This window comes from Pelophylax lessonae, assembly GCF_965119305.1.
Source record: "Pelophylax lessonae genome assembly, chromosome: 11".
Lineage (NCBI taxonomy): Eukaryota > Metazoa > Chordata > Amphibia > Anura > Ranidae > Pelophylax > Pelophylax lessonae.
Window position 1 is genome coordinate 406,762 of NC_138778.1, and position 72,089 is coordinate 478,850.

The 72,089-nt window shown below is 48.1% G+C and overlaps 1 protein-coding gene across 1 annotated transcript; it reads right to left on the bottom strand.

The window, feature by feature from the left end:
- Window positions 1–28,297: 28,297 nt before the first annotated feature.
- On the bottom strand, window positions 28,298–57,931 carry NPTX1 (neuronal pentraxin 1). Its single transcript, XM_082272910.1, has 5 exons — window positions 57,379–57,931; window positions 53,357–53,564; window positions 46,644–46,888; window positions 39,721–39,900; window positions 28,298–28,679 (listed from the first exon to the last, which is right to left on the bottom strand). The coding sequence occupies exons 1-5, from the start codon at window positions 57,832–57,834 to the stop codon at window positions 28,458–28,460; spliced, it is 1,311 nt and encodes a 436-aa protein (XP_082129036.1). The 5' UTR covers window positions 57,835–57,931; the 3' UTR covers window positions 28,298–28,457.
- Window positions 57,932–72,089: the final 14,158 nt, after the last annotated feature.

Below are 72,089 nucleotides of genomic sequence, written 5' to 3' on the forward strand. Positions count from 1 at the left end.
CTGCTTGTCTCGGTGCATTGTGGGGTGTAGTATAAAAGCCAGGAGCACATATGCTGCGGGGTCTTTGGCTGGCGAGGAGAGTCCTGGAGGGACGGTGGCAGCTGCCTCCTCCTCTGTAGCAGTGGCACAAGGTCACAGGCAGTCGGCCTGGGAACGAGGAAGGAAGAAGCTGAACCCAGAGGTCCATGAGAGCTGACTGGAGGGGTAGAGACACTTGAAACCCTTGAAAAACAGTATTGTGAGTACAGGGGATCGTGTCTAGGGGCCTGACCTGAGGGGGGCCACCCCAGTGTAGGATAGTCAATGGACGAGTGTCAGCAGGTGGAGTGAAAGGGGGTACCAGGTGTGTATCCCGAAGATAATTCATCCTAACAAGTCATCTACACACTGCTGTATTTTGGCCTAGGCCGACAAGGCCTAGGCCTAGGGCGGCACTTTGCGGGGGGTGGCAAAAAAGCCGCCCCCCGCATAAAAAAACCCGATCTGAGACATGTCTGCAGTGCTCCGGGAGTCCGGTCATCTTATGTGCGAGTCGCGCCTCCTTGTCAGCTCCTGTCACTCACCTGGTCCTTGCCTGCCTCCCGCCGCCTCCCACACACACAGTCCGGCTTTCAGTAGGGGCGTACTTGCAAGGGAGGGAGGAACTCGCGCCCCCATAGAGCCGCAGTGAGTGGCCAAACCTGCTGCACTTCAATCAGTGGGTGGGGGCGGAGCCTAATGCTCCGCCTACCCTCCTCCGTGCGGCCTGTGGGATACTAGCTTCCCCCTGCCGCGGGGCGTGGTCTATGTCGAGGACGAGGAGGAGAGCGAGGAGGACAAGGGAACCCCCGGCCAGTCCAGGATGATCCTACAGCACAGCAGGTAGGAACGATTTTAGGTTACCCCCACCACTGCTATATTGGCAATTGCAATAAATAATAACATTTAAGTTTTGCAGCAAATATATGTTCAAAAAAAAATATGGAGCAGTTAGCAGTACAATACATGAACTTTCACTCCATGAGAGCTGTTAAATGAGTTTGCATTGGTTTCAGCATGTGCAAAGTACTCCATGCATGCTGAAATCAATGCAAACTCATTTAACAGCTCTCATGGAGTGAAAGTTCATGCACTGTACTGCAAAGTGCAGTGCTCCAAGCTTTAACCACTTCTTGACTGGAAGATTTTCCCCCTTAATGACCAGGCCATTTTTTGCAATTCAGGACTGCATTACTTTAACGGACAATTGCGCGGTCATGCGACACTGTACCCTAAAAAAATGTATGTCCTTTTTTTTCCCACAAATAGCTTTTTCTGGTGGTATTTGATAACCTGTGTGATTTTTATTTATTGCGCTATAAACAAAAAAAAGTGCAACAATTTTTTCTTCACATTCTGCTATATAACATTCCCAAAAAAATTTAAAAAATCTAAATCTTTCATCCTTTTAGACCAATTTCTTTTCTGCTACATATTTTTGGTAAAAGCATACTCTGATTGGTTTGTGCAAAAGTTATCGCATCTATAAACTAGGACAAAGATTTATGTCATTTTTATTTATTAATTTTTTTTTACTAGTAATGGCGGCGATTTGCGATTTTTTTGCGGGAACATTGCGGCAGGCAGATGGGACCCCTAACTGACGTTTTTGACACTTTTGGGGGGACCAGTGACATTACTACAGTAATCAGTGCTATAAATATGCACTGTTACTGTAATAATGACACTGGCAGGGAAGGGGTTAACACCAGGGGCGATAAAAGGGTTAAGTGTTAAGAGCCTAGTGGGTGTTTTCTAACTGTATCGGGGAGGGACTTGTGAAATTACCATAGAGACCTGTGATCCTATATAGAAGGATCACAGGCGCTCTATGATAATTTCAGAGAGAAGAACGGTTGGCGATGTTTACAACATCTGACCGTTCTCTCTCAGCAGGGAGCAATTGCGGCCACCGGCCCTATGGATTGGTATCCCCGCTGCCTAGTGAGGGCCCCAGGAGCGCTCCCGCGAACCGATGTACCCATACATCGGTTCGCACAGCTGAGCCAGCTTGCCGCAGTAAATCTGCGGTAGGCGGTCAGCAAGTGGTTAACCACTTGCCGACCGCCCGATGCAGTTTTACTGAGGCAAGCTGGCTCAGCTGTGCGAACCGATGTAGTACTACATCGGTCGCGCACGTGGTTCTAGGGGGCCGCCCCCACTAGGCAGCGGGACTCCGATGCACAGGGCCGGTGGCCACAATCGCTCCCCGCTGAGAGAGGCCGGTCAGATGTTGTAAACATAGCCGACCGTTCTTCTTTCTGAAATTATCATAGAGCGCATGTGATCCTTCTATATATATATATAATGGTAATTTCAAATTCCCCCCACAGTTAATAAACACTCCCCTAGGCTTACATTTAACCCCTTGATCACCCACTAAGTTAACCCCTTCCCTGGCAGTGTCATTAGTACAGTGACAGTGCATATTTTTATAACTGATTACTGTAGTAATGTCACTGGTCCCCCCAATGTCAAAAATGTCAAGTTAGGGGTCCGATCTGTCCGCCGCAATGTACAATGTAATATAATACAATACAATGTACAAATATACAAGTGGGCACTTTGTACCCACCTTTAATGTACAGAGAGGAGGAGGTGGAGATCTAAGAGGAAAAGGTGAAGCCTAAAGAGGAAGGAGAGTGGTTTACTTTTGACAGGGCGGGACTGAAACAGGTCGGGGAGTGGCCTTGAAAGGAAAGGGTGGGTCGCAGTTAAATTAGGGGGTGCACAAAGGTAGTCTGGCCTAGGGCAGCACAAAACCTAAATACACCACTGCATCTACATAGAGGCTTTATCCTAAATTCATCTAAGTGGCAAGGTGAATCAGCAGCCTGGCTGCATCTTCAGACAGGAGTCCTCATCTAATGTGAATAGTATCCCACTCTTCCCTTCCCCCATCCCTAATTTAAAAAAAAAACACAAAAACAACTACATCCCCTAGACTGTTCATTGACTGAGCCAGAGAGTAAAGAGTTAAATTGGGCATGCTGCAGTTGCTATCGGTAACCCAGGGGGATCCTAGGGTGAACAATCCAGCAGTCCTCTAGGGGGCAGTGCTACATATAAATAAACTGAGGACTATATAAAGATGCTGGTTGGTGGAGGTGGATAACAGAGAATCTCCGGGGTCAAGGCTAGGAGTTCTGATACTTAGGAGAGAAGGAGTTTGGTGGAGTATGTGGGCAGTAGAAACATAACAGGAGGGGACTTGGATATATATAAATATATATATATTTTTTTGGGTGGGGGGAGGGGAGGGCTTGCAATAATAGGAAGTTATTTGTTACAGTTCCATATGCTAGTTGCTGATGTAATGACTTGATTTATGTTTTTTATATGCTGATGAAAAATTGAGAGTAAGACCTTTGTTTAGACTTGTGATTTGTGGGTTGGTAAAACCCCGCAGGTAAGCTGCATTTTTAACGCCCCTAAAACCTTCCCCCTGTTGCTGCTGAGACAGTGGCCGGGGTATACGCATGCTGCAGCGAATGCGGCCGTTCTGCCGCCACCCCCCAGCCGCGCACAAAGTCGCAGCTCGGTTGTCCGGTAATTATGGGGTCTAAACCAAAATTGGTGTTTGAAGAGCGATCTGATGGAAGTTTAATCGAGGTTCTGAGTATTCGGGGGACTCCGGCCAGGAATTCTCTCTCTGCACCAGAAACCCCCAACGCCGACCCCCCGAAATCCAACGCAGAAACTGCTGATAGGGAACCGCACTGCATGAACAACGAGATCGGCATCACCTGATTGTGAGAAAGAAATATTCCCTGCCAGCCTCTGACCCACTTTCATTACATAGAGGGGCGATGCGGGTCCTGTGCAGATGGTCAGAAGACTGGGGGGAGGGGGAGGGGACCTATCTCAGGGGCGATGAGCTCATTGATGGATGGAAGCCATGGAAGTCATGAGAAGGGATTTTTCCTCCAATGATGGAGCTGAGAATTGGATGTGAGCTCCTGCAGGCAACACTTAAAGGGGCGCTACCCTCTATTCTCACATTGCTGACCGGAGAAGAATGTTCCATCGTGTCCATGTCATACTTTGATGGCCTTATTTTAGGATGGGCAATCGATGAGCTACAACTAGGCAGGTAGCAGATCTTCATGCAATGTGCAAATATGGCCGATAAGAGACATGAAATATAAAAATCACATAGCGCTCAGTGAAGGCGCATCTACATTCAGTCTGTGCAAATATGAGCAAAAACAAATATTATTAGGCTATTTTCTGTGCTGGTCGAATGTTTTGCATTGGTTTCAAATAGAAAATACTGCATTTGGCTACTAGATGGTGGCAAATATCTGCCTTCCCTGTGCACCTCTGATGACTTCCAACCTTTCTATACCTCCATGATTCCCGCTGTGGTCAAGCCGTTTGTTATCAGCACCTGTGAAGCCTACAGCAGTCTGCAGCCTGCGTCAGTGTTTCTATGTGCACTCCTGGTCTGCTCCCGGCTCAATGTCCCTGTGCACTCCAGCCTTCTTCTCGTGATCTCATGGGACTCTGTGCATTCCTATCGCTCCTGGAGCCTCTGTGGGACTCTATGGGACTCTGTGCACTCTAACCGCTCCTGGAGCCTCTGTGGGACTCTGTGTACTCCTATCACTCCTGGAGCCACTGTGGGACTCTGTGCACTCCTATCACTCCTGAGGCCACTGTGGGACTCTGTGCACTCCTACCGCTCATGGAGCTTCTGTGGGACTCTGTGCCCTCCTTCTGCTCCTAAAGCCTCTGTGGGACTCTGTGCACTCTCACAACTCCTGGAGCCTCTGTGGGACTCTGTGCACTCCTATCACTCCTGGAGCCACTGTGGGACTCTGTGCACTCCTATCGCTCCTGGAGCCTCTGTGGGACTCTGTGCACTCCTATCGCTCCTGGAGCCACTGTGGGACTCTGTGCACTCCTATCGCTCCTGGAGCCTCTGTGGGACTCTGTGTACTCCTATCGCTCCTAAAGCCACTGTGGGACTCTGTGCACTCCTATCGCTCCTGGAGCCTCTGTGCACTCCTATCGCTCCTGGAGCCTCTGTGGGACTCTGTGCACTTCTATCGCTCCTGGAGCCTCTGTGGGACTCTGTGCACTCCTATCGCTCCTGGAGCCTCTGTGGGACTCTGTGCACTCCTATAACTCCTGGAGCCACTGTGGGACTCTGTGCACTCCTATCACTCCTGGAGCCTCTGTGGGACTCTGTGCACTCCTACTGCTCCTGAAGCCTCTGTGGGACTCTGTGCACTCCTATCACTTCTGGAGCCTCTGTGGGACTCTGTGCACTCCTGCCAGATGAGGCTGTACCACCTACTGACCTGAGATCCCAACATTCCAGTGCTGCAAGGGACTTTTACTTGCCTATCAGCACTCAGTTCCCAATAGTTGCCTGCTCTGTTGAGGGTTGCAACCTGAGAGTCTTCTGCAGCAAAACCCATCCTCTCCTTCAGGAGCTCTAGACAGGTTGGAATCTTCCACTTTGTGCATTGCCTTTCTATGGGCTCTCACCATAGATGTAGATGCTGGTGAGCCGGGCTTTCCCAGTGGTGCCAGTGAGAATCTCGCCTATCCAAGACTCCTCAGCCTGGACCCAACTGCTTCAACTAACTTCTGGAAAGATGGGAAATATTCCAGTAATAATAGAAAATACAGCGGAGTGTCCCTTTAATAGAAGACAATGAGCAGTGCTCTATGGAGCCCCCCCCCCTCACCAACATTTAAAGCGGCTCCATCTCCAATTATCTGCAGCCTGGAGAGGTGTCAGCGCGGGAACAGAAGACGTGTCACACATTCTACCTTCCAGCCATGACATCCCTGCGCAGTCTTGTCACATTCGCAGCCGCTCATTAGTGTGCTGCCAGAAAAGGAGAGATCCAGGTAGAGTGCGGGAAACTGCCAAGAGTCCTCTTCGCTTCGCCGGCTTCTTCCTCTAAATTAAAGTCAGCTTTGTCACCAGGAAAGTCCCAATCATTTGGTCATTCAGGTCTGTTAATTGATTAGCCGCGGGCCAAGCGAGACGTTAATGAAACAAGACGTTCTCAATTGGCGATCACGGCAGAACGAAAGCTGCTTAAAGAAGTTGCAGAACCTTCAGCACTCACAGCACAAAGTCAGCCAAAAATAGCAGGGAAATTACAAAACCAGCTTTTGCTGCAGTATTCACCTTCAATCCAGAGACTTCCCCCCGCTGTCCTTTGTTTTTGCTGCTAGATGTCCTCAGTCTGATGGCCAGCTTCATTCAGTACACTTCCTCTGAGCCCAGGTTAAACTGTGTTCCCCAGCCTGTGACTCTGCTCTCTCCTCCTATCAGCATGCTTCGTGTCAGCTTGGGCTCTAGTTCAGGGAGATACAGAATAAATCCCGCGCCTGAACCTCAAGCTGTTTGCACTCTGGCTGCGCAGGAAGTCATACATTATTATTACTTTCTGACCCACGTTTACTACCATGCATCCCTGGACCCATCAGTTGGAGAGGATCGGCAGGGAAGGATCAGTGGGAGAGGATCGGTGGGAGAGGATTGGTAGCAGAGGATCAGTAGAAGAGGTTCGACGGGGGAGGATCAGTAGGAGAGGATCAGTGGGAGAGGATCAGTAGAAGAGGTTCGGTGGGGGAGGATCATTCGGAGAGGATCAGTAGAAAAGGTTCGGCGGGGGAGGATCATTCGGAGAGGATCAGTAGAAGAGGTTTGGCGGGGGAGGACTGGCAGGAGAGGATTGGCGAAAGAGGATTGGCGAGAGAGGATTGGCGAGAGAGGATTGGTGGAGGAGGATTGGCAGAGAAGAACTGGTGGGGGATGATCAGTAGAAGAGGATCGGCGGGGGAGGATCTGTGGGGCAGGACTGGTGGAGGAGGATAGGCAGGAGAGGATTGGCGAAGGAGGATCGGCGGCGGAGGAGCGGTAGGGGAGGATTGGTAAGAGAGGATCGCCGGGGGAAGATCGGTAGGAGGGGATCGCCAGGGAGGATCAGTAGGAGAGGATTGGCGGGGGTGGATCTGCGGGGGAGGATTTGCGGAGGAGGATCCGAGGGAGAGGATTGGTGGGGGAGGATCGTTACGAGAGTATCGGTGGGAGAGGATTAGCAGGAGAGGATCGGTGGAAAAGACCTAGAAGTGTCTGAGTATTTATACAGACTCCCGGCACCCATCTGGGCCACCCTCCCAGGGATTGGCCAGGGCTTTCTCCCAGAGAGATCCAAAGTTCTCCAGAATGCAGAGAAAGCAATCAAACCTGCAGCAAGGGAATTGTTGAACAGGCCAAAATAATCAACACAACTCCACTGATTACAGTGAGCACAACCCAATTATTATTTATACAATCTGTACACTCACTACTTTACATTGTATTTCTTCAGTGTTGTCACATGAAAAGATAGAATAATGGGAGGGGTGTACTTACTTTTCTCAGATACTGTATATGATTAGCAGAATAATCGTTTTCATGGCAGCCCTGAAGTTAGATTGTGTTCCAGAAAACATAAAGGGGTGGAGCTGAGGGCGGGGTCTTACCATGACACATCTATATGATAAAGTTTTAGTTTTTTTAGAGCAGACTTTGTGCTTTGTGGGATATAAATAATTTTTATTGTTACTTTATTGCATTCTATGGAGGTTTTGGTTCCTTCGCTTTCCCTGTGACCTTTATTTTCTCACTGATTCCTGAAATGAGGTCACTGTGACAACCTTAATCATGATCCCCTGATGACGTCAGCGCGTCTGACGAAACGTGCGTCGGGAACGTGAGACCGTGGAGTTCCGGGTTGGTGATACGCAGGAGCAGAGGAGCGTCCCGTACACCGAACCCATGCTGCATTTACTGCATGAAGGCATTTGATTCTAATGTTTGAGTAAGTGCAATTTCATTAATAAACCCTAATTATCAGAACATACTACACTATTGGAGTTTCCTTATCTTTCTCCCCACAATATCCTGAAATACTTGGAGTTCCTTATGCGAGCTGAGCCATATATCAAGGGACCTGAAGGATAGCTTGGAGGCATTTGTGGACCATTTACGCTGCTTTAGACCCCCTGTAATTAAGGGGTCCACCAGCTTTGGTAAGAAGTATTTACCCCGAGCACTGGGTGGAGAAAAGTCTCTTAAGGTGGAGGTCCCTCACTTGAAGTTGGAGTGATATTCAGTCATTGCTGAGAGATTTGTATTGCACTGGGCACTTTAAAGACTGTCGATATATTTATTCACCAAGGACTTTTTTCACATTTAGGATTCTGTATATTTATTTATAACTATTTATTCACATATTTATGCACACAAGCACCTTTTGGTTGTGTTTTAAGTGTTGAGCGCAATTTATCCCACTTTTTCCACACTGTGACAACCTTACATAAATGCGGCCGCCGTCATTCAGGAATGTGAACCTGGAGATCCCGGAGAAGGTCAAGAGGTGAAGAAAAATCCTTTGGGAGAATAATTAAAGAGGTTTTGTCACTCTCGGAATCCTGAGCTACCTAGGATATCATGTGACCTCAAGGTCAGAGAAAAATGGCAGAACCCGCTTTCACTACCAACCCCATAGGATTTGGCTGGTAGTAAATGAACATTTTGGACCTTGGATATCTAGAAGACTCTTGGGTTTCACATCCGTAAACAGTTTATTTATTCAGTGACACACAATACCATCTTAGCAATTAGTTCAAACTTGGGCAAAAGATCCAATCAGGTTGACTTATACTATATGACCAAAATTTTAGAGGCCTGACCATCACACCTCTATGAGTTTGTTGGACCTCCCATACCAAAACCATGACCATTTGCACCTATAACATCCTCCACTCTTCTGGGAAGACTTTCCACAAGATATTGGAGGATGTATGTGGCACTTTTCCCAATTTGTGAGGTAAGGTACTAATGGGCGATAAGAAGACCTGGTTCACCATCAGTGTTCCATCTCATCCCAAAGGTGATCAGTGGGGATGAGGTCAGATGATCAGTAGGGGGTGAGGTCAGGTGATCAGTAGGGGGTGAGGTCAGGTGATCAGTAGGGGGTGAGGTCAGGCGATCAGTAGGGGGTGAGGTCAGGTGATCAGTAGGGGGTGAGGTAAGGCGATCAGTAGGGGGTGAGGTCAGGTGATCAGTAGGGGATGAGGTCAGGCGATCAGTGGGGGGTCGAGGTCAGGCGATCAGTAGAGGGTGAGGTCAGGCGATCAGTAGGGGTGAGGTCATATGATCAGTAGGGGTGAGGTCAGGTGATCAGTAGGGGGTGAGGTCAGGCGATCAGTAGGGGGTGAGGTCAGGCGATCAGTGGGGGTGAGGTCAGGTGATCAGTAGGGGCAAAGTCAGGTGATCAGTAGGGGGTGAGGTCAGGTGATCAGTAGGGGGTGAGGTCAGGCGATCAGTGGGGGTAAGGTCAGGAGATCAGTAGGGGGTGAGGTCAGGCGATCAGTAGGGGGTGAGGTCAGGCGATCAGTAGGGGGTGAGGTCAGGCGATCAGTAGGGGGTGAGGTCAGGCGATCAGTAGGGGGTGAGGTCAGGTGATCAGTAGGGGGTGAGGTCAGGTAATCAGTAGGGGTGAGGTCAGGCGATCAGTAGGGGGTGAGGTCAGGGGATCAGTAGGGGGTGAGGTCAGGCGATCAGTAGGGGTGAGGTCAGGCGATCAGTAGGGGGTGAGGTCAGGCGATCAGTACGGGGTGAGGTCAGGCGATCAGTAGGGGTGAGGTCAGGCGATCAGTAGGGGTGAGGTCAGGTGATCAGTAGGGGTGAGGTCAGGTGATCAGTGGGGGATGAGGTCAGGTGATCAGTAGGGGGCGAGGTCAGGCGATCAGTGTGGGGTGAGGTTAGGCGATCAGTAGGGGTGAGGTCAGGCGATCAGTAGGGGGTGAGGTCAGGCGATCAGTAGGGGTGAGGTCAGGCGATCAGTAGGGGGTGAGGTCAGGCGATCAGTAGGGGGTGAGGTCAGGCGATCAGCAGGGGTGCGGTCATGTCTTTATGGAGCTGGCTTTGTACACAGGAGGGGGGGGGCACAGTCATGCTAGAACAGGAACAGTTACCACAAGATTGGAAGAGCACAATTGTCTCCAATGTATTTGTATGAAGGAGGATTACAAGGAAGACCAGTGGAGGCCCGTCCATTAGGGGCGCAGAGGCGCCGCCCCCCCCCCTATCCATGCATCCGGCCCCCTAATCTATATGCATGGCGCTGGATGCATGGATTCCAATAATTTTTTTTTTTGAAGCACGTGATTAGAGCCAGAGGCGCTAATGGGCTTCAAAAAAGGGTGGTCTTGGGGCGCAGAGCACTGCACCCTGAGCCCACCCAGTTGTATGGCAATAGCAAATAAATATTCACACTGATTCTCCTCCCAGCCAATCGGGAAGAGGGTTGTGAGACCCTTTTCTCGATTGGCCAAAAGGAGAAGTGATTTTACTGGCCACTGGCCAGGAAGAGGGAGGAGACACACGGCAGTGGCTCAGCCATCCAGCACTCTCCGGCTCGGACAGGAGGAGATAAGAAGGAGGCAGGCCAGCTGGCTGGCCGTTCGAGGGGGCCACCCGGATTACCCCCCAAATTACCCCCAAAATTATCCTGAATTGGTTTGCCGCCCCGAATTACCAAGCCCCAGCCGCCACTGCTGGGACACCTGAAAGCCATCATTTGGAATATTACTGCACTCTATAGAGTGTTTTCCTTGATGTTGGTTTGCAAACTGATGTGTTTTTAGTGTCATCAGGAGAAGGATCATTAGGGAGGCCGTATTACCTATTACTAGCTGTATATAGAGTGGCGGCCTGTCTTCTTTTGCTGTATAATTTCTTTTGAGGAGATTTGTCTTCACTTCCTTTCCTGAATACACAAGTGAAAGGAAATCTCAGCAAAGTGAAAGGAAATCTCAGCAAAGTGAGGGGAAATCTCAGCAAAGTGAGGGGAAATCTCAGCAAAGTGAGGGGAAATCTCAGCAAAGTGAGGGAAATCTCAGCAAAGTGAGGGGAAATCTCAGCAAAGTGAGGGAAATCTCAGCAAAGTGAGGGGAAATCTCAGCAAAGTGAGGGGAAATCTCAGCAAAGTGAGGGGAAATCTCAGCAAATTGAGGGGAAATCTCAGCAAAGTGAAGGGAAATCTCAGCAAAGTGAGGGGAAATCTCAGCAAAGTGAGGGGAAATCTCAGCAAAGTGAGGGGAAATCTCAGCAAAGTGAAAGGAAATCTCAGCAAAGTGAGGGGAAATCTCAGCAAAGTGAGGGGAAATCTCAGCAAAGTGAGGGGAAATCTCAGCAAAGTGAGGGAAATCTCAGCAAAGTGAGGGGAAATCTCAGCAAAGTGAGGGAAATCTCAGCAAAGTGAGGGGAAATCTCAGCAAAGTGAGGGGAAATCTCAGCAAAGTGAGGGGAAATCTCAGCAAATTGAGGGGAAATCTCAGCAAAGTGAAGGGAAATCTCAGCAAAGTGAGGGGAAATCTCAGCAAAGTGAGGGGAAATCTCAGCAAAGTGAGGGGAAATCTCAGCAAAGTGAAAGGAAATCTCAGCAAAGTGAGGGGAAATCTCAGCAAAGTGAGGGGAAATCTCAGCAAAGTGAGGGGAAATCTCAGCAAAGTGAGGGGAAATCTCAGCAAAGTGAAAGGAAATCTCAGCAAAGTGAGGGGAAATCTCAGCAAAGTGAGGGAAATCTCAGCAAAGTGAGGGGAAATCTCAGCAAAGTGAGGGAAATCTCAGCAAAGTGAGGGGAAATCTCAGCAAAGTGAGGGGAAATCTCAGCAAAGTGAAGGGAAATCTCAGCAAAGTGAGGGGAAATCTCAGCAAAGTGAGGGGAAATCTCAGCAAAGTGAGGGGAAATCTCAGCAAAGTGAAAGGAAATCTCAGTGAAGTGAGGGGAAATCTCAGCAAAGTGAGGGGAAATCTCAGCAAAGTGAGGGGAAATCTCAGCAAAGTGAAAGGAAATCTCAGCAAAGTGAGGGGAAATCTCAGCAAAGTGAGGGAAATCTCAGCAAAGTGAGGGGAAATCTCAGCAAAGTGAGGGAAATCTCAGCAAAGTGAGGGGAAATCTCAGCAAAGTGAGGGGAAATCTCAGCAAAGTGAAGGGAAATCTCAGCAAAGTGAAGGGAAATCTCAGCAAAGTGAGGGGAAATCTCAGCAAAGTGAGGGGAAATCTCAGCAAAGTGAGGGGAAATCTCAGCAAAGTGAAAGGAAATCTCAGCAAAGTGAGGGGAAATCTCAGCAAAGTGAGGGGAAATCTCAGCAAAGTGAAAGGAAATCTCAGCAAAGTGAGGGGAAATCTCAGCAAAGTGAGGGAAATCTCAGCAAAGTGAGGGGAAATCTCAGCAAAGTGAGGGAAATCTCAGCAAAGTGAGGGGAAATCTCAGCAAAGTGAGGGAAATCTCAGCAAAGTGAGGGGAAATCTCAGCAAAGTGAGGGGAAATCTCAGCAAAGTGAGGGGAAATCTCAGCAAAGTGAGGGGAAATCCTAGCAAAGTGAGGGGAAATCTCAGCAAAGTGAAAGGAAATCTCAGCAAAGTGAGGGGAAATCTCAGCAAAGTGAGGGGAAATCTCAGCAAAGTGAAAGGAAATCTCAGCAAAGTGAGGGGAAATCTCAGCAAAGTGAGGGAAATCTCAGCAAAGTGAGGGGAAATCTCAGCAAAGTGAGGGAAATCTCAGCAAAGTGAGGGGAAATCTCAGCAAAGTGAAGGGAAATCTCAGCAAAGTGAGGGAAATCTCAGCAAAGTGAGGGGAAATCTCAGCAAAGTGAGGGAAATCTCAGCAAAGTGAGGGGAAATCTCAGCAAAGTGAGGGAAATCTCAGCAAAGTGAAGGGAAATCTCAGCAAAGTGAGGGGAAATCTCAGCAAAGTGAGGGAAATCTCAGCAAAGTGAGGGGAAATCTCAGCAAAGTGAAAGGAAATCTCAGCAAAGTGAGGGGAAATCTCAGCAAAGTGAGGGAAATCTCAGCAAAGTGAGGGGAAATCTCAGCAAAGTGAGGGGAAATCTCAGCAAAGTGAAAGGAAATCTCAGCAAAGTGAGGGGAAATCTCAGCAAAGTGAGGGGAAATCTCAGCAAAGTGAAGGAAATCTCAGCAAAGTGAGGGAAATCTCAGCAAAGTGAGGGAAATCTCAGCAAAGTGAGGGGAAATCTCAGCAAAGTGAGGGGAAATCTCAGCAAAGTGAAAGGAAATCTCAGCAAAGTGAGGGGAAATCTCAGCAAAGTGAGGGGAAATCTCAGCAAAGTGAGGGGAAATCTCAGCAAAGTGAGGGGAAATCTCAGCAAAGTGAAAGGAAATCTCAGCAAAGTGAGGGGAAATCTCAGCAAAGTGAGGGTAATCTCAGCAAAGTGAGGGGAAATCTCAGCAAAGTGAGGGAAATCTCAGCAAAGTGAGGGAAATCTCAGCAAAGTGAGGGGAAATCTCAGCAAAGTGAAGGGAAATCTCAGCAAAGTGAAGGGAAATCTCAGCAAAGTGAGGGAAATCTCAGCAAAGTGAGGGGAAATCTCAGCAAAGTGAGGGAAATCTCAGCAAAGTGAGGGGAAATCTCAGCAAAGTGAGGGAAATCTCAGCAAAGTGAAGGGAAATCTCAGCAAAGTGAGGGGAAATCTCAGCAAAGTGAGGGAAATCTCAGCAAAGTGAGGGGAAATCTCAGCAAAGTGAGGGAAATCTCAGCAAAGTGAGGGAAATCTCAGCAAAGTGAAGGGAAATCTCAGCAAAGTGAGGGGAAATCTCAGCAAAGTGAGGGGAAATCTCAGCAAAGTGAAAGGAAATCTCAGCAAAGTGAGGGGAAATCTCAGCAAAGTGAGGGAAATCTCAGCAAAGTGAGGGAAATCTCAGCAAAGTGAGGGGAAATCTCAGCAAAGTGAGGGGAAATCTCAGCAAAGTGAAAGGAAATCTCAGCAAAGTGAGGGGAAATCTCAGCAAAGTGAGGGGAAATCTCAGCAAAGTGAAAGGAAATCTCAGCAAAGTGAGGGGAAATCTCAGCAAAGTGAGGGGAAATCTCAGCAAAGTGAGGGAAATCTCAGCAAAGTGAGGGGAAATCTCAGCAAAGTGAGGGAAATCTCAGCAAAGTGAGGGGAAATCTCAGCAAAGTGAGGGGAAATCTCAGCAAAGTGAGGGGAAATCTCAGCAAAGTGAGGGAAATCTCAGCAAAGTGAGGGGAAATCTCAGCAAAGTGAGGGGAAATCTCAGCAAAGTGAGGGAAATCTCAGCAAAGTGAGGGGAAATCTCAGCAAAGTGAGGGGAAATCTCAGCAAAGTGAGGGGAAATCTCAGCAAAGTGAGGGAAATCTCAGCAAAGTGAGGGGAAATCTCAGCAAAGTGAGGGGAAATCTCAGCAAAGTGAGGGGAAATCTCAGCAAAGTGAGGGGAAATCTCAGCAAAGTGAGGGGAAATCTCAGCAAAGTGAAAGGAAATCTCAGCAAAGTGAGGGGAAATCTCAGCAAAGTGAGGGGAAATCTCAGCAAAGTGAGGGGAAATCTCAGCAAAGTGAGGGGAAATCTCAGCAAAGTGAGGGGAAATCTCAGCAAAGTGAGGGGAAATCTCAGCAAAGTGAAAGGAAATCTCAGCAAAGTGAGGGGAAATCCCAGCAAAGTGAGGGAAATCTCAGCAAAGTGAGGGGAAATCTCAGCAAAGTGAGGGAAATCTCAGCAAAGTGAGAGGAAATCTCAGCAAAGTGAAAGGAAATCTCAGCAAAGTGAGGGGAAATCTCAGCAAAGTGAGGGGAAATCTCAGCAAAGTGAGGGGAAATCTCAGCAAAGTGAGGGGAAATCTCAGCAAAGTGAAAGGAAATCTCAGCAAAGTGAGGGGAAATCTCAGCAAAGTGAGGGAAATCTCAGCAAAGTGAGGGGAAATCTCAGCAAAGTGAGGGAAATCTCAGCAAAGTGAGGGGAAATCTCAGCAAAGTGAGGGAAATCTCAGCAAAGTGAGGGGAAATCTCAGCAAAGTGAGGGGAAATCTCAGAAAAGTGAGGGGAAATCTCAGCAAAGTGAAAGGAAATCTCAGCAAAGTGAGGGGAAATCTCAGCAAAGTGAGGGGAAATCTCAGCAAAGTGAGGGGAAAATCTCAACAAAGTGAGGGAAATCTCAGCAAAGTGAGGGGAAATCTCAGCAAAGTGAGGGAAATCTCAGCAAAGTGAGGGGAAATCCTAGCAAAGTGAGGGGAAATCTCAGCAAAGTGAAAGGAAATCTCAGCAAAGTGAGGGGAAATCTCAGCAAAGTGAGGGGAAATCTCAGCAAAGTGAAAGGAAATCTCAGCAAAGTGAGGGGAAATCTCAGCAAAGTGAGGGAAATCTCAGCAAAGTGAGGGAAATCTCAGCAAAGTGAGGGGAAATCTCAGCAAAGTGAAAGGAAATCTCAGCAAAGTGAGGGGAAATCTCAGCAAAGTGAGGGGAAATCTCAGCAAAGTGAGGGGAAATCTCAGCAAAGTGAAGGGAAATCTCAGCAAAGTGAGGGGAAATCTCAGCAAAGTGAGGGGAAATCTCAGCAAAGTGAGGGGAAATCTCAGCAAAGTGAGGGAAATCTCAGCAAAGTGAGGGGAAATCTCAGCAAAGTGAGGGAAATCTCAGCAAAGTGAGGGGAAATCTCAGCAAAGTGAGGGGAAATCTCAGCAAAGTGAAGGGAAATCTCAGCAAAGTGAGGGGAAATCTCAGCAAAGTGAGGGGAAATCTCGGCAAAGTGAAAGGAAATCTCAGCAAAGTGAGGGGAAATCTCAGTAAAGTGAGGGAAATCTCAGCAAAGTGAGGGGAAATCTCAGCAAAGTGAGGGGAAATCTCAGCAAAGTGAGGGGAAATCTCAGCAAAGTGAAAGGAAATCTCAGCAAAGTGAGGGGAAATCTCAGTAAAGTGAGGGAAATCTCAGCAAAGTGAGGGGAAATCTCAGCAAAGTGAGGGAAATCTCAGCAAAGTGAGGGGAAATCTCAGCAAAGTGAGGGAAATCTCAGCAAAGTGAGGGGAAATCTCAGCAAAGTGAGGGGAAGTCTCAGCAGTGAGGGCAAATCTCAGCAAAGTGAAGGGAAATCTCAGCAAAGTGAGGGGAAATCTCAGCAATGTGAGGGGAAATCTCAGCAAAGTGAGGGAAATCTCAGCAAAGTGAGGGAAATCTCAGCAAAGTGAGGGGAAATCTCAGCAAAGTGAGGGGAAATCTCAGCAAAGTGAGGGGAAATGCACTCTTGGACAGATGTTACGGGAACAGGAATCTCCATTGGAGGGTATTCCCTCTATTTCTATCCCCCCCCCCCCCAACCACAGATTCACGTGAAAGAAGGGGCTCTTTCACAGCATATGAGCATAAAAACTGACGGAAAAACCGCGCACATTTCCCTTGTAGAGACAGAATCGCACCCGGTGCCATCGCTGTCTCTCCGACCGTCACACCACAATGTTGGAAATTGCACACACATTGCAGATTCCTGCACAGAAATGATCCATACGTGATCCCAGTGGTGGGCGGGGCACATAGAGAACGATTGTTTTATTTGCAGAGCACATGTAGAAAAATCTCTGCACATGGTCTGACATTGACTATTTTGAATAGCTGCTCGCATTAGTAAGTAGATCAAATTTACTTGTTTTAAACTTTTTTTTTGCATTTTTTCAGTTTCTCCTGGTTACCAGGTCTAGGCAAATGATATCATACATCCCAGGAGTCTTCGGGAGAGGAGAAGGGGTTTTCTCCTGCCTGCATGCCTGAGCTAAGGCCGTGGTGACGTCATGCGATGGGCGGCAATAAGTTTTGGAGCATTTCGGCTCCTTCGCCAAACCGGAAGAAGGGCAGAGGAATGTTTTAGGCTTGCATTTATGAAGTCCAGGCTACGGATCTCTCCTGCATGCCAGCCCACCCAGCTGCGATCCTCTGAACCCACACAACTCTGCTCCTCCAAGCGGACATTCTGCTGCCTGCCCAGGGAAGCCTCCACAGTGATATTCACCCGTGTCCCTGCCTATCACAGTGGTGATACCGGACAGTCCCATCCATCCTTCCTGGATCTTCTGCCAGCAGACACCGGCCATCGTAAGGAGACACTCACCTGCCCGTATCATTTTACCTCTGTCAGTACAACCTTTTATATTTTTTTTGTGTGTAACTTATTAAATAGAAACGCGTAGACGGCTGCGCCTTCTTTTTGCTTTTCAGGTACGGTCACAAACAGCTGCAGAATCCTTGGTGTCACCAACAGACCTTTATAAAATGAAGTGTAATGTAGATGTATGGCTTAGCAATGAATGTTGTGTTGGCCCATAATTCATTTCTAAGCTCGATTATCTACCCGGCGGATCCATCACCATCCAATAAGCCGTTCCTAAGCCGGAACAGAAGATAAACCGAACATTTGTATATCAAAATGACATTTACGAGTTGCGGAGTGACCTTTTACAATCAATGAACGGCGTCTTACTGACATTTTACATTTACCGACACATCAAGAAAACAACACAAAGAAAATGTTTTTGCTTCTCGTCTTTTTTTATTGTGTAAAAATAAAATGAACAATAAATTCCAGCAGTGAAGTCAACAAAACAGCATGGTGAAAATCAAGGAGAAAAGGGGAGGGGCAGAGACGGCGGGCGTCAGAATCTGGCTTTGAACCCATACAAATCAGAAAGTACAACAGAGAAGTTTTTGGGGTAATATGGCGAAAAGGGGAATTTACAGCTTTGGTCAGCGAAAACCGTCTTTGTACCAGAAAATATGGAAAGCTGGTGAAGAAAGGAAAACCATTGGCAACTCGATGGCTGTAAAACCGGTGAAAGGAAAATAAAGCTCATTTTGTGCTTCAGTTTTTATACTCAGGTCTTTCACCTTTTTATTACACAGTGAATAGGATAAGAAAATGTTCTGTACAGAAGGTTCATAGCAGCCTGTGTTTGATATGTGGATCCAGCCCTACAGGAGCTCCATGTGCGGCGTAGGACAAGACAGACGGTTCAAACGCTGCGCACTTCCAGCTCATTTCTGTGGGAGGATGGGTAAACCTCCAGGCAACCGCCAATCCACGTCCACATTGAGCGCAATTTGTAAACCGCACAATCGCTGTTCATCTGCTACAGCTTGTGAACCGTCCATCTGACTTACCCTGGAAGGACCTCTACACCAAAAATACAAGTTGACCTCAGATACAAAATAAAGCTGAAACAATGTATCAAGAAAAAAGTTCCCTGTCCGTGGCAGAAATAAGTGGCTTGCTACACTCAGAGCTAAAATATCTTTCTGCTTTACATTGGAATAAAGTGAATTCATTGTATTAAAGTGTATTCAAGTATATTATATTGTATTCATTGTAATAAAGTGTATTATATTGTATTCATTGTAATAAAGTGTATTATATTGTATTCATTGTAATAAAGTGTATTATATTGTATTCATTGTAATAAAGTGTATTATACTGTATTCATTGTAATAAAGTGTATTATATTGTATTCATTGTAATAAAGTGTATTATATTGTATTCATTGTAATAAAGTGTATTATATTGTATTCATTGTAATAAAGTGTATTATATTGTATTAAAGTGGAATTTAACTTGAAAATAAAAAGATGAAAACCACATGCTGCCCTCGTGGTCTGTATTGGTGTCTTCCATCATAACTGCTTATTAGTGATAGAAGAGACTGTCTGTAGTTCTCAATGGAGCACAAGTGAGGCGATGTCACTGCCTTTGGGATCCATTGATACTTCCCGTTACCAATCCCGTAACTGAAGGTCCATTCCAAAGGATGGACCTGAGGCAGGAGGAATAGTTTGCAGGAACCATAACTCTGCTCCTGCGAGTCCCTGAGCACAGTTGCCATTCTTTGCAGGCTCCAGTGCAGAAATAATTATACATTTCTTGTGCATTTATTATTTTTTTGTGTGCAAAAAGTGGAACTAGCCTTTAAAGTACTCTTTAACTTGGAACTGGAGATGTTAAAACAAAGCTCCATCCAAAAGGGGAAGCTCTGCTTTTTTGCTTCCTCCCCCCTGTGCTGCCACATTTGGCACCTTTTGGGAGGGGGGGGGTACCTGGTTTTGAGAGGTACCCATCCCCACCTCTGGGAGACCTCCTCCTTCCACCGATGCTGGGCCATTCACAAAGCGCAATGCCCTTCCCTTTACATTTCCCCTACAATGAATGGCGGCGGCACCCCGAGAGCCAACTAGAAAATGGCGGGATCTCTGGATGTCCCCTGGAAGTGTCCTATTATTAAAAGTCAGCAGCTGCAGTATTTGTGCAGTATTTGTAGCTGCTGACTTTTCATTTTTTGGTGGGTTTTCCAAACGTCACTTTTTTTGAAGGTGATAGAAGGTTCCAGCAAGTTTCAAGTTGTGCTAATGCTTGCTGAAGTCTAGCAGCTCATTTAAATTGCCCGCTGGCAGTCTCATTAGAACACGCCTTTCATGTCTCTGAAATGAAACTGAAGGGTGCTTTAAGGGTGCATTTACAGCTGCATTGCTCTGCGAAGAGCGATCCACTCTGGACAGATATTGAGGAGGTGATATTACCACCCCTGAAAGCATGAGTTTTTTTTACATCTGAGCAGGCTGTCTAAATTGGAATACGCTGGCAGTTGCAGGACAACCCCATTCATTTCAAGACGTCGTGTGTCGCAGTGGTACTGCCTGCCAAATAAGGGGGATAATTTTTGCTGTGGCATGGGTAGCTTAAATGGGGTAGTTGGAGGTTTCAGCTTTTTATACCACTCCCCAACTATAAGACTTTGGGCTCTTTCACACGGACGTTCCGTATGTCCGTAAATCACCCCATCCGTTTGCGGGTGATATACGGACATAATGCATGTCTATGGGATTGCGGGTGATATACGGACATAATGCATGTCTATGGGATTGCGGGTGATATACGGACATAATGCATGTCTATGGGATTGTGGGTGATATACGGACATAATGCATGTCTATGGGATTGCGGGTGATATACGGACATAATGCATGTCTATGGGATTGCAGGTGATATACGGACATAATGCATGTCTATGGGATTGCGGGTGATATACGGACATAATGCATGTCTATGGGATTGCGGGTGATATACGGACATAATGCATGTCTATGGGATTGCGGGTGATATACGGACATAATGCATGTCTATGGGATTGCGGGTGATATACGGACATAATGCATGTCTATGGGATTGCAGGTGATATACGGACATAATGCATGTCTATGGGATTGCGGGTGATATACGGACATAATGCATGTCTATGGGATTGCAGGTGATATACGGACATAATGCATGTCTATGGGATTGCGGGTGATATACGGACATAATGCATGTCTATGGGATTGCAGGTGATATACGGACATAATGCATGTCTATGGGATTGCAGGTGATATACGGACATAATGCATGTCTATGGGATTGCAGGTGATATACGGACATAATGCATGTCTATGGGATTGCAGGTGATATACGGACATAATGCATGTCTATGGGATTGCAGGTGATATACGGACATAATGCATGTCTATGGGATTGCGGATGTCAGCCGGATGACCATCCGATTTGTGTCCTTTCTGTTCTATTCTGTTTTTTGGAACGGAACAGAACCCCATTTTTCCTTCGTTAAAAAAAAATGTCATCCATGTCCGTGAAAAAAAAGTGCCGCAGCGGAGATAAAAAACGGAGCGGCCGGCCGTGTGAAAGAAGCCTTTAAGTATTTTTTTGAATTATTTGTTTAATTACTTCTCCGCTGTTTTTGCTCAGATACAAGCGGAAGCCCCGACCTCAATCTATCGGCTTCACTCAGGCTTCTGTTATCTTCATTTTTTTCTCTACTTTTGATGTTGGGGGGCTCAGCTCTGATTTTTGCATTAAAATAAAAAGTATTTACAGTTCTATGAGATTTAGGAGCCTTCAGAAAGGAAGAGCTCGGCTTTGATCTTCAGCTCTCAATGTTTAACAGTTACAGTTTAGTTTTTTTAGTGAACTAAATAATTGCAAACAGAATAAAATGTGGGAAATGTATGGCATTGTGTGAGTTCTCATCATTACTATCTGCTAGGAAGTCAACCTGCATTCCGGAAGGTGTAGTTGTCCTCCATACAAATCATTCAGCTCTCTGGATTTGCCATTCAAAAAAATAATTTTGAATTCCAACAAGATTTCAAGCGATAACTACAGTCTGTCTCCAAAGAGGTTAAAGAATCCATAGAAAACATAGAATTTCTGTGAAAATAAGTGCTTTTCTCTATATATGTCTATACGTTTTAACAATAATTTTAGGGAGGGTAGCCCAAGAGTAATTCACTTTTCTTTTTTCTATTTAATACATAACATTACATATAATAAATTCCTTTTATAATGTGATACAGAACACTCAGTTATCAAAAGGGGCAAAAGCAGCAAGACTTTGGAGTGCAGTAAGGACGGCCATATTGGAATGGGAAAGGTTTGAGGTAAGCAAGGGAAACCGATTGGCTACAAATCAGGCAAATATAATAGAATGCTGAACTTTCCAGGCAAGATTCTTTTTTTTTATAAATTTGTTAGTAATGATTTGCCTGATGTGCACCAAATCGTGCAACTTGTGAATGCTGACAAGCAAGATTAATTTGTCTAGAACAGTGTTTCTCAACTCCTGTCCTCAGGACCCACCAACAGGCCAGGTTTTCAAGATAACTGAAATACATCACAGGTGATATAATTTGCTGCTCAGTGATTGCAGTATTCTAGTCTGCATCTCCCAAAGGTAATCTGGCCTGTTAGTGGGCCCTGAAGACAGGAGTTTAGAACCACTGGTCTAGAAGGTATAGAAGGAGGGGGCAGGGCTTAGTGGCACAAGGTGGCAGGACGCCAGGTTGTGGGGTGCAGTAGGCAGGGATTTGTACCAGGTTAGAAGGTGTGGCTTAGGTACAGTGGGCAGGGCATAATGCCAGTTTAACGGGTGTGGCGTAGCTATGGCCGACTTAAGCATTAAAGCTTGCCGCAGGCAATGGTCAAGTAACTACCCCTATGAGCTATATCTTAAAGAGGATTTATACACAGTAATTAGGCAAAAAATATACACTGTCTTTCGGACAGCATCCATCATAAAATGGCGTATACCTGAGACGTAGTCTAGTCAGTGCAAGTCTGGAGATCAAGAAGGGACAAGGGACATAGATATATTGACATCTTCAGCAATAGGGATTGTCTGTGGCTACATATAATGTACAGTATGGGACTTTAAGAGAACTGTTTTTTTAATTTTTTTTTTTTTTTAATTTAGGACTTCTCCTAGGTATGGAGATAATAATAAGGCTTGCTGTAGATGGACAGAGCTCCGAGGATAACATGAGACAATGGCGACCACACCTCCGTGTTATCACTGAGATAAGAGGAGCTGAGACAATGGCCACCACACCTCCGTGTTATCACTGAGATAAGAGGAGCTGAGACAATGGCCACCACACCTCCATGTTATCACTGAGATAAGAGGAGCTGAGACAATGGCCACCACACTTCCATATTATCACTGAGATAAGAGGAGCTGAGACAATGGCCACCACACCGCCATCTTATCACTGAGATAAGAGGAGCTGAGACAATGGCCACCACACCTCCGTGTTATCACTGAGATAAGAGGAGCTGAGACAATGGCCACCACACCTCCATATTATCACTGAGATAAGAGGAGCTGAGACAATGGCCACCACACCTCTATATTATCACTGAGATAAGAGGAGCTGAGACAATGGCCACCACACCTCCGTGTTATCACTGAGATAAGAGGAGCTGAGACAATGGCCACCACACTGCCATATTATCACTGAGATAAGAGGAGCTGAGACAATGGCCACCACACCTCCATATTATCACTGAGATAAGAGGAGCTGAGACAATGGCCACCACACTGCCATATTATCACTGAGATAAGAGGAGCTGAGACAATGGCCACCACACCTCCATATTATCACTGAGATAAGAGGAGCTGAGACAATGGCCACCACACTGCCATATTATCATTGAGATAAGAGGAGCTGAGACAATGGCCACCACACCTCCGTGTTATCACTGAGATAAGAGGAGCTGAGACAATGGCCACCACACCTCCGTGTTATCACTGAGATAAGAGGAGCTGAGACAATGGCCACCACACCTCCATATTATCACTGAGATAAGAGGAGCTGAGACAATGGCCACCACACCTCCATATTATCACTGAGATAAGAGGAGCTGAGACAATGGCCACCACACCTCCATATTATCACTGAGATAAGAGGAGCTGAGACAATGGCCACCACACCTCCATATTATCACTGAGATATGAGGAGCTGAGACAATGGCCACCACACCTCCGTGTTATCACTGAGATAAGAGGAGCTGAGACAATGGCCACCACACCTCCATATTATCACTGAGATAAGAGGAGCTGAGACAATGGCCACCACACCTCCATGTTATCACTGAGATAAGAGGAGCTGAGACAATGGCCACCACACCTCCATATTATCACTGAGATAAGAGGAGCTGAGACAATGGCCACCACACCTCTATATTATCACTGAGATAAGAGGAGGCTGAGACAATGGCCACCATACCTCTATGTTATCACTGAGATAAGAGGAGGCTGAGACAATGGCCACCACACTTCCATATTATCACTGAGATAAGAGGAGCTGAGACAATGGCCACCATACCTCTATGTTATCACTGAGATAAGAGGAGCTGAGACAATGGCCACCACACTTCCATATCACTGAGATAAGAGGAGCTGAGACAATGGCCACCACACCTCCGTGTTATCACTGAGATAAGAGGAGGCTGAGACAATGGCCACCACACCTCCATATTATCACTGAGATAAGAGGAGCTGAGACAATGGCCACCACACCTCTGTGTTATCACTGAGATAAGAGGAGCTGAGACAATGGCCACCACACTTCCATATTATCACTGAGATAAGAGGAGCTGAGACAATGGCCACCACACCTCCATATTATCACTGAGATAAGAGGAGCTGAGACAATGGCCACCACACCTCTGTGTTATCACTGAGATAAGAGGAGCTGAGACAATGGCCACCACACCTCTGTGTTATCACTGAGATAAGAGGAGTTGAGACAATGGCCACCACACCTCCATATTATCACTGAGATAAGAGGAGCTGAGACAATGGCCACCACACCGCCATCTTATCACTGAGATAAGAGGAGCTGAGACAATGGCCACCACACCGCCATCTTATCACTGAGATAAGAGGAGCTGAGACAATGGCAACCACACCTCTATATTATCACTGAGATATGAGGAGCTGAGACAATGGCCACCACACCGCCATATTATCACTGAGATAAGAGGAGCTGAGACAATGGCCACCACACCGCCATCTTATCACTGAGATAAGAGGAGCTGAGACAATGGCCACCACACCTCTATATTATCACTGAGATATGAGGAGCTGAGACAATGGCCACCACACCGCCATCTTATCACTGAGATAAGAGGAGCTGAGACAATGGCCACCACACCGCCATCTTATCACTGAGATAAGAGGAGCTGAGACAATGGCCACCACACTTCCATATTATCACTGAGATAAGAGGAGCTGAGACAATGGCCACCACACCGCCATCTTATCACTGAGATAAGAGGAGCTGAGACAATAGCCACCACACCGCCATCTTATCACTGAGATAAGAGGAGCTGAGACAATGGCCACCACACCGCCATCTTATCACTGAGATAAGAGGAGCTGAGACAATGGCCACCACACCTCTATATTATCACTGAGATAAGAGGAGCTGAGACAATGGCCACCACACCTCCATATTATCACTGAGATAAGAGGAGCTGGGACAATGGCCACCACACCGCCATCTTATCACTGAGATAAGAGGAGCTGAGACAATGGCCACCACACCCCCATATTATCACTGAGATAGGAGGAGGCTGAGACAATGGCCACCACACCTCTATGTTATCACTGAGATAGGAGGAGCTGAGACAATGGCCACCACACCGCCATGTTATCACTGAGATAAGAGGAGGTGTTGATACACAGTGCTGAAATAGTTACTGAATTTCATTTTTAAAAAAGGGAGCAATCATCGGCAATCTATTCATACAATATAGAGAACTTCTATTGATCAGGAAAACTTCCTATCACCACCTAGAGAAGCTGCACACCATTTCCTTCCCACAGGAGACACTGAAATCAGTTCCTGTAAGAGTTCCCTAAATACATGGCCACCCTGAGATTGTTTTCAGCTTCATCATTGTGTGAAAGACCAATGTACCCTCCCGTTACCCCAACATCCCTTTATTACCTCCCAAAGAAATGGCTATCTGATGTCCTGAGCTGAAATAATTCCCAAAAATATGTAGGCATGGCACATGTGTGACATCTCCGGGGGTAGACCGTATCATGCTGCTGTGGCCAAGGTTGCCGTGGTCTGCAAATTAAGAAATGGGGAGGAATGCAGAAAACAAAGAGAAATCCCTCAACCCGGTCACTGCCAAGATTGCCAGCAAATTCCCAGTCTGGACTTTTGTCTGTTTAAAAGACAAAACATTTACAGAAAATGTTAGCTTTCAAAGCTGTCAATTTTAGGTCAATATCTACGCAGATATCAGTGAGGCAGGATGGTAGGTAGCTACAGATGACTGATGGCCACAACTGTCCAAGTACAACTACTTTTACCGTCTAAAAAGAACTTTTCAATTTGTGTATTGTAAAATCCCTTAAACGTCTGCAGGCTGTGGGTTCCACCTGAATGCTTGCTCCTCATGAGAAGCTTAAGCAGCTGAAAAGCTAAAGGATCAGTGGCCACCAACCTTAGCCCCCAAGTATCCCCAACAGGTTTTGCTTTCAGGATTAACTTCCCCTTGCACAGGTACTGTCAGACATGTCTTTGTAATGGGGGATGAGGTGGTAGCAGATAGCTATTCTCTGGATAAATTGAAAGATTTCTTGTTTAAACATATGCATGGGTTCTATTTAGATTACCAATCCAGATTGTGTGCTATATGGACAAGATAAGTTGGATCTGTTTTAGGCTGACATCACAAAACATAAAAGATAACTCCCACACCTGCAATTGGATGACCGACCATACAATGACCAAAATACAATGATGGATGATCCATCCTGCCAAAATGAAATCTGGTTTGCTATCAACTGGCCAACAGAATTGACTACAAGTTTGTTGGCAGATTTGACCTCCGTTTTCTCTAAAATTTGCTGTAATGGTTCTATTTGTCTAAGGAACATTCATTTTGCTGGGGTTCCCAGCTGGACCCAAAGCAGACCGCAGGCTGACCCTGCCACAACTAAGCTCTGACTTGTCCTAGAAGAGTCACAGCTCCTCCCACTAGGAGTCACAGCTCCTCCCTCTGAGCACCTATTGGGATAGAGCCCATATTCCTCCACAAAGGAACAAATAATAACATCATTGAGGAACAATCCCTTTAGCTGAACTGTATCAATGGCCTGCAATAAAATCAATCAAAGATATAAATATAAACAAATGAATAATAAGACCGTCCTGATTGGACACATCGGAGGTCTGAACACTTATCCCTGTCTTTACACCAGAAGTAGACAGACTGTGGCTTTTCATCTATTGAAGGCCCACCAAGCCTTTCCCTGTTCTACTTTAGATTGTGTGCACACTTGGCCAGTTTCATGCAGTCACCATCCAATGCTAATGGATAGGCAATGAACACCGAAGATTTTCCTGGGGGTGCCCAAATGACACTGAAGAGCACAGGATGGTGAATACTTGGATGAAAACTGCGGAAAGGTCATCAATTTGCCCTCCTTGGTTATAAGATATCCGTGTGGCGCTGACCACCTCCTGACTGCTTGGGCATTTCTCAGAAGAACCATCGAGGCTCGACAAGCTCCTCTGCACTACAATGGCTGCTTGGTGCAGTCTAAATTCTAAGACCAGCTTTATCTACCAGGCAAGCAGCCCATTAGTTCTATCTGAAAAATAATTAAAGGTTATTTTTAAACCAAGAACAAAAAATACAATATATTGCAGATCATCAATCCTTCCATGTGTGGCTGCATTGATTTTTATTTTTCAGAATAAGAAAATCTTTAGAAAATGATTCTGCCAGGAATGCGTTGTCCTTGTCACCTCCTGTGAGCTGAACTGAAAGCAATCTTCCCACTGTAAACCACTAATCCCATCACCCCTCATGTAATAGAGATGAGGAGAGGAAGTCCAGCCAGAGCGACAACAACTATGGCTCCTCCATAGATAGAGAGTGAGCGTAGTCACCATAGGACCGTGTCATAATAGGAAACCTAATGCAGCTGCCACATTCAAGGACCATCAAGCTGCAAAATCTGACATTTTTGTTCATGGTTTTACATGTGCTTTATTTAAATGCCGGGTCGAAGAAGATGTAAGCGTGGTCCCACACAATCTTTTCCCAAACTTCCAGTAAAACATGAGCTACATATACTGTATTTTGGTATGGAAAAAATTACCCTTTCAAAGTTTTTTTTTTTTAAATTCATCATGGCTAGCAGAGAAAGTGCTTCATAACATAAAATAATCTGTAACCAGATTCAGCAATCCAACCACATGGTAATAAAATTCGACGTTTTTCCTTTTTTACAAAGGGATCCAAATGACTTAGAAATATTGCCTGGAAAATCGAAGGTTTCTTTTCACATATTAAAGTTGTTTGTTATCAAATCGCAAAAGAGTTCTCTTCAACAGCTGACTTCTTCAGCCATAAAAGTTCCAGTAAATTGAAAGAATTCTACCAGGAGGTGAAAGAAAAATGACGGAATGTCCGCTTACTTTTCATGCATGCGCGTCAAAAAAAATATTTACAGAGTAATTGGAAAAAAAGATTCACAAAAAATGCTACGGCGTGACTCAACCAGTGGGCAGGGTTGGGGTTTTCGTCTGCCATGCGTTTGCATTTGCTGGAGTTATCGAAGAGACAGCAAGGTCCCAAAAACCCTGACTGAAGGTCAAAGCTCTGAATGACAGCAATCAGAATGAACACAGCTGTGGATGGGCAAGCTGGAGCCGCATAGCCAACAAATAGCGTTATTATTACACGTCTATAGAAAGTAATGCAAAGGATGAGAAATGTGCTGAATCTTTGTACCAGCGCAAGGCACTCCGGATTAACCCCCCACGCTGCTGGAGACACCTAGAGCTCCCATCCCGTGTGCAGAGCTCTCCAGCAGCCAAGAGGTTAAACCAAGTTGGCAATGTAAAAAAAAAACTCAATGAGGGATTTTCCTATGTAGAAAAAGTGAAATCTCCCTAAAAAAAAACGAAAAATGTCCTGCTGAACTATTTGCATGCCTTTCCTATAAAAAAAAAGAAAAAAAAGTCAAGCTTTCTTACTGACGAATGCGAAAGGTGATTGATGGAAAAGGAAACGATGGCTTGAATAATGCGGTTTGGCTTGTTTAGATTTTTTTTTCCTGTTTTCTCATTTTGCAGGTTGAAAAAAAAAAGAAAAGTTAAATGGAACCACCTTTTTAGGTAATGACCCTCCCCCCAACATTTTCATGTTTGAAAGGCAAGTGCAGGATGAGGCCGATGGTAAGAATCTCGCCAAGAAAGGGAATCCGCGGGCTTCAGTTGAGTTGGCGACATGCATCGAATGTCCACTTGGTGGCCCCACCAAAGATCTCAATGTTGGTTTCTGCCCAGCTGATGACGTTACCGGCCAGCGCTTTGTTGCTGCACGTCGCCAGATTGTAGACCTCTGTAACTGTCAGCTTTCTGTCCCACATGTTGAAATGAGCGAGCTCGCCAACGAAAGCCTGGGTGGCATCAAACCCGCCTCCTAGTGTGTCCTTCAAAGGCAAAAAGATCTGTTTATCAAAGTTGTCTGCCATGAAAACAATGTAACTTCCACATAGAACACGGAATACGCAGGCATCTATTCATAACAAAAATTTGCATAGCTATTCGTCCAGCGAATCTTCATGTACATTCGTTCTGTTCAAATTGGTCAAAAAAAATGGAGAGTCCTCCATCTTTTCCCCTTTCCCACATCAGACTCCTTAGTCCCACCCCTCCCCCCTCCTTGCCAACCAGAGTCCTTAGTTTTCCCCCCATCCTTTCACATTAGAGCCTCACCTTCCTTGTTAGAGAGAGGGAGATGGAGTCGGCCTAAACAGAGGCGGACTTCTGTCCCCTTCTAAATGCCAGGGCTGCCCTGAATGCCAGCCGCCCTGGATTGGCATCATGCCATTCCATGCAAAGATACCAGATGCATGATGGCACCCCTGATTACTCCAGATGGCACCCAAGTTGGGAAAAGAGAAAAGCTGCTTTAGGATATTTTCTCTTCTGTATAATAATAATATAATAATTATAATATAATAATATGGCCACCAGATGGCAGTAAGGAGGATAGGAAATACAAACGTCTTTGTACCAAGATACAATGTAAAAAATCTAGTGAGCTTTGGAGGGAATTAGTAAATGCATATAACTATTGGCTTCCTTTTTTTATTGCTAATTCCCTCTAGCTTTCTCTAGACTTGGTAGTGTTCATAATGTCCTTCAACTCCATTCACTGACCATCATGGGGCATTTTACTACTGTCCAATATAAAAGTAAAACCAAAACCAACAATAATACCCCTGCACCCACCTTTAGAAACTTACAAAAACATCCAAATACTGTATACTGTATATCTACAATTGTGCATCCTTCTTCCACATAGGTAATAAATAAACCAATGAGACTCAGCGCTGAGCCACAAAGCAGCCGTGTATGTGTGAATTTCCAACTTCTCTCATAATAAACTAATAAAGGTGATAAAATGTAGTGCTTTTCAGCAATTATCCTTGGATTCTTGATAGATATCTCTTCTGTGAAATGAACACAGCAGAAGCTCACCTCCCTATTTAACTTATAGGCAATAGGTCAGATGCGTATGTCCCTTTAAGAAATGTCACCAGATGTAGCCGATAATCCAAAACTCTCCTCCGGATCCTGGTAAACCCCGCCCACGCTTCCCACAATTCCACTGCTAATAATACAGGTAACTCCCCCGCATTACTGCTCAGATCCACATAGGGGGCGTCACCATTGGAGGCTGCAACTTGTGGATGGCTTTTTACTGTCCCCTTGAGAATTTGATTCTGCTCACTACAGAGACATCCAGCGCTTTCTTCCACCCCACTGTATAAAAAGATGTCTTATTAACCCTATTAATTAATTAATGAACTCTATTGTGCTAAAAGTAAAGAGCAAACAGGGGATCTGGGGGAAAGGGTGCAGAGACCTGAAATCCGGGCCGGCAGGCACAATAGGGTCATTTATTTATTATGAAATGATTTATTGTCATCACCTCACACATAGGGAATATTTTCAATCTTGTATGAATATCTTATGTTCACTATATATGGATTTATTCCATGGATAGATTAACAAATCTGTCACATGTGTTCGGTCCATGCACTAATATTTTATGAATATATTCCTTTTAGATGTTTGTATGTTTTTTTCCTTTATAGTCTTCTGCTTTGGGTAAACCTTTCATTATATTAAAGACGTTCTGATCTGAAAGAAGCGGGTGTTCCGTGAAACGCGTAGACCCTTACACAAAGATTTACATTTTACCCTCATTCTGTGTAATGTGTTTGCTTATTACTGAAATATGCTGTTTTTATATTGGATGAAATAAAAGGAGTATTTTTTACCATTTTTGGTCTTGTATTTATCAATGTGACGCGAGAAGTATATTCAAAGTCTCATCTCCAATGTTCCTTCTCCTTTCTTCTCTTTGCTAATTAGGGATGATATCCTTTTCTCACAATAATTAGTATAAATATTCTCCACTCCTCACAACTCTCCCATACATAACTAAAACTAAAATGGCATTTTATTTAAAAGGCTACGACTAAAACGAAATGAAAATTAGACATCAAAATGAACACAGAAAAGATATCTATGGCGTCTCTGAGGATAAATACTGGAAAACACTACATGTGGAGCTGAATCTCTTGGTTTATTTTATTTCATATTAAAAGAACATTTGTTCAGAAGAGAAAAAAGCCTAAAGAAAATTTGTTTTCCCCAATTCATGCAGAACGAAGGTGTAAATAACGTTTTCTATAAAAGCAATATACAGTAAAACCTTGGATTGCGAGCATAATTCGTTCCGGAAACATGCTTTTAATCCAAAGCTCTCTTATATCAAAGCAAATTTTCCCATAAGAAATAATGGAAACTCGAATGATTCGTTCCACAACCATTTATTCATAAGTCTTTCAGTTTATAGTCTATATACAAAGATTATAGCAATGTGATTGGTTGTGTCATCATAAAATGTCCATCCACAAATAGCGCCTCCACAAGGGGATTAGAAGCAAAATCCAGCAGGAGCTACAGAGTATAAAAGAGAAGAGAGGAGCCTCTAAGTGTAGCAATATGGGGACATTTAATGAAGGTACAACATTTAGCAACTTACATGGTTGATTGATTAAAGAGGCACATCTAAGTATGCAGGCATCCGGGGTAAAGCTGTCCACATAGACCATCTTCTGAACCACAGGCTCTCACCATTGTCAGTCTGCAATTGTGATTGGGAATACAGATGTGCCTGTTTTAATCATCAACCATGTGAGTTGCTAAATATTGAACCTTCATTAAATGTAACCATATTGCTACACTTAGAGACGCCTCTCTTTTTTTATACTCAGTTGTGACGTGACGCTACTTGTATATCAAGACATTGCTTGTATATCAAGTCAAATTTTTTTTTTTAAATGTGCTTGTCTTGCAAAGCGCTCTCAAACCAAGTTACTCTCAAACCAAGGTTTTACTGTACAGTAATCAATGCTGAAAAATGGGTTTCTGTGTGGGATTAGAAAATTCTTTCAAAGCAAGTCACTGACTCTCAGCAAGGTGGATGCAGATCAAGCCCTACACTAGCAGTATAGTTCCAGACAGACATCACCTGCGGAGACCCAGGAGGTTGGAGCCAGTGGTGCAGGACCTGTGCATGGTTTCTAGGATAAGACTGCTCCTGTGCACCTCGAAGGTGACTACTTTAGCTACAATTTGTAATAATAGTTAGAAATTGTAACCAACATTAGGATCTGTGTCTTACTCAGACCTACCTGTATTTGAGGGGACACAATCCACTGACCACCAACACTGAGGGGACACATACCACTGACCACCAACATTGAGGCGACACACACCACTGACCACCAACATTGAGGCGACACACACCACTGACCACCAACATTGAGGGGACACACACCACTGACCACCAACACTGAGGGGACACACACCACTGACCACCAACAATGAGGGGACACACACCACTGACCACCAACATTGAGGGGACACACACCACTGACTACCAACACTGAGGGGACACAATCCACTGACCACCAACACTGAGGGGACACAATCCACTGACCACCAACATTGAGGAGACACACACCACTGACCACCAACATTGAGGGGACACACACCACTGACCACCAACACTGAGGGGACACACACCACTGACCACCAACATTGAGGGGACACACACCACTGACCACCAACATTGAGGGGACACACACCACTGACTACCAACACTGAGGGGACACACACCACTGACCACCAACATTGAGGTGACACACACCACTGACCACCAACATTGAGGTGACACACACCACTGACTACCAACACTGAGGGGACACACACCACTGACCACCAACACTGAGGGGACACACACCACTGACCACCAACAATGAGGGGACACACACCACTGACCACCAACATTGAGGGGACACACACCACTGACTACCAACACTGAGGGGACACACACCACTGACCACCAACATTGAGGTGACACACACCACTGACCACCAACATTGAGGTGACACACACCACTGACCACCAACATTGAGGTGACACACACCACTGACCACCAACATTGAGGTGACACACACCACTGACCACCAACATTGAGGGGACACACACCACTGACCACCAACACTGAGGAGACATACCACTGACCACCAACATTGAGGGGACACACACCACTGACCACCAACATTGAGGTGACACACACCACTGACCACCAACATTGAGGAGACACACACCACTGACCACCAACATTGAGGGGACACACACCACTGACCACAAACATTGAGGGGACACACACCACTGACCACCAACACTGAGGAGACATACCACTGACCACCAACATTGAGGGGACACACACCACTGACCACCAACATTGAGGGGACACATACCACTGACCACCAACATTGAGGGGACACACACCACTGACCACCAACATTGAGGGGACACAATCCACTGACCACCAACATTGAGGGGACACACACCACTGACCACCAACATTGAGGGGACACAATCCACTGACCACCAACATTGAGGGGACACACACCACTGACCACCAACATTTGAGGAGGCATACACCACTGACCACCAACATTGAGGAGGCATATGCTACTGGACACCAACACTGAGGGGACACACACCACTGACCACCAACATTGAGGGGACACACACCACTGACCACCAACATTGAGGGGACACACACCACTGACCAGCAACACTGAGGAGACATACCACTGACCACCAACATTGAGGGGACACACACCACTGACCACCAACATTGAGGGGACACACACCACTGACCACCAACATTGAGGTGACACACACCACTGACCAGCAACATTGAGGTGACACACACCACTGACCACCAACATTGAGGGGACACACACCACTGACCACCAACATTGAGGGGACACACACCACTGACCACCAACATTGAGGTGACACACACCACTGACCACCAACATTGAGGTGACACACACCACTGACCACCAACACTGAGGGGACACACACCACTGACCACCAACATTGAGGGGACACACACCACTGACCACCAACATTGAGGAGACACACACCACTGACCACCAACATTTGAGGGGACACACACCACTGACCACCAACATTGAGGTGACACACACCACTGACCACCAACATTGAGGTGACACACACCACTGACCACCAACACTGAGGGGACACACACCACTGACCACCAACATTGAGGGGACACACACCACTGACCACCAACATTGAGGGGACACACACCACTGACCACCAACATTGAGGGGACACACACCACTGACCACCAACATTGAGGGGACACACACCACTGATCACCAACATTGAGGGGACACACACCACTGATCACCAACATTGAGGGGACACACACCACTGACCACCAACATTGAGGACACACACCACTGACCACCAACATTGAGGGGACACACACCAATGACCACCCACATTGAGGGGACACACACCACTGACCACCAACATTGAGGAGACACACACCACTGACCACCAACATTGAGGGGACACACACCACTGACCACCAACATTGAGGGGACACACACCACTGACCACCAACATTGAGGGGACACATACCACTGACCACCAACATTGAGGGGACACACACCACTGACCACCAACATTGAGGGGACACACACCACTGACCACCAACATTGAGGAGACACACACCACTGACCACCAACATTGAGGGGACACATACCACTGACCACCAACATTGAGGGGACACATACCACTGACCACCAACACTGAGGGGACACACACCACTGACCCCCAACATTGAGGAGACACACACCACTGACCACCAACATTGAGGGGACACACACCACTGACCACCAACACTGAGGGGACACACACCACTGACTACCAACACTGAGGCGACACACACCACTGACCACCAACACTGAGGGGACACACACCACTGACCACCAACACTGAGGGGACACACACCACTGACCACCAACATTGAGGCGACACACACCACTGACCACCAACATTGAGGGGACACACACCACTGACCACCAACATTAAGGTGACACACACCACTGACCACCAACATTGAGGGGACACACACCACTGCCCACCAACATTGAGGGGACACACACCACTGACCACCAACATTGAGGGGACACACACCACTGACCACCAACATTGAGGACACACACCACTGACCACCAACATTGAGGGGACACACACCACTGACCACCAACATTGAGGGGACACACACCACTGACCACCAACATTGAGGAGACACACACCACTGACCACCAACATTGAAGGGACACACACCACTGACCACCAACATTGAGGGGACACACACCACTGACCACCAACATTGAGGGGACACACACCACTGACCACCAACATTGAGGGGACACACACCACTGACCACCAACATTGAGGAGACACACACCACTGACCACCAACATTGAAGGGACACACACCACTGACCACCAACATTGAGGGGACACACACCACTGACCACCAACATTGAGGGGACACACACCACTGACCACCAACATTGAGGTGACACACACCACTGACCACCAACATTAAGGTGACACACACCACTGACCACCAACATTGAGGGGACACACACCACTGACCACCAACATTGAGGGGACACACACCACTGACCACCAACATTGAGGGGACACACACCACTGACCACCAACATTGAGGAGACACACACCACTGACCACCAACATTGAAGGGACACACACCACTGACCACCAACATTGAGGGGACACACACCACTGACCACCAACATTGAGGGGACACACACCACTGACCACCAACACTGAGGGGACACACACCACTGACCACCAACACTGAGGGGACACACACCACTGACCACCAACATTGAGGCAACACACACCACTGACCACCAACATTGAGGGGACACACACCACTGACCACCAACATTAAGGTGACACACACCACTGACCACCAACATTGAGGGGACACACACCACTGCCCACCAACATTGAGGGGACACACACCACTGACCACCAACATTGAGGGGACACACACCACTGACCACCAACATTGAGGACACACACCACTGACCACCAACATTGAGGGGACACACACCACTGACCACCAACATTGAGGGGACACACACCACTGACCACCAACATTGAGGAGACACACACCACTGACCACCAACATTGAAGGGACACACACCACTGACCACCAACATTGAGGGGACACACACCACTGACCACCAACATTGAGGGGACACACACCACTGACCACCAACACTGAGGGGACACACACCACTGACCACCAACATTGAGGGGACACACACCACTGACCACCAACACTGAGGGGACACACACCAATGACCACCCACATTGAGGGGACACACACCACTGACCACCAACATTGAGGGGGACACACACCACTGACCACCAACATTGAGGGGACACACACCACTGACCACCAACATTGAGGGGACACACACCACTGACCACCAACATTGAGGAGACACACACCACTGACCACCAACATTGAGGGGACACACACCACTGACCACCAACATTGAGGGGACACACACCACTGACCACCAACATTGAGGTGACACACACCACTGACCACCAACATTGAGGGGACACACACCACTGACCACCAACATTGAGGTGACACACACCACTGACCACCAACATTGAGGGGACACACACCACTGACCACCAACATTGAGGACACACACCACTGACCACCAACATTGAGGGGACACACACCACTGACCACCAACATTGAGGGGACACACACCACTGACTACCAACATTGAGGGGACACACACCACTGACCACCATCATTGAGGTGACACACACCACTGACCACCAACATTAAGGTGACACACACCACTGACCACCAACATTGAGGAGGCATATGCTACTGGACACCAACACTGAGGGGACACACACCACTGACCACCAACATTGAGGGGACACACACCACTGACCACCAACAATGAGGGGACACACACCACTGACCACCAACATTGAGGAGACACACACCACTGACCACCAACATTGAGGGGACACATACCACTGACCACCAACATTGAGGGGACACATACCACTGACCACCAACATTGAGGAGACACACACCACTGACCACCAACATTGAGGGGACACACACCACTGACCACCAACATTGAGGGGACACACACCACTGACCACCAACATTAAGGTGACACACACCACTGACCACCAACATTGAGGAGGCATATGCTACTGGACACCAACACTGAGGGGACACACACCACTGACCACCAACATTGAGGGGACACACACCACTGACCACCAACAATGAGGGGACACACACCACTGACCACCAACATTGAGGAGACACACACCACTGACCACCAACATTGAGGAGACACACACCACTGACCACCAACATTGAGGGGACACATACCACTGACCACCAACATTGAGGAGACACACACCACTGACCACCAACATTGAGGAGACAAACACCACGGACCACCAACATTGAGGAGACACACACCACTGACCACCAACATTGAGGGGACACACACCACTGACCACCAACATTGAGGGGACACACACCACTGACCACCAACATTAAGGTGACACACACCACTGACCACCAACATTGAGGAGGCATATGCTACTGGACACCAACACTGAGGGGACACACACCACTGACCACCAACATTGAGGGGACACACACCACTGACCACCAACAATGAGGGGACACACACCACTGACCACCAACATTGAGGAGACACACACCACTGACCACCAACATTGAGGGGACACATACCACTGACCACCAACATTGAGGAGACACACACCACTGACCACCAACATTGAGGAGACACACACCACTGACCACCAACATTGAGGGGACACATACCACTGACCACCAACATTGAAGTGACACACACCACTGACCACCAACATTGAGGAGACAAACACCACGGACCACCAACATTGAGGGGACACACACCACTGACCACCAACATTGAGGGGACACACACCACTGACCACCAACATTGAGGGGACACATACCACTGACCACCAACATTGAGGGGACACACACCACTGACCACCAACATTGAGGGGACACACACCACTGACCACCAACACTGAGGGGACACACACCACTGACCACCAACACTGAGGGGACACACACCACTGACCACCAACAATGAGGGGACACACACCACTGACCACCAACATTGAGGGGACACATACCACTGACCACCAACATTGAGGGGACACACACCACTGACCACCCACACTAAGGGGACACACACCACTGACCACCAACATTGAGGGGACACACACCACTGACCACCAACATTGAGGGGACACACACCACTGACCACCAACATTGAGGGGACACACACCACTGACCACCCACACTAAGGGGACACACACCACTGACCACCAACATTGAGGGGACACACACCACTGACCACCAACATTGAGGGGACACACACCACTGACCACCAACATTGAGGGGACACACACCACTGACCACCAACATTGAGGTGACACACACCACTGACCACCAACATTGAGGGGACACACACCACTGACCACCAACATTGAGGGGACACACACCACTGACCACCAACACTGAGGGGACACACACCACTGACCACCAACATTGAGGGGACACACACCACTGACAACCAACATTGAGGAGACACACACCACTGACCACCAACATTGAGGGGACACACACCACTGACCACCAACATTGAGGGGACACACACCACTGACCACCAACATTGAGGGGACACACACCACTGACCACCAACACTGAGGGGACACACACCACTGACCACCAACACTGAGGGGACACACACCACTGACCACCAACATTGAGGGGACACACACCACTGACCACCCACACTAAGGGGACACACACCACTGACCACCAACATTGAGGGGACACACACCACTGACCACCAACATTGAGGGGACACACACCACTGACCACCAACATTGAGGGGACACACACCACTGACCACCAACATTGAGGGGACACACACCACTGACAACCAACATTGAGGAGACACACACCACTGACCACCAACATTGAGGGGACACACACCACTGACCACCCACACTAAGGGGACACACACCACTGACCACCAACATTGAGGGGACACACACCACTGACCACCAACATTGAGGGGACACACACCACTGACCACCAACATTGAGGGGACACACACCACTGACCACCAACATTGAGGGGACACACACCACTGACAACCAACATTGAGGGGACACACACCACTGACCACCAACATTGAGGGGACACACACCACTGACAACCAACATTGAGGGGACACACACCACTGACCACCAACATTGAGGGGACACACACCACTGACCACCAACATTGAGGGGACACACACCACTGACCACCAACATTGAGGGGACACACACCACTGACCACCAACATTGAGGGGACACACACCACTGACCACCAACATTGAGGGGACACACACCACTGACCACCAACATTGAGGGGACACACACCACTGACCACCAACATTGAGGGGACACACAGACACCACTGACCACCAACATTGAGGGGACACACAGACACCACTGACCACAAACATCTAAAAGTGTTTTCACCAATGACCACCCCAAGGGAGCATTCAATCCTGACCACTGAACTCTGCAAGTTGTTCTGTATATGACGTTATTCTAAATATCTCTGACTGCTGCACTGCATATACTATGTTGTATATTACATAACTTTAACTGCTGCACCCAATACACTAAATAGTCATACTGCATTTTATATGAATGATGTTCTCATGATATTTAATTGTTTTATATACTTAGAATTACTGCATAAATCCCTCAGCTAAAACAGACTAAGCAGTTATTACTATGAAGCTGGTATCGTATATAAAACGTGAGCGGTTATTGGAAAGCGGGAAAACAGCGAGTAATCAGAGACACGTACAGTAAGGTGGATCTAATAATTTACCTGTTCCTGCCCCAGCACCAGTACTCCCTGATGTTTGATGGGGTGGTAGGGTGCCAAGTTTTCCCCATTTCCTCGAAGTACGCCATCCTGGTACGCTTCCCACACACCATCCCGTGTTGTCCAGGCAATGCAGATATGATGCCATTTGCCATCATTGATTACAAAAGGCAATTTCGCTACCTGTTAAAAAAAAAGAAGAGACTCAAATGATCTAGTACATGGAATGTCTCAGCAGATGTTTTCTGCCAAGGCATATTGTGCACCTGTATACCTGGGCACCTAATATTGCTGTCACTTAATGAGGTTCTTCAGCAAAGGTACCTTCACCCCCCTTCTTGCCCAGACCAAAATTCAGCTTTCAGCGCTCATTGGCATTTATGGGAAATATTGGTCAGCTTGCCATGACACTGCTCCCTGTCTTTAACATTGGTGTCTATGGGAAATATTGGTCAGCTTGGCATGACACTGCTCCCTGTCTTTAACATTGGTGTCTATGGGAAATATTGGTCAGCTTGGCATGACACTGCTCCCTGTCTTTAACATTGGTGTCTATGGGAAATATTGGTCAGCTTGGCATGACACTGCTCCCAAAATATAAGTGACAGGAACACAAAACTTGGGGAGCACTGAGAGGGGACCCAGAACTACAACATCTATACATTTTAAAAGTGGGATATGCCTGTTCACTACATTGACTGCACTAAACTAACTCAACTCACTATCCACTAACTACCTGCCTAACCTGTATTATCACATACTACACATGACTGTCATGTAAGCATGATATATAGTGTGGGGCATGGACTTAGCCCCTGAGCCTTGACTGGCTTAAGGCACCCTGCCTTTGGCCAATCATGGCTCTGACAGGACATTGTGCTGTGATTGGCCAAAGCATACAGGTGAGGTGCTTGCTCTTGCCAATCATCAGCCATCAATGCACTGCAACAACACAGTGCATTATGAGGCGCTCATCGGTGGGCGAACTTCCCGCTGAGCACTTACGTTCGACTCAAACACAGAGCCCATCCCTACTCATACATAACCCCCTGCCATCTAGCCACGCTCTACCTCCTTCAGTATAGTCATTCTCTATGTTCCCCCATGTAGCCATTCTCTATCTTCCACCATCCAGTCACGCTCTACCTCCTCCTAACCTTCTACGCTCTACTTCCCTTCCACCGTCTACCCATGCTCTACTTCCCTTCCACCGTCTACCCATGCTCTACCTACTACCATCTACCCATGCTCTACATACTACCATCTACCCATGCTCTACATTCTACCATCTACCCATGCTCTATATACTACCATCTACCCATGCTCTACCTACTACCATCTACCCATGCTCTACATACTACCATCTACCCATGCTCTACCTACTACCATCTACCCATGCTCTACATTCTACCATCTACCCATGCTCTACCTACTACCATCTACCCATGCTCTACATTCTACCATCTACCCATGCTCTACCCACTACCATCTACCCATGCTCTACATACTACCATCTACCCATTCTCTACCTACTACCATCTACCCATGCTCTACATACTATCATCTACCCATGCTCTGCATACTTCCATCTACCCATTCTCTACCTACTACCATCTACCCATGCTCTACATACTACCATCTACCCATGCTCTGCATACTTCCATCTACCCATGCTCTACATTCTACCATCTACCCATGCTCTACCTACTACCATCTACCCATGCTCTACATACTACCATCTACCCATGCTCTACATACTACCATCTACCCATGCTCTACCTACTACCATCTACCCATGCTCTACATACTACCATCTACCCATTCTCTACATACTACCATCTACCCATGCTCTACCTACTACCATCTACCCATGCTCTACATACTACCATCTACCCATTCTCTACATACTAACATCTACCCATGCTCTACATACTACCATCTACCCATGCTCTACCTACTACCATCTACCCATGCTCTACCTACTACCATCTACCCATGCTCTACATACTACCATCTACCCATTCTCTACATACTAACATCTACCCATGCTCTACATACTACCATCTACCCATGCTCTCCCTACTACCATCTACCCATGCTCTACCTACTACCATCTACCCATGCTCTACCTACTACCATCTACCCATGCTCTACCTACTACCATCTACCCATGCTCTGCATACTTCCATCTACCCATGCTCTACCTACTACCATCTACCCATGCTCTACATACTACCATCTACCCATGCTCTACATACTATCATCTACCCATGCTCTACCTACTACCATCTACCCATGCTCTACATACTACCATCTACCCATGCTCTACATACTACCATCTACCCATGCTCTCCCTACTACCATCTACCCATGCTCTACATACTACCATCTACCCATTCTCTACATACAATCATCTACCCATGCTCTCCCTACTACCATCTACCCATGCTCTACATACTACCATCTACCCATGCTCTACCTACTACCATCTACCCATGCTCTACCTACTACCATCTACCCATGCTCTACATACTACCATCTACCCATGCTCTACATACTACCATCTACCCATGCTCTACATTCTACCATCTACCCATGCTCTACCTACTACCATCTACCCATGCTCTACATACTACCATCTACCCATGCTCTACATACTACCATTTACCCATTCTCTACATACTACCATCTACCCATGCTCTGCATACTACCATCTACCCATGCTCTACATACTACCATCTACCCATGCTCTACATACTACCATCTACCCATGCTCTACATACTACCATCTACCCATGCTCTACATACTACCATTTACCCATACTCTACCTACTACCATCTACCCATGCTCTACCTACTACCATCTACCCATGCTCTACCTACTACCATCTACCCATGCTCTCCCTACTACCATCTACCCATGCTCTACATACTAACATCTATCCATTCTCTACCTACTACCATCTACCCATGCTCTACATACTACCATCTACCCATGCTCTACATACTAACATCTACCCATGCTCTACATACTACCATCTATCCCTTCTCTACATACTATCATCTACCCATGCTCTACATACTACCATCTACCCATGCTCTACATACTACCATCTACCCATGCTCTACATACTACCATTTACCCATGCTCTACATACTACCATCTACCCATGCTCTACATACTACCATCTACCCATGCTCTACATACTACCATCTACCCATGCTCTACATACTATCATCTACCCATGCTCTACCTACTACTATCTACCCATGCTCTCCCTACTACCATCTACCCATGCTCTACATACTACCATCTACAGATGCTCTACATACTAACATCTACCCATGCTCTACATACTTCCATCTACCCATTCTCTACATACTAACATCTACCCATGCTCTACCTACTACCATCTACCCATGCTCTACATACTACCATCTACCCATGCTCTACATACTATCATCTACCCATGCTCTACCTACTACTATCTACCCATGCTCTACATACTACCATCTACCCATGCACTACCTACTACTATCTACCCATGCTCTACATACTACCATCTACCCATGCTCTCCCTACTACCATCTACCCATGCTCTACATACTATCATCTACCCATGCTCTACCTACTACTATCTACCCATGCTCTCCCTACTACCATCTACCCATGCTCTACCTACTACCATCTACCCATGCTCTACCTACTACTATCTACCCATGCTCTACATACTACCATCTACCCATGCTCTACATACTACCATCTACCCATGCTCTACATACTACCATCTACCCATGCTCTACCTACTACTATCTACCCATGCTCTACCTACTACTATCTACCCATGCTCTACATACTACCATCTACCCATGCTCTACCTACTACCATCTACCCATGCTCTACCTACTACTATCTACCCATGCTCTACATACTACCATCTACCCATGCTCTACATACTACCATCTACCCATGCTCTACCTACAACTATCTACCCATGCTCTACATACTACCATCTACCCATGCTCTACATACTACCATCTACCCATGCTCTACATACTACCATCTACCCATGCTCTACATACTACCATCTACCCATGCTCTACATACTACCATCTACCCATGCTCTACATACTACCATCTACCCATGCTCTACCTACTACCATCTACCCATGCTCTACATTCTACCATCTACCCATGCTCTACATACTACCATCTACCCATGCTCTACCTACTACCATCTACCCATGCTCTACATTCTACCATCTACCCATGCTCTACATACTACCATCTACCCATGCTCTACCTACTACTATCTACCCATGCTCTACATACTACCATCTACCCATGCTCTACATACTATCATCTACCCATGCTCTACATACTACCATCTACCCATGCTCTACATACTACCATCTACCCATGCTCTACATTCTACCATCTACCCATGCTCTACCTACAACTATCTAGCCACACTCTACCTTCATCCCTCTAGACATATTCTACTTTTCAACATCTAGCCATGCTCTAAATTTCTTCATGTAGGCGTGCTTTATTTTCTAAAACTATACAAACTTCAATTTTCAATCTTATGAAATCATTTATTAATTATTTAAAAAACATTTGGTATTTACGGTAAACATAAATGTGTGCACAGACATCCAGAATATGCAGTTTGCACTTCATGCTCTGCCAGGCTGCTCTAAGGCACCCTATTTGTAGCTATAGCTTTTAATTCAGAGACCTATGAAGAAAAGTTTGCGGTAGTGCTTAAAAGAGAAGTCTGGGGTTTGGGGTTCTGGCCCATTTATACTTACCTAGGTGGATGCTGCATCTATCCCCCAGCACCTCTACACTGAGAACGAGCGATTGAACACTGCCAATAGCTCGGTTCTGACAGCTCCCCAGCAGAGAGCTGACTGTCAGTCGCCGCTCTCTGCCTCCTCCTCGCTCACTGGAGTGCCGGGCTGTGGAGAGGCTGAGAGCGGCCGCCTCATGGTCAGAAGGATGGCAGAGAGGCTGAGCCAGGTGTCGGTCCAGGCACCTGATGGATCCTGACTTTGTGGTTGTGATGATGCGGTGCCTGTATTGAAATCTGTGACGTCAGCAGAGAGCGGACTTCAGACCACTCTCTGCTGAAAATGGGTCACAGGAGTGCAGAACAAACTGCACTCCTGTGATCCATAGGAGATGTTCAGCCAACAAGCTTTGGCTGTACATCTCCTTTAACCAAAAATTTACCACAGAGCTGAGCTGCTTAGTTACTGCTAGGAGAGAGAAGAAGGGAGAGCTGAGCTACTGAGTCACTGCTAAGAGAGGGAACGAGGGGAAGCTGAGCTGCTGAGCTCCTGCTAGGAGAGGGAATGAATGGGTGCTGAGTTTCTGAGTCACTGCTAGGACAGGGAATGAGGGGGAGCTGAGTCACTGCTAGGAGAGGGAAGGAGGCGGAGCTAAGTCACTGCTAGGAGAGGGAACGAGGGGGATCTGAGTTGCTGAGCTCCTGCTAGGAGAGGGAACGAATGGGTGCTGAATTTCTGAGTCACTGCTAGGACAGGGAATGAGGGGGAGCTAAGTCACTGCTAGGAGAGGGAACAAGGGGGAGATGAGAGGCTGAGTCACTGCTAGAAGAAGGAACGGGGAGCTGAGCTGCTAAGTTACTGCTAGGAGAGGGAAGGAGGGGAGCTGAGCTGCTGAGTCACTGCTAGGAGAGGGAACGAGGGGGAACTGAGCTGCTGAGTCACTACTAGAAGAGGGAACGAGGGTGAGCTAAGCTGCTGAGTCACTTCTAGGAGAGGGAAGGAGGCGGAGCTGAGCTGCTAAGTCACTGCTAGGAGAGGGAAGGAGGGGAGCTGAGCTGCTGAGTTACTGCTAGGAGAAGTAACGGGGGGAGATGAGATGCTGAGTCACTGCTAGGACAGGGAATGAGGGGGAGCTGAGCTGCTTAGTCACTGCTAGGAGAGGGAACTAGGAGGAGCTGAGCTGAGCTGCTAAGTCACTGCTAGGAGAAGGAAGGAGGGGAGCTGAGCTGCTAAGTCACTGCTAGGAGAAGGAAGGAGGGGAGCTGAGCTGCTGAGTCACTGCTACCAGAGGTAATGAGGGTGAGCTGAGCTGCTGAGTCACTGCTACGAGAGGGAACGAGGGGGAACTGAGCTGCTGAGAATGATTTGAAGGACTGGTGCTTCTGCAGTTAAAGTGTTTGTAAACCCTCCATTTACCCAGTGCAGTGACTGGCCTCAAGGTAATACACGGAGATGAAACAAATCTTCCTACATAGGTTGTACCTGTTTATCTGCAGTCTTCTCTACATCTGTTCAAGTCCAGAATTTTTTAATTTTGTCTAAACATTCAGAAAAAAAAAGGGGGGGGGGGCTGATGTTACACTGAGGTGAGCTGATTGGAGGTATGGGAAATACCTCCCTTCACACAGCACACAGGAACAGAGCTCAGGCTGTCAATCAGCTGGGGATTCCTTCTATGTCATCATTTTTTTCTTGGTGTCAGAAGTGACTCATGCAGATAGAGGAAGGAGAGAGCAGACAGAAATGGCACTTAGTGCTCTGGACTGAGACGAGTACACACTATAGAGGGATATGCTTTGTTCAGATTTCATGTCTTATAGAGGAAGGGGAGAGCAGACAGAAATGGCACTTAGTGCTCTGGACTGAGACAAGTACACACTATAGAGGGATATGCTTTGTTCAGATTTCATGTCTGAGGTTTATCCTGTATCCTGTATCTACAGAGATCAATGAGGACTTGATTTAAAGCTGATTTATTGCTTGTTAAGAATATGTCAATTATTTAAAGACCACAGCCTGACCATATGTTCACTTTATGCACCTCTTTGTGCTTGACCCCACTGCCTAAAATCTTCCTGAACTCTGTGAACCTCCCTAAATCTAGAAATAAAGACTGATGATTTTATTACCTTGTCATTGATTAATATTTCCATTGGATTGTTCCCCCACTCAATAAGCACCAGCTCGTTGGCTTGGCCTGGCACTGCATACGAAAATGGAGTCCCCACCCCTGGAGAGGCGTTGGATTTGAGCCACATGCACACAGTGAAGGCGTACATTTCCGGGAGGCTCTTCTTCACTTTGGCATACATGTAGTTTGTCCTCAAGGGAAAAGTGAGCTGGAATTTGTCGGCAGGCCTGTTCTCCTTTTGTCCTAAAGAGATGGAGAAGACAAGCAAGCTTCATTTTATTGTGCATTAGGCTGAGACTCAAACACAAGCCTACAATGGGACATCTAGACTGGATCTCTCCTAATCCCTGTGTGTGGAGCAATAGAAATCATTTGGCACCTCTACTAAGATAACACTCCGAGTTTCCATAATCTGCCCCTAAGCAGGATTGTTTTAGGGTAAGTTGGAATGAAATGGCAGGAAATAGCCCGGGTATCACCTGTCATTGCAGGTGCGGGGCCCGAAGTCTTGGATAGACTTTCAATCACCTGAGCCAATAGATGCTTCCCATGTGGCCTTACCTCTATCCATGCATCCTTGGCTAAGCTGCACCTTCACCCCCAGTCCCCCGAGAAGGAAAAGTCTATGCCCAATGAAATCTATCAGCCCGAATTACACAGACACATGCAAAGTAATGATGTCATTGGAAGGAAAAAGATGATGTCATTTGCATATGTAAAGTTATTTTGTTTCTAATTGGATGAAACCATAGCCTGATTGGATGAAACCATAGCATGATTGGATGAAACCATAGCCTGATTGGATGAAACCATAGCCTGATTGGATGAAACCGTAGCCTGATTGGATGAAACCATAGCCTGATTGGATGAAACCATAGCATGATTGGATGAAACCATAGCCTGATTGGATGAAACCATAGCATGATTGGATGAAACCATAGCCTGATTGGATGAAACCATAGCATGATTGGATGAAACCATAGCATGATTGGATGAAACCATAGCCTGATTGGATGAAACCATAGCATGATTGGATGAAACCATAGCATGATTGGATGAAACCATAGCCTGATTGGATGAAACCATAGCATGATTGGATGAAACCATAGCCTGATTGGATGAAACCATAGCATGATTTGATGAAACCATAGCCTGATTGGATGAAACCATAGCATGATTGGATGAAACCATAGCCTGATTGGATGAAACCATAGCATGATTGGATGAAACCATAGCCTGATTGGATGAAACCATAGCATGATTGGATGAAACCATAGCCTGATTGGATGAAACCATAGCCTGATTGGATGAAACCATAGCATGATTGGATGAAACCATAGCCTGATTGGATGAAACCGTATCCTGATTGGATGAAACCATAGCCTGATTGGATGAAACCATAGCATGATTTTCCATATACTTTTTGGATGCTTTTTCTACCCTTTAAAGAGATTTCATGACATTTCCTGTCATGGAGAAACAACAGGAAGTGAGAGGAAATCCCTTCTTAGTTGTCACCAGAACAGAAAGATTTCCCAATGCTTCCTTTTTTCTGTGGACATCCCAAAGAAAAAACCTTTGGATTCGTTAAAGATTTCTATTTGTACACAGGAGACAAATAATCATCGGGACGAATAGAGAGGATAAATCTCCCAGGCGGGGACACCTAGCGGACTTTTTTCATACTCTGCATGACATTTGTGACAGAAATTGTATTCTAAATGTTGTGTCTTTCTGATTCTGCATTTTCTATGGATGTGAATATCAAACGGTTTCTCTACTTACCGTGAATTGTCTTTAAAAAAAGTATAAAAAAAATCTAACTGGGGTTCTAAACTTCCCCCAACATTCACAAACATCTGAGGCTTTCTATACACTTTTAATACATTTTGTTTGAGTGGTTAGAATCTTATCCAATCATTCTAAGACCCCCGGCATTGGTAACCTATCAGAGGTCCTGCTGCCGGATTAAAGGGATCCCGTCACAACACTAAAAATGGAAGCTGCCACAGCTCACCGCCTTCTGGAAATGTGAATTGCTAAGATGTCTTTCTCATTCATTGGCTTCAATAAGTCACTGATCTGGAGATCTGACCTCACTGGCTGCATGCTTGTTCCAGATCAGTGACAGCCGATTAGTATTTGCAGAAGGTGCTCAGCAATGGTTGCTGTTTTATTCTGTTAAGATTGAAAGCCCAATACTCTGGTTTCTCTTCAGATCCTATACAGCAGATGTGTTATTTTTATGTACTATTGTGCTCCAGCCTTTGTTACATTTTCCGGTGTCACCGGCTGACTGGAGATTTAACCTCTGCTCAGCATAGAAGGTAGAAGTCAGGATAATCAATGATCTGAATCCCCCAAATCAACAATGCAATCAAACTGCAGCATAAAATCCCACCATCACTATGACATCACCCTAATAAAAGTTTCAGAAATTCTGTAACTTCCCCCAATGTGTCACTAGGGGGCGCCATAACCCAGGCCCAGCCAAGGCTGCTTTTGGCATTAGAAAGGGAAGCTCTGGTTACTTCTTACGGCGATATAAAACAACAAATTGCAAACATTGATTATTATTCTGATGGCATAAAATGGCAGGCAGCTTCAATAGAGCCATAGAAAAACTGAGGTCTGGGGGGGGGAGGGAAATGCTGAGAGAGCTAAATCCTTCATAGGTCACCTCGACCGGCGTGTACCGATGTCTGCAATGTGAATGCACTCTCCACTTCTATGGGTAACAATACACAGAGGCTTCTCTCCACTTCTATGGGTAACAATACACAGAGGCTTCTCTCCACTTCTATGGGTAACAATACACAGAGGCATTCAATGTGGGCCAAGGCTAAGAGATGAGAAATAATTCCATATTATGTAACTGCAGCACAGAATCCGCGCCGCAAACCTGGAATACAACACAGAAACACAGAACCTTGTCAGGGGGGGGGGTGGGGGGGGGAGATGTGAAAAGAGGTAGAAAGAGAGAGAGGAGAAGAGAAGAGGAGAGGAGGGGAGGGGAGGGGAGGGAAGGGAAGAGAGGAGAAGAGAAGAGAAGAGAAGAGAAGAGAAGAGAAGAGAAGAGAAGAGAAGAGAAGAGAAGAGAAGAGAAGAGAAGAGAAGAGAAGAGAAGAGAAGAGAAGAGAAGAGAAGTGGAGGAGAGAAGAGATGAAGGAGAGGAGAGATTTAGAAGCGGGAGATGGAGGAGAGATGGAGAAGAGGAGAGATGGGGGGAGAAGAGAGGGGAGGGGTGGAGAGCAGAGGGAAGGGAAGGGAAGGGAAGAGAAGAGAAGAGAAGAGAAGAGAAGAGAAGAGAAGAGAAGAGAAGAGAAGAGAAGAGAAGAGAAGAGAAGAGAAGAGAAGAGAAGAGAAGAGAAGAAAAGAGAAGAGAAGAGAAGAGAAGAGAAGAGAAGAGAGATGGAGGAGAGGAGAGATGAAGGAGAGAATAGGGGAAGAGAGGCGTGGAGAAGAGAAGAGAGGAGAGATAGAGAAGTGGAGAGATGGGGGGGGGGGGGGTAGAGAGGAGAGGAGAGGGGAGGAGAGGAGAGGAGAGAAGAGGAGCGATGGAGGAGAAGAGAGGAGAGATTTAGAAGCGGGGAGATGGAGGAGAGGAACAATGGCAGGGAGAGAAGACATGACAGGGAGAGAGAAGAGACAGGGGAGATAGGAGAGATGAGAGGAGAGGAGAGGAAAGGAAAGGAAAGGAAAGGAAAGGAAAGGAAAGGAAAGGAAAGGAAAGGAAAGGAAAGGAAAGGAAAGGAGAAGAGAGGAAAGGGAGGGTAGAGGAGCAGAGAGGAGAGATAAAGAGAAAAGAATAAACGATGGGAGACAAAAAGTGGGAGAAAGAGAAAAGACGGGGAGGGAAAAAAGGGAATCGATAGTGAAAGAGGGAAGAGATAAATTTGAATGGAAGGAATGAGCGGTCAGATTGGAGGATTGGTTTGTGAGGTTAGAAAGAGAGAAAGAAAGACGGAAGAGAGAAAGAAGAGAGAAGTACAATAGAGGGAAAAAGAGGAGATTAAAGGAGAGGGAGAAAGAGGAGCAGAAGGAGAGGAAAGGGCAAGGGATGGTGGGGAAGGGAGTGAAGGAGAGGAAAGGAGAGAGGGAGTGGAGAGGAGAAAAGAAAATAGGAAGGAGAGAACGAGAGGAAAGGAGGGGAGTTGAAGGGGAAGGGAGTGGAAGAGAGGAAAGGAGAGAGGGAGGGGGGAGGGAGAGGAGAGGAGAGGAGAGGAGAGGAAGATGAGAGAAAAGAGGAGTTGGAGGGGAAGGGAGTGGAGGGGAGGAAAGGAAAAGAAAGGAAAGGAGAGAGGGAGGGAAGGGGAGAGGAGAGAAAGAGGAGAGGATTTGGAGGGGAAGAGAGTGGAGGAGAGAGGAAGAGAAAAGAGAGAGGAGAGGAGTTGGAGGGGAAGGGAGTAGAGGAGAGGAGAGGAAAGGAGAGAGGGAGGGGAGAGGAAGATGAGAGAGGAGAGGATTTGGAGGGGAAGGGAGTGGAGGAGAGGAGAGTGGAAGAGAATAGGGAGAGAGAGAGGAGTTGGAGGGGAAAGGAGTGGAGGAGAGGAGAGGAGGGAGGAAGAGAATAGGGAGAGGAGAGGAGTTGGAGGGGAAAGGAGTGGAGGAGAGGAGAGGAGGGTGGAAGTAAAGACATAGAGGAGTTGGGAGGGGAAGGGAGTGGAGAAGAGGGAGAGGAGAGGAGTTGGAGGGAAAGGAGTGGAGAAGAGGAGAGAAGAGAAGAGGGGAGGAGAGGAGTTGGAGGGGAAAGGAGTGGAGGAGAGGAGAGGAGGGAGGAAGTAAAGACAGAGGAGGAGTTGGAGGGGAAGGGAGTGGAGAAGAGGGAGAGGAGAGGAGTTGGAGGGGAAGGGAGTGGAGGAGAGGACAGGAGAGAGGAAGAGAAGAGGGAGAGGAGAGGAGGTTGGAGGGGAAGGGAGTGGAGGAGAGGAGTTGGAGGGGAAGGGAGTGGAGGAGAGGAGGGAGGGAGGAAAGAAAAGACAGAGAGGAGTTGGAGGGGAAGGGAGTAGAGGAGAGGACAGGAGAGAGGAAGAGAAGAGGAGAGGAGAGGAGTTGGAGGGGAAGGGAGTGGAGGAGAGGAGTTGGAGGGGAAGGGAGTGGAGGAGAGGAGAGGAGGGAGGAAGAAAAGACAGAGAGGAGTTGGAGGGGAAGGGAGTGGAGGAGAGGAGTTGGAGGGGAAGGGAGTGGAGGAGAGGAAAGACAAGTTGAACACAAAGGAGAGAGAGGGGAGGGGGGAAAAAAAGAGTATTGGAGAAAGAGAGAGTGGAGGGGTGGAAGGAAAGGAGAGGGGAAGTGGGGAAAGAAGGGTGGAGGGAGGTGAGGAAAGAAAAGAGTTCAGCAGTAAGGAGAAGAGGTAAGGAGTGGAGTTGAGAGGAAAGGAAAGAGAGGAGGGTAAGAAGGGATAAATGGGAGAGAAAAGACCAAAGGAGGGGTGGGGTAAAGAAAGAAAGGAGGGGAGAGAGGGAGATGGGAAAGAAGTAGAGGGTAGGGAGCGGGGTTCAATAGGGAAATAGGAGAAGAGAGAGAAAGAAATGGGGGGGGGGGTGTATTATGTTCTGCAGGGGGGGTTGTATTATGTTCTGCAGGGGGGGGTGTATTATGTTCTGCAGGGGGGGGTGTATTATGTTCTGCAGGGGGGGTGTATTATGTTCTGCAGGGGGGGGGTGTATTATGTTCTGCAGGGGGGGTGTATTATGTTCTGCAGGGGGGGTGTATTATGTTTCTGCAGGGGGGGGGTGTATTATGTTCTGCAGGGGGGGTGTATTATGTTCTGCAGGGGGGGTGTATTATGTTCTGCAGGGGGGGGGTGTATTATGTTCTGCAGGGGGGGGTGTATTATGTTCTGCAGGGGGGGTTGTATTATGTTCTGCAGGGGGGGGGGTGTATTATGTTCTGCAGGGGGGGTGTATTATGTTCTGCAGGGGGGGGGGTGTATTATGTTCTGCAGGGGGGGGTGTATTATGTTCTGCAGGGGGGGGTGTATTATGTTCTGCAGGGGGGGGTGTATTATGTTCTGCAGGGGGGGTGTATTATGTCCTGCAGGGGGGGGGTGTATTATGTTCTGCAGGGGGGGGGTGTATTATGTTCTGCAGGGGGGGGGTGTATTATGTTCTGCAGGGGGGGGTGTATTATGTTCTGCAGGGGGGGGGGGTGTATTATGTTCTGCAGGGGGGGGTGTATTATGTTCTGCAGGGGGGGGTGTATTATGTTCTGCAGGGGGGGGTGTATTATGTTCTGCAGGGGGGGTGTATTATGTCCTGCAGGGGGGGGGTGTATTATGTTCTGCAGGGGGGGGGTGTATTATGTTCTGCAGGGGGGGGTGTATTATGTTCTGCAGGGGGGGTGTATTATGTTCTGCAGGGGGGGGGTGTATTATGTTCTGCAGGGGGGGTTGTATTATGTTCTGCAGGGGGGGGTTGTATTATGTTCTGCAGGGGGGGGGGTGTATTATGTTCTGCAGGGGGGGTGTATTATGTTCTGCAGGGGGGGTGTATTATGTTCTTAAACAGAAGCTGCAGATGCCGGAATCACAGCGCAGATGATTTGTAAGAACTGAAAATCCTATAAATACAAATCCCTGGAACACGGAATGTAATACGGAAGGGATTACTGATTGCACAATGTATGTCTTCTCAGGCAATGACCCGTGTTGGGGAACATACACAGACAGATGGCTGCAATCACATTGTACCCTCAGCATTTTCTCCGCACCTTTTTCCAGGTCGGTGATCCTCTGCTGTAGAGAGGTCAGGGCGTTCTCTATTTTGCCCCTTAGCTCCGTCTCGTTCTTCAGGTTGACCTTCCCTTCTTCCAGGTTGTTGACTCTGGACAGGACTTGCTTCTCCAAGTCGTCTATTTTGGTCTGCAACAAATCTTTCATACTGCTGGCTTGGACAGATGAGTTCCCCCTGCTGTATTGCTGCAAAGGGGCAAAGGAAGGAGGGGGGGAGGGGGGACATGTCACGCCGTCAGTTAAGTGGATTGTCACAAACATTAATAAACATTCGACTTTCTCAATTAAACCCATTAGCAGATTACTGACTTAGGTAACCATGTGGATGATTGTTGAGGCTTCATCTCTGGATAAGTAAAGCCTCCGGCTGCTATTTCAAGGGCAGCCAGGCATTGAGCAGATCCCCCACAGACATCAGATGATGGTCCACATGCCTAATGACCAGAAGTTACATGCATGGACCAAAGCATCAACATGTATGTTTGTTATTGACCGGGTGTACATATTTTGTGAACTCAACTGGTAAAACCCAACCAGGGCGATCAATTCCTCGGCCAAGGTTGGTGAATGCTGAGTTCACAGAAGTGTCACCGTTTCCCCATCCCCCTGCAGTCCCCTAGATTGGGGTTCGGGAAGCAGCCGTCTCTTCTCTATGGGCACCGTCCTTAGATTATCCATGAAGGGAACTCCAAAACAGCCGGAGTGAATTAGAGGACGCTTGGCGCAGTGCTAATGCCAAAGAGAAATGCCGATGTTCCGCCATGCAGACTTTTTCCAAGGAAAATTCTCTTCCCCTTCACTACCTAACAGACTCAAGCAAGGCTTAAATCTTTGACATGGCTTCAATTTATTAGGCTGCATATGGCCACAATCTGAAGGCTGCTCAACCAATGTCACTTTTCCTGCCATCGAAAAGACCTGTCTGTCTTGGTAAGTCTGGGCAGATGGTTGACGGCACCACCATTATTTCTATCAATGCAGTCAGTTAAAGAAACAGATGTAATGCTAAAAGGAGGTGAATGGACTGCTGGGAACATTATATTCCCCATCATGCTCTCTTCTGACTCAACAATCATCACTGCTTAAATTACTCCGTGCTTCAGCCCCTTTAAAACACTTGGGGAATAAATATTACACCAGTAAATTACCACAATGACCTAACAAGAGAGAATCATACATTAATCTTCATTTCTACAAATCCCAAACCCCACCATCTCCTGCCTGCACCCTCTTCATGTCCCACACCATGTCCCACAACCAGCCATGAAGTTCTCCTTCCCCATCTCCTGCACCCCTTTCCTGTCCCACAGCCACCCACCATCTCCTGCACCCCTTTCCTGTCCCACAGCCACCCACCATCTCCTGCACCCCTTTCCTGTCCCACAGCCACCCACCATCTCCTGCACCCCTTTCCTGTCCCACAGCCACCCACCATCTCCTGCACCCCTTTCCTGTCCCACAGCCACCCACCATCTCCTGCACCCCTTTCCTGTCCCACAGCCACCCACCATCTCCTGCACCCCTTTCCTGTCCCACAGCCACCCACCATCTCCTGCACCCCTTTCCTGTCCCACAGCCACCCACCATCCCTTTCACCCTCTTCAAGTCCTACACCCAGCCATTTCATACACACACCCTGCTCCCAGCTATGTCTCAGATCCCCTCTATGTCCCACATCGCTCGTCTCATACTTCACCATGCACCACCGCCCCCCCCCTCCCCCCCTCCCCACCATGTCCTGCACTCAGCCATGTCCCACGACTCCCACCACCCCCATTATGTCCTGCACTCAGCCATGTCCCACCACCCCCATTATGTCCTGCACCCAGCCATGTCCCACCACCCCCATTATGTCCTGCACCCAGCCATGTCCCACCACCCCCATTATGTCCTGCACTCAGCCATGTCCCACCACCCCCATTATGTCCTGCACTCAGCCATGTCCCACCACCCCCATTATGTCCTGCACCCAGCCATGTCCCACCACCCCCATTATGTCCTGCACTCAGCCATGTCCCACCACCCCCATTATGTCCTGCACCCAGCCATGTCCCACCACCCCCATTATGTCCTGCACCCAGCCATGTCCCACCACCCCCATTATGTCCTGCACCCAGCCATGTCCCACCACCCCCATTATGTCCTGCACCCAGCCATGTCCCACCACCCCCATTATGTCCTGCACCCAGCCATGTCCCACCACCCCCATTATGTCCTGCACTCAGCCATGTCCCACCACCCCCATTATGTCCTGCACTCAGCCATGTCCCACCACCCCCATTATGTCCTGCACCCAGCCATGTCCCACCACCCCCATTATGTCCTGCACTCAGCCATGTCCCACCACCCCCATTATGTCCTGCACCCAGCCATGTCCCACCACCCCCATTATGTCCTGCACCCAGCCATGTCCCACCACCCCCATTATGTCCTGCACCCAGCCATGTCCCACCACCCCCATTATGTCCTGCACCCAGCCATGTCCCACCACCCCCATTATGTCCTGCACCCAGCCATGTCCCACCACCCCCATTATGTCCTGCACTCAGCCATGTCCCACCACCCCCATTATGTCCTGCACCCAGCCATGTCCCACCACCCCCATTATGTCCTGCACCCAGCCATGTCCCACCACCCCCATTATGTCCTGCACCCAGCCATGTCCCACCACCCCCATTATGTCCTGCACCCAGCCATGTCCCACCACCCCCATTATGTCCTGCACCCAGCCATGTCCCACCACCCCCATTATGTCCTGCACCCAGCCATGTCCCACCACCCCCATTATGTCCTGCACTCAGCCATGTCCCACCACCCCCATTATGTCCTGCACTCAGCCATGTCCCACCACCCCCATTATGTCCTGCACCCAGCCATGTCCCACCACCCCCATTATGTCCTGCACTCAGCCATGTCCCACCACCCCCATTATGTCCTGCACCCAGCCATGTCCCACCACCCCCATTATGTCCTGCACCCAGCCATGTCCCACCACCCCCATTATGTCCTGCACCCAGCCATGTCCCACCACCCCCATTATGTCCTGCACCCAGCCATGTCCCACCACCCCCATTATGTCCTGCACCCAGCCATGTCCCACCACCCCCATTATGTCCTGCACTCAGCCATGTCCCACCACCCCCATTATGTCCTGCACCCAGCCATGTCCCACCACCCCCATTATGTCCTGCACCCAGCCATGTCCCACCACCCCCATTATGTCCTGCACCCAGCCATGTCCCACCACCCCCATTATGTCCTGCACCCAGCCATGTCCCACCACCCCCATTATGTCCTGCACCCAGCCATGTCCCACCACCCCCATTATGTCCTGCACCCAGCCATGTCCCACCACCCCCATTATGTCCTGCACTCAGCCATGTCCCACCACCCCCATTATGTCCTGCACTCAGCCATGTCCCACCACCCCCATTATGTCCTGCACCCAGCCATGTCCCACCACCCCCATTATGTCCTGCACTCAGCCATGTCCCACCACCCCCATTATGTCCTGCACCCAGCCATGTCCCACCACCCCCATTATGTCCTGCACCCAGCCATGTCCCACCACCCCCATTATGTCCTGCACCCAGCCATGTCCCACCACCCCCATTATGTCCTGCACCCAGCCATGTCCCACCACCCCCATTATGTCCTGCACCCAGCCATGTCCCACCACCCCCATTATGTCCTGCACTCAGCCATGTCCCACCACCCCCATTATGTCCTGCACCCAGCCATGTCCCACCACCCCCATTATGTCCTGCACCCAGCCATGTCCCACCACCCCCATTATGTCCTGCACCCAGCCATGTCCCACCACCCCCATTATGTCCTGCACCCAGCCATGTCCCAGCAGAGAGGGGCAGAATGCAAGCCCCCATTACAAGCTCTGCCTGCTTTCTTCCTGTCTCTGGAAAGCCCCCCCACCAGTCTGACAATTTCTGAATACCTATTTCCATGCATTCTCCTGACCATACAAGCCATGAGCCATCCCTACCTCCAGGTTCTCCAGCCTGGTCTTCAGACTTTGCAGAGTCTGTCCCAGCTGGGTGAGGGTCTCAGCTGTGGGGGTCCTGGACAGGTCTCCCATGGTGTTTTTGGGGGTCCCAGTCTCCTTCCTCCTGGAACCAGGGGCTGCCCCTGTCTTGGGCTCATTGGAGGGCACCTCCAGCACTGTCTGCCCCTCACACCTGGCCAGTTTGCCTGTCAAGTCCCTGATGGTGTCCTTCTGATTGATGATGGTTTCCTTCTGCTGAAGGACTGTCTCTCGCAGCTGCAGGATGGTGGTCTTCAGGTCCTCGGTGGGACCACTGTTCTGCATGGAGGAGGTGCACATGTCCATGTCTAGAGGCACTGAGGTGCAGATGAACCTGGTCTGGGGGAAATTCTGAGCAGATCCCCGCAGGAAGAAGAAGCAAAGGAGGAGAGACCTCCAGCAGGCTCCGGTGATCATGGCTTTTCCTTCTCCTCTGAGTGCGGAACAATCGTCCTCCTGCGCTGACTTCAGCACCAGGAACTGTCCGCTGAGCAACTGTCACTGCAGAGCCGGCAGCCGCTTATATAGAGGAGGAGGGGGGAGCCGGCAGCCGCTTATATAGAGGAGGAGGGGGGAGCCGGCAGCCGCTTATATAGAGGAGGAGGGGGGAGCAGCATAGGAATCCCTCCCTGGCTGACTATACAAAGGGGGGTTCAGAGAAAAGAGGGGGCTCCCCCTGCATCATACACAGGGGGGGGGGGGGGGAGGGTCACACAATCCCCCATTCTGCTGCACCAAGGGGGGGGGGGGGGTGAGGTTTGTAGGGAGAAGAGTTCTGGGCTACCCTCCCAGCAAAGTGTGAAAGATGGTGGGAGGAGGGGAAAACCTCAGGGTATCCCCCAATCCCAGCAAGGGGGCTGCTGCAGGTCTGTCATTATTTTGGAAAAGCCCCAACGGTTGGGCTGTGAGACTGCAGCGATGCGTAGTGCAGGTGGGGGGGCTCATTCGCTGGCAGAATTAGAGGGCGACAGCGCGGTCGCTGGCGATGAACGCACCTGGAAAATGAAAGAATTGACATTTATTATAGAAATGAATAGAGTGCAGACTATTTATACAGCACATTCACATCAATCCCTGCCCCCAGGAGCTTACAATCTAAGGTCCCTATTCCACATGCATACGCATACTACTTGCAGCATGGAGGTAACCAGAGAAAAGCCACCCAAGCACAGGAAGAACATGCAAACTCCATGCAGGTAGTGTGGGGATTGATCCTAGCGCTAACCACTATGCCGCTGTGAAAGGTGAATTTATATTCCTGCATGCTGGTTTACAGAAAATCATTCTAGCTGTAAATTCAGGCAACTGCCATTTCTAATATTCACCACACTGTAGACTGAGAATGTACCAGGTCTCCATATCTACACACATACAAGGGGTGATTATCCTACTAGCTTGTCTTTGGAGGGTGGGAGGAAACCCACCCATACACAGGAAGAACATGCAAACTCCATGCAGGTTCATTCATGGTTGGGAATTGAATGGATGATCCTATTGCTGCAAGGCAGGAGTGCTGACCACTAAGCCGCTGTAAATCATGAATTTGCACCCAATTATTCACATGCTAATTTGCAGAAAATTACACTTATTCAAAATTCAGGCAACTGCCAATCAGAATTCCTCTAAATAATGACTTGGAGAATGTGGCAGCGATTGTTTCTGGATTGCATGATGAAATATTGAAAGTTCTGCACACATTTAACTGCATTCTGATCTACAGAGAATTGTTCCTATTGCAATTTGAGGCAACTGCCATTCAGAAATCTACAAAATATGGCTGTGAATCGCAATTTTCTCCTGAATATCTGCATGCTGGTTTACAGGAAATCCCACCGATTGTAAACTCAGGAAACTGCTATTTCCTATTCTAGTGGGTGAAGGTCAGATTTACTAAAGGGTGACAACAACACTCTTCATCTAGCAGCATAGGTGAGTGCTGCCTATTGCATAGGGTGTGCCCTCCAAAGCTCACACACACGGTACTGATCCATAGGTGTGCGCTGCCTATTGCATAGGGTGTGCCCTCCAAAGCTCACACACACGGTACTGATCCATAGGTGTGTGCAGCCTATTGCATAGGGTGTGCCCTCCAAAGCTCACACACACGGTACTGATCCATAGGTGTGTGCAGCCTATTGCATAGGGTGTGCCCTCCAAAGCTCACACACAGGGTACTGATCCATAGGTGTGTGCTGCCAATTGCATAGGGTGTGCCCTCCGAAGCTCACACACAGGGTACTGATCCATAGGTGAGTGCTGCCTATTGCATAGGGTGTGCCCTCCAAAGCTCACACACAGGGTACTGATCCATAGGTGTGTGCTGCCAATTGCATAGGGTGTGCCCTCCGAAGCTCACACACAGGGTACTGATCCATAGGTGAGTGCTGCCTATTGCATAGGGTGTGCCCTCCAAAGCTCACACACAGGGTACTGATCCATAGGTGTGCGCTGCCAATTGCATAGGGTGTGCCTTCCAAATCTCACACACAGGGTACTGATCCATAGGTGTGCGCTGCCTATTGCATTAGGGTGTGCCCTCCAAAGCTCACACACACAGTACTGATCCATAGGTGTGTGCAGACTATTGCATAAGGTGTGCCCTCCAAATCTCACACACAGGGTACTGATCCATAGGTGTGCGCTGCCTATTGCATTAGGGTGTGCCCTCCGAAGCTCACACACACGGTACTGATCCATAGGTGTACGCTGCCTATTGCATTAGGGTGTGCCCTCCGAAGCTCACACACAGGGTACTGATCCATAGGTGTGCGCAGCCTATTGCATTAGGGTGTGCCCTCCAAAGCTCACACACACGGTACTGATCCATAGGTGTGCGCAGCCTATTGCATAGGGTGTGCCCTCCGAAGCTCACACACACGGTACTGATCCATAGGTGTGTGCAGACTATTGCATAAGGTGTGCCCTCCAAATCTCACACACACGGTACTGATCCATAGGTGTGCGCAGCCTATTGCATTAGGGTGTGCCCTCCGAAGCTCACACACACGGTACTGATCCATAGGTGTGCGCTGCCTATTGCATTAGGGTGTGCCCTCCGAAGCTCACACACAGGGTACTGATCCATAGGTGTGCGCAGCCTATTGCATTAGGGTGTGCCCTCCGAAGCTCACACACACGGTACTGATCCATAGGTGTGCGCAGCCTATTGCATAGGGTGTGCCCTCCAAAGCTCACACACACGGTACTGATCCATAGGTGTGTGCTGCCTATTGCATTAGGGTGTGCCCTCCGAAGCTCACACACACGGTACTGATCCATAGGTGTGCGCTGCCTATTGCATAGGGTGTGCCCTCCAAAGCTCACACACACGGTACTGATCCTTAGGTGTGCGCTGCCTATTGCATTAGGGTGTGCCCTCCGAAGCTCACACACACGGTACTGATCCATAGGTGTGTGCAGACTATTGCATAAGGTGTGCCCTCCAAATCTCACACACAGGGTACTGATCCATAGGTGTGCGCTGCCTATTGCATTAGGGTGTGCCCTCCGAAGCTCACACACACGGTACTGATCCATAGGTGTACGCTGCCTATTGCATTAGGGTGTGCCCTCCGAAGCTCACACACAGGGTACTGATCCATAGGTGTGCGCAGCCTATTGCATTAGGGTGTGCCCTCCAAAGCTCACACACACGGTACTGATCCATAGGTGTGCGCAGCCTATTGCATAGGGTGTGCCCTCCGAAGCTCACACACACGGTACTGATCCATAGGTGTGTGCAGACTATTGCATAAGGTGTGCCCTCCAAATCTCACACACACGGTACTGATCCATAGGTGTGCGCAGCCTATTGCATTAGGGTGTGCCCTCCGAAGCTCACACACACGGTACTGATCCATAGGTGTGCGCTGCCTATTGCATTAGGGTGTGCCCTCCGAAGCTCACACACAGGGTACTGATCCATAGGTGTGCGCAGCCTATTGCATTAGGGTGTGCCCTCCGAAGCTCACACACACGGTACTGATCCATAGGTGTGCGCAGCCTATTGCATAGGGTGTGCCCTCCAAAGCTCACACACACGGTACTGATCCATAGGTGTGTGCTGCCTATTGCATTAGGGTGTGCCCTCCGAAGCTCACACACACGGTACTGATCCATAGGTGTGCGCTGCCTATTGCATAGGGTGTGCCCTCCAAAGCTCACACACACGGTACTGATCCTTAGGTGTGCGCTGCCTATTGCATTAGGGTGTGCCCTCCGAAGCTCACACACACGGTACTGATCCATAGGTGTGTGCAGACTATTGCATAAGGTGTGCCCTCCAAATCTCACACACAGGGTACTGATCCATAGGTGTGCGCTGCCTATTGCATTAGGGTGTGCCCTCCGAAGCTCACACACACGGTACTGATCCATAGGTGTGCGCAGCCTATTGCATTAGGGTGTGCCCTCTGAAGCTCACACACACGGTACTGATCCATAGGTGTGCGCAGCCTATTGCATTAGGGTGTGCCCTCCGAAGCTCACACACACGGTACTGATCCATAGGTGTGCGCAGCCTATTGCATTAGGGTGTGTCCTCCAAAGCTCACACACACGGTACTGATCCATAGGTGTGTGCAGCCTATTGCATAGGGTGTGCCCTCCGAAGCTCACACACACGGTACTGATCCATAGGTGTGCGCAGCCTATTGCATTAGGGTGTGCCCTCCAAAGCTCACACACACGGTACTGATCACACACTGTGTTCATTCAGAAAGGGAAGGGGCTGGTATTACAGACCCCTTCCCCCTCTCCTTCTAAAATATCCCTCTGTGTGCCTTCAGCAGCACCCGTGGGAGAGAAGAGGAAGGAAGCTGGCAGCAGTGTGGGGGCAGCTAGGGCAGCAGGGGGTATCTGCGCTGCATGGGGTGATTAGGGTGTGCCCAGGCACACCTGAAACACCCTGTGTACACACCCATGTCTAGCAGTGAAATGACAGCAGTGTTGTCAATCTGTGGACAGAATAGTCTTGGAATGACAGCTAGTTTTAGATGGATCTGAAGCAAGCACAATCGAATTAAAGCCCAACTCCAGCCAAAATGTTAAGCAGTTCATTTAATTTTGTAAGAAAAAAGCATAAAATCTGATCCTTGGATGCTCGCCCAGCAGTAGCAGTCTGTCCCAACCCTTGTAACTGTCACTTAAGTTGGACAGCTTGGTCTGCAAATGGAGATAAATACCAGTAAAATCAGGTAGAATACAGTAGGCAGGAATACCTGTAAAAGTTACAAGCCGTCCATCAGCTTTCAGATGGAAGTGATGCTGCAGCTGTACAGCCGCTGGATCGCTCCCTGGACCCCCTGAATGGGTGCTCCTCCTGCACAACCCTCCCATAATGTTTCCTGGACTCCCCTCTCCCACCTGCGACAGAGGGAGGGAGACCAGTGAATGGCCATTTGCTTATCTTTTCTAGATGGTAAGAGAACCCAGAAGCAACGAGGATTTCATAATTTACAGTTTCTGTTGTCACCTTCCCGGGCGCTGTGGGAAAGGAGATAATGGTGCGCGATCTGTGCTTCAGTGGAGTGCAGGAGAGACATTGGGGGTCCAATAGACCACAATGCCTACTTAGAGAGAACCTGAGGGACCTGAGAGGACCTGAGAGGACCTGAGAGAACCTGAGAGGACCTGAGAGGACCTGAGAGAACCTGAGAGAACCTGAGAGAACCTGAGAGGACCTGAGAGGACCAGAGAGAACCTGAGAGAACCTGAGAGAACCTGAGAGGACCTGAGAGGACCTGAGAGGACCAGAGAGAACCTGAGAGAACCTGAGAGAACCTGAGAGGACCTGAGAGGACCAGAGAGAACCTGAGAGAAACTGAGAGAACCTGAGAGGACCTGAGAGAACCTGAGAGGACCTGAGAGGACCTGAGAGGACCAGAGAGAACCTGAGAGAACCTGAGAGAACCTGAGAGGACCTGAGAGGACCTGAGAGGACCAGAGAGAACCTGAGAGAACCTGAGAGAACCTGAGAGGACCAGAGAGAACCTGAGAGGACCTGAGAGAACCTGAGAGGACCTGAGAGGACCTGAGAGGACCAGAGAGAACCTGAGAGAACCTGAGAGGACCTGAGAGAACCAGAGAGGACCAGAGAGGACCAGAGAGGACCAGAGAGAACCTGAGAGAACCTGAGAGGACCTGAGAGAACCTGAGAGGACCAGAGAGAACCTGAGAGGACCTGAGAGAACCTGAGAGAACCTGAGAGGACCTGAGAGAACCTGAGAGGACCAGAGAGAACCTGAGAGGACCTGAGAGAACCTGAGAGGACCTGAGAGGACCTGAGAGAACCTGAGAGGACCTGAGAGAACCCGAGAGGACCTGAGAGAACCCGAGAGGACCTGAGAGGACCAGAGAGAAACTGAGAGAACCTGAGAGGACCTGAGAGGACCTGAGAGGACCCGAGAGGACCTGAGAGAAACTGAGAGAACCTGAGAGGACCTGAGAGAACCTGAGAGAACCTGAGAGAACCCGAGAGAACCTGAGAGGACCTGAGAGAACCTGAGAGGACCTGAGAGAACCTGAGAGGACCTGAGAGAACCTGAGAGGACCTGAGAGAACCCGAGAGAACCTGAGAGGACCTGAGAGAACCTGAGAGGACCTGAGAGAACCTGAGAGAACCTGAGAGAACCTGAGAGAACCTGAGAGAACCTGAGAGGACCTGAGAGGACCTGAGAGAACCTGAGAGAACCTGTCACTTTAAGTTAAGTGAAAAAAAAAAAAAATTAAACATGCACAAGCACTTAACCCCCCCCCCCCCAATTGTTGTCCCCCTTTACCCCCAGACCTCATGTACATACACATACTGTATCTCACAAAAGTAAGTACACCCCTCCCATCTATCTTTTCATGTGACAACACTGAAGAAATGAGACTTTGCTACAATGTAAAGTAGTGAGTGTACAGCTTGTATAACAGTGTAAATTTACTGTCCCCTCAAAATAACTCAACACACAGCCATTAATGTCTAAACTGCTGGCAACAAAAGTGAGTACACCCCTAAGTGACAATCTCCAAATTGGGCCTAAAGTGTGAATATTTTGTGTGGCCGCCATTATTTTCCAGCACTGCCTTAACCCTCTTGGGCATGGAGTTCACCAGAGCTTCACAGGTTGTCACTGGAGTCCTCTTCCACTCCTCCATGATGACATCACAGAGCTGGTGGATGTTAGAGACCTTCCCCTCCTCCACCTTCTGTTTGAGGATCCCCACAGATGCTCAATAGGGTTTGGGTCTGGAGACATGCTTGGCCAGTCCATCACCTTTACCCTCAGCTTCTTTAGCAAGGCAGTGGTCATCTTGGAGGGGTTTGGGGTCGTTATGTTGGAATACTGCCCTGCCCCCCAGTCTCTGAAGGGAGGGGATCATGCTCTGCTTCAGTATGTCACAGTACATGTTGGCATTCATGGTTCCCTCAATGATCTGTAGCTCCCCAGTGCCGGCAGCACTCATGCAGCCCCAGACCATGACACTCCCACCACCATGCCTGACTGTAGGAAGACACACTTGTCTTTGTACTCCTCACCTGGTTGCCGCCACACACGCCTGACACCATCTGACACCAAATAAGTTTATCTTGGCCTCATCAGAGCACAGGAGATGGTTCCAGTAATCCATGTCCTTAGTCTGCTTGTCTTCAGCAAACTGTTTGCAGGCTTTCTTGTCCATCATCTTTAGAAGAGGCTTCCTTCTGGGATGACAGCCATGCAGACCAATTTGATGCAGTGTGCGGCGTATTTCATAAGCGCATGGAATTTTAAGGCTTTACATGCTGGGTATCTATTCACCCAGCAGAACTTTGTATTTTATATTTTACCAAAAAATTGGGTTATAGAATGCTTTTGTGTGCATTTTTTACTGAAAATGTATGTTTCATAAATCGCTGCAATAATATTATGTGACATAAAAATTGAACCCAGCAGCATTTTATGCTCCAGGGTGCTTTAAGTAAACACAAAATATTTTTTTAAAAATAGAAAACATTTTATACTAAGCTGCTCTGTAATGGTTTTGCACCTGCTGGTGCTCCTGGCTCCTCCCCCCTGCTGAGTTCTCCATGCCCCCATAGATAGCTGTGTACTATGGGGTCACTCCAACCTAAGCTGTGCTCTGTGTGTCCATTGACATACAGAGCGTAGCCTGACCCTGACCCCGCTCCCTCCTTGCAGGCTGTGATTGAGTGCAGCAGGAGACAATGACTCCAACTGCAGCCTCCAGGGAGGAGAGAGAGAGGGGGGAGGGGAGGAGAGAGAGAGAGGGGAGGGGAGGAGAGAGAGAGAGAGGGAGAAGAGAAGGGGGGAGAGAAGGGGGGGGAGAGAGAGAGAGGGAGGAGAGTGAGGAGAGAGAAGGGGGGGAGAGAGAGAGAGAGTGAGGAGAGAGAAGGGGGGGAGAGAGAGAGAGGGAGGAGAGTGAGGAGAGAGAAGAGAAGGGGGAGAGAGAGGGGAGAGAGAGAGAGAAGGGGGGGAGAGAGAGAAGGGGGGAGAGAGAGAGAAGGGGGGGAGAGAGAGAGGAGAACGAGAGGGAGGAGAGAGGGAGGGAGGGGAGAGAGGAGAGAAGGGGGAGAGAGAGGGGAGAGAGAGAGAGAAGGGGGGGAGAGAGAGAAGGGGGGAGAGAGAGAGAAGGGGGGGAGAGAGAAGAGAAGGGGGGGAGAGAGAGAGGAGAACGAGAGGGAGGAGAGAGGGAGGGAGGGGAGAGAGGAGAGAAGGGGGGGAGAGAGAGAGGAGAACGAGAGGGAGGAGAGAGGGAGGAGAATGAGGAAAAAGTGAGAGGGGGGAAAGAGGAGAGAGAAAGGGTGGAGAGAGAGAGAGTAGAGAGGAGATAAAAAGTGGGAGGGAGGAGAGGGGGGGGAGAAATAGAGAGAGGAGAGGGAGGGGGGAGAGAAGGAGAGGGGGGGGGAGAAATAGAGAGAGGAGAGGGAGGGGGGGAGAGAAGGAGAGGGCGGTGTTGCTGCAGACTTTCACATGGCTGGGCTGAGATTGGGGTCAGGTAAGTATAAGGGGGGGGGGGGGGGCTGGGGAAATGAACACGGAAGTTTTTTTTGCAGAGAATACATGAAAGAGCCTTTATAACCCCTGTATCTGATTTACTCTACTAAAATAACTACTATAACAGGAGTACACTAAGAGCTGTGGCAGGGAGATGGTTAATGTAGAGTGCGCTGACTGGGAGGTCTAAAGAATGATTATTGGATCCGATCAATAATAACCAATGATGTATAGAATGTACAACACTGTCCGCTCCTATCACCCCCCCCCCCCATATACACCCCCATACCTGCTCCATTCACCCCATATACACCCCCATACCGGCTCCATTCACCCCATATACACCCCCATACCTGCTCCATTCACCCCATATACACCCCCATACCGGCTCCCATCACCCCATATACACCCCCATACCTGCTCCATTCACCCCATATACACCCCCATACCGGCTCCATTCACCCCATATACACCCCCATACCTGCTCCATTCACCCCATATACACCCCCATACCGGCTCCCATCACCCCATATACACCCCCATACCGGCTCCCATCACCCCATATACACCCCCATACCGGCTCCCATCACCCCATATACACCCCCATACCTGCTCCATTCACCCCATATACACCCCCATACCGGCTCCCATCACCCCATATACACCCCCATACCGGCTCCCATCACCCCATATACACCCCCATACCGGCTCCATTCACCCCATATACACCCCCATACCTGCTCCATTCACCCCATATACACCCCCATACCGGCTCCCATCACCCCATATACACCCCCATACCGGCTCCCATCACCCCATATACACCCCCATACCAGCTCCCATCACCCCATATACACCCCCATACCGGCTCCCATCACCCCATATACAGAGAGACAATATCCAATCATACACCTGAATTCTGTCTCCCTTCTCATCGTCTGTCAGTTTAATGTTTGTGTGTAAATTATAAAATAAAAATTGCAGATGGTGTGTGGCTGTCATCCCCTCCCCCTCCCCCCACATCGTCATTTAGAGCCAGAAAAAAACTGTTTTTGACTTTTTGTGCAGCTCTGAATCACGCCGTGCGTTATACGGGGAGGCAGCTATATTTGATACACATTGGATGGTGCATCTCCGGGATGGGGGGGGGGGGGATGGCGGTAGTAGAGGGGAGGGGGATGGAGACGGGAGATGACAGCTGTAAATGGGGGGCATATAATGAGGAGGAATGAGTCAGCTGGCAGGTGGAAATCCATATTATTTCTAATAGATACACGGCTGGAGACCCTCCGGCTTCAATACAACCTGGAGGAAGCCAAGCGTTGGACCCACAAACATGAAAGATACAAATAAAGGAAAAAATCTATTTTGTAGCAAAATCACACTTCAATCCATCCGGAGATTCCCCCTGCAGTACTTCTTTTCTGCCACTAGATATCCTCAGTTTGATGGCCAGAGTCACTCAGCCCTTTCTCTGAGTCCAGGTCATCCTTGACACGCCCCCAGCCTGTGATTGGACAGCGAAAGGAGAAGCAGCACAGTGATGGGCTTATCTCTCTGTCATTCTGCTCTCTCATGGATGAATGAGTTTGGGGTGGAGGAACTTGACTGGCCTGCACAGAGTCCTGACCTCAACCCCATAGAACACCTTTGGGATGAATTAGAGCGGAGACTGCGAGCCAGACCTTCTCATCCAACATCAGTGCCTGACCTCACAAATGCGCTTTTGGAAGAATGGTGAAACATTCCCATAGACACTCCTAAACCTTGTGGACGGCCTTCCCAGAAGAGTTGAAGCTGTTATAGCTGCAAAGGGTGGAGCCAACTCAATATTGAACCCTACGGACTAAGACTGGGGGTCATTAAAGGTCATGTGTGTGTAAAGGCAGGCGTCCCAATACTTTTGGTAGTATAGTGTATATAGAGAGGCGTCCCAATACTTTTGGTAATATAGTGTATATAGAGAGGCGTCCCAATACTTTTGGTAATATAGTGTATATAGAGAGGGGTCCCAATACTTTTGGTAATATAGTGTATACAGAGAGGCGTCCCAATACTTTTGGTAATATAGTGTATATAGGGAGGAGTCCCAATACTTTTGGTAATATAGTGTATATAGAGAGGCGTCCCAATACTTTTGGTAATATAGTGTATATAGAGAGGGGTCCCAATACTTTTGGTAATATAGTGTATATAGAGAGGCGTCCCAATACTTTTGGTAATATAGTGTATATAGAGAGGCGTCCCAATACTTTTGGTAATATAGTGTATATAGAGAGGTGTCCCAATACTTTTGGTAATATAGTGTATATAGAGAGGGGTCCCAATACTTTTGGTAATATAGTGTATATAGAGAGGGGTTCCAATACTTTTGGTTATATAGTGTATATAGAGAGGGGTCCCAATACTTTTGGTAATATAGTGTATATAGAGAGGGGTCCCAATACTTTTGGTAATATAGTGTATATAGAGAGGGGTCCCAATACTTTTGGTAATATAGTGTGTATATATATATATATTATATTATATTTTGTAGAGGAATTCTTCTTTGATGTCCTTTTTGTCTCTTGCCCCCGGTCCTGAAGCTGCAGCACCGTTTTTGTCCTATAGATGGCTGTGTGTCCTTGGCTTGTGCTGTGTGCATCCATTGATACACACAGTGTCAGCTCCCTCCTCCCAGCACTTTGACTGATAGTAGCAGGAACCTATCAGTATCCACCTCTGCCCCGGGATGGAGGGCAGTTAAATGTTTGGGGAGGGGAGGGGCAGGGGGAGGAGCAGAGGGTACTGGAGCATTTTTTACCATAATGCAGGAAGTGCATTCCTTAAATTAGGGAATCAACGCTCCGTGACCTGTCCTACCCCACCCCCACCCCCTACCTGCCAACATCACTCACCTCACCACCTTTACAGAAGAAGGGGAGGGCAGTGAACCCATTGGCTCCTGTGCGGAGGGAGTGAGGGGCGTGGCTTTCTGGTGCAGAACCCGATGTGAGTGAGCACATGCAGGTTCCTCCTCAGCACACGGTTGGCTACAAGAGAGTAGTTGTTGGGCGCTTCTAAGTAAGAAGGGAAGGAGTCCACCGCTGTAAGAGGGGCGCAGGGGATGCCTCCAAATTCCTATTAGGAACTGTCCCGGATGGATGGATACAAGGCAGCGCTGGCGGGAATAACTCCGAAGAATCCGCTGGCAGAAGTGAAGAGAAAGACAGGCGCCACTGTAGTTAGCCAATAAGGTTTATTGCACAGCATACATAATCACTTACACATAGGTAAGCTCCAGTCCGTATGGCAGCGTCTCCAGGCGCACGATCCAGAGGTGACGTCAAGACGCTTGAGAAAGGAGCCGAGTGCGCATGCTCCGAAACGCGTTGCGTCATTTCCGGGAGCCTGCGTTCCATTGCGGCTTCCGGTGTAACCGGTTCCCCGACCAGCTTCCTGTGACGTCACCTCCGGACCGGTGGACGCTGCCATACGGACTGGAGCTTACCTATGTGTAAGTGATTATGTATGTTGTGCAATAAACCTTTTTGGCTAACTACAGTGGCGCCTGTCTTTCTCTTCACTGGTTGGCTACAAGAGGTACCTAAAGAAGGGGAGGAGCCAACTGTCCTGGCGGGGAGTGATAGAGGAGGAAAGAAATGTTTCTGAGTCACAATAAAGTCAGAATCAGAAATTTCTTATATTGCAGATTTCCAATTCTTAGAGGCGACGTCTGCATTTGTTTTCTTTTTCAGGCTTTCTTTCTTCTATATTCACCCGGTGATCCAACCAGCAAGTCTGTTGTTTTTCAGCAGAAAAAGCTGTCCTGCAGAAGTAGCAGTTACAGGAATGAGAAAAACCATTTACCACTGGCAGGGGTGCTGACAATGATCAGCTTTTATCCCAAAAGGAAGAAAACTGTAACTGATTATAAAGTGTGAGGTGGAGTTTGGCTTCAATTTGTTAGTGTATCTAAATCTGCTAGTCCATCGACCACTCCCCTCCCCCCAGACTGGCAATGCTGCTGTCTGCTGTGCCCCCTGTGCTCCTTCATCAGAGATGTATAGTAACGAAGTAGAACTACTTAAGTACTGTACTTAAGTACCGAAATGCGGTATCTGTACTTTCCTAGAGTAGAATTTTTTTCTCCTACTTCTACTTTTACTTCACTACATTTTTTCGATGATTTCGATACTTCTACTCAAGTATTTTTTTTTTGTGCTGCATAGTTACTCGTTACTTTTAAAAAAATTACCACTGCCAGAACAGTAGATGGCAGGTTGCATAAAGCTCAAAAAAATGTGTATAATGTCATTTGTAAATCAGCGCATAGGAAAATAAAGGCTGTGTATAATAAAAGCTGCTATACCAAATCTTTCCAATAAAAAGAAAATATGAAACAAACAAATAAATGGTGCTACAGTGCTTAAAGTGCATCAAGAAACTACTAACAAACACAGGTTAATCATTTGAATAAATCATTTGAAATAATAAAAAACAATATGATGTTCAAACTTTTGACTTCTTTCTTTAATAACTACATAACACAGTACTTGTACTTCTACTTTCAGTACTTGAGTAGTATTTTTTTTTCAAAACTACTGGTACTTTTTACTTTTAGTACTTAAGTAGCAAATTTTTTGAAAAAACTACTTGCAATACTTAAGTAAAAAAAATGTTGAATACTTTAGTACTTCTACTTAAGTAACTTTTTCTGCGAGCACTTCCACTTCTACTCAAGTAATTTTTTGATCGAGCACTTGTACTTTTACTCAAGTAGAAATTTCGAGTACTTTATACAAGTCTGTCCTTCATCCATAGTGGGGGGCGCTCTCATACAGGAGGTGTGTTTCTGGCCGGATCACAAGGGGGGGGGGACTCTGCAATAAGTAACATTTCTGGTTTTATATCGCTTTAATCTTTCAAGTGGAAAAGAATTGTTTTTTTTAAATAACAAAAAGTGTTCTACTTACCGACTGAGTAATGGACAGAGCAACCCCGATTCCCCTCTTCTGGGGTCCCCAGTGGAGACTGCCCGCTCCTCCTCTTCTAGCGTCCCTAGGGGGCACTGCCCGCTCCTCCTCTTCTGGCGTCCCTAGGGGGCACTGCCCGCTCCTCCTCTTCTGGCGTCCCTAGGGGGCACTGCCTGCTACTTCTCTTCTGGCTTCCCTAGGGGGCACTGCCTGCTACTTCTCTTCTGGCGTCCCTAGGGGGCACTGCCTGCTACTTCTCTTCTGGCGTCCCTCGGGGGCACTGCCTGCTCCTTCTCTTCTGGAGTCCCCAGGGGGGCACTGCCTGCTCCTTCTCTTCTGGCATCCCTAGGGGGCACTGCCTGCTACTTCTCTTCTGGCGTCCCTAGGGGGCACTGCCTGCTACTTCTCTTCTGGCGTCCCTAGGGGGCACTGCCTGCTACTTCTCTTCTGGCGTCCCTAGGGGGCACTGCCTGCTACTTCTCTTCTGGCATCCCTAGGGGGCACTGCCTGCTACTTCTCTTCTGGCGTCCCTCGGGGGCACTGCCTTCTCCTTCTCTTCTGGAGTCCCCAGGGGGGCACTGCCTGCTCCTTCTCTTCTGGCATCCCTAGGGGGCACTGCCTGCTACTTCTCTTCTGGCGTCCCTAGGGGGCACTGCCTGCTCCTCCTCTTCTGGCGTCCCTAGGGGGCACTGCCCGCTCCTCCTCTTCTGGCGTCCCTCTGGGGCACTGCCTG

Excerpts from the sequence above, each read along its gene's own strand:
- NPTX1 (XM_082272910.1), bottom strand. The coding sequence starts at position 57,834 with ATGATCACCGGAGCCTGCTGGAGGTCTCTCCTCCTTTGCTTCTTCTTC. Across the intron at positions 53,565-57,378 it reads CCAGGCTGGAGAACCTGGAG|CAATACAGCAGGGGGAACTC; the intron begins GTAGGGATGGCT and ends GCCCCTTTGCAG. Across the intron at positions 39,901-46,643 it reads AAATATTAATCAATGACAAG|GTAGCGAAATTGCCTTTTGT; the intron begins GTAATAAAATCA and ends TTTTTTTAACAG.